The sequence below is a fragment of the Clytia hemisphaerica genome, unplaced genomic scaffold (genome assembly GCF_902728285.1).
Source record: "Clytia hemisphaerica strain Z4C2 unplaced genomic scaffold, Clytia hemisphaerica genome assembly, whole genome shotgun sequence".
NCBI lineage: Eukaryota > Metazoa > Cnidaria > Hydrozoa > Leptothecata > Clytiidae > Clytia > Clytia hemisphaerica.
In genome coordinates, this window is record NW_027104247.1 from 682,685 (window position 1) to 754,773 (window position 72,089).

General features: G+C 36.2%; 3 protein-coding genes across 4 annotated transcripts in view; all 3 read right to left on the minus strand.

Annotated features, from left to right (window-relative positions):
* Positions 1 to 4,505: 4,505 nt before the first annotated feature.
* LOC136816363 (C-myc promoter-binding protein-like) lies at positions 4,506 to 57,498 on the minus strand. 2 transcript variants are annotated; one of them, XM_067072685.1, is made up of 36 exons: positions 57,417 to 57,498; positions 50,643 to 50,934; positions 50,169 to 50,358; positions 49,490 to 49,616; positions 49,104 to 49,273; positions 47,868 to 47,957; positions 46,885 to 47,030; positions 46,558 to 46,624; positions 46,104 to 46,159; positions 45,663 to 45,807; positions 44,847 to 44,940; positions 43,766 to 43,896; positions 43,065 to 43,193; positions 42,321 to 42,388; positions 41,976 to 42,049; positions 41,396 to 41,541; positions 41,242 to 41,288; positions 40,296 to 40,358; positions 39,256 to 39,418; positions 38,723 to 38,763; positions 37,357 to 37,456; positions 36,949 to 36,993; positions 36,544 to 36,672; positions 35,035 to 35,203; positions 34,545 to 34,721; positions 33,669 to 34,028; positions 33,336 to 33,471; positions 32,294 to 32,345; positions 31,238 to 31,898; positions 30,817 to 30,983; positions 8,090 to 8,164; positions 7,643 to 7,751; positions 7,049 to 7,088; positions 6,620 to 6,730; positions 5,702 to 5,766; positions 4,506 to 4,767 (listed from the first exon to the last, which is right to left on the minus strand). In XM_067072685.1, exons 2-36 carry the CDS (start codon positions 50,930 to 50,932, stop codon positions 4,601 to 4,603), a joined length of 4,800 nt encoding a protein of 1,599 aa, XP_066928786.1. In that variant the 5' UTR covers positions 50,933 to 50,934; positions 57,417 to 57,498; the 3' UTR covers positions 4,506 to 4,600. The 2 variants fall into 2 exon arrangements, with proteins under 2 accessions (XP_066928786.1, XP_066928785.1); XM_067072684.1 differs by lacking the exon at positions 57,417 to 57,498 and having other exon boundaries at positions 50,643 to 50,989.
* LOC136816364 (histamine H2 receptor-like) lies at positions 11,722 to 12,792 on the minus strand. The gene has a single exon (XM_067072686.1). It carries the CDS (start codon positions 12,719 to 12,721, stop codon positions 11,783 to 11,785), a length of 939 nt encoding a protein of 312 aa, XP_066928787.1. The 5' UTR covers positions 12,722 to 12,792; the 3' UTR covers positions 11,722 to 11,782.
* A 3,280-nt stretch (positions 57,499 to 60,778) lies between the features above and the next one.
* Positions 60,779 to 72,089, minus strand: part of LOC136816365 (elongation factor-like GTPase 1) — a 17,470-nt gene continuing 6,159 nt past the window's right edge. The window contains exons 9-19 of the mRNA XM_067072688.1: positions 71,732 to 71,932; positions 70,657 to 70,910; positions 69,851 to 69,950; positions 69,142 to 69,221; positions 68,336 to 68,540; positions 67,280 to 67,431; positions 66,644 to 66,856; positions 65,286 to 66,170; positions 63,414 to 63,568; positions 61,788 to 61,979; positions 60,779 to 61,061 (exon numbers count right to left, since the gene is read on the minus strand). Of these exons, the coding sequence (XP_066928789.1) occupies positions 60,873 to 61,061; positions 61,788 to 61,979; positions 63,414 to 63,568; positions 65,286 to 66,170; positions 66,644 to 66,856; positions 67,280 to 67,431; positions 68,336 to 68,540; positions 69,142 to 69,221; positions 69,851 to 69,950; positions 70,657 to 70,910; positions 71,732 to 71,932 (2,626 nt within the window). The 3' untranslated portion in view covers positions 60,779 to 60,872. The remainder of the gene's footprint in view (positions 61,062 to 61,787; positions 61,980 to 63,413; positions 63,569 to 65,285; positions 66,171 to 66,643; positions 66,857 to 67,279; positions 67,432 to 68,335; positions 68,541 to 69,141; positions 69,222 to 69,850; positions 69,951 to 70,656; positions 70,911 to 71,731; positions 71,933 to 72,089) is intronic.

The window sequence follows — 72,089 nt, forward strand, 5'->3', positions numbered from 1 at the left end:
CTTCAAGGATATTGCTCGCGTGCAGTATCATACGAGTGTCGGCTTCTTCATGGTCACACGATGATTAAATTCCAAACCAACGGAAATTCGGTTTGTTATCACCGTGTCACGACACGTAACGACAAGTTGCTTAGTATTAGAAGCGGTCACCTGAGATTTAAGATAATGGGCAATGTATTCAAAAAGGCGTTGCTTATTTGAACCATTCTCCAAGAAGTTTGACCATTTCGAAATTTTAGTGGTACCTTTGACGATCTGAGAAGGGGCAGTACCCCGGGTTTCTCACACACCTTCTTTAAGACTTGAATCTAGATAAATATCAAAGATAACATCGACTCTGTTTACATCATTAAAATACAAATTGACACGAGCTGCAAAGACTTTGGAGTACTCGTCAACAGTAGACCCATTTTTAGGTGCTACCATATGGATTATGGCTGTACCATCTAAAACAACAGCATCAGATGTAGGTTGCTGGGATGCTAAACATTCTGAAGATAAGCCACCGAGTACTTCGGCAAGATCGACTTTGTCCCATGATACAACTGACCATCTTTTGAAATTGAAGGTGGATTTGGCACGTTTTCATGGGAGAAGAATTCCGTTGGATCTTGGCTGACTACGTAAAGTTGCGATAGGACGGCTGCAAGGTTCTTCAGGTCTTTGACGTCTTGGGCTTTCGATTTAGCTTTATTTATCTCTTTCACGAGACTCAGTTTGCTCTTCAGGATTTTCTCGATAATGGGAACAGATCTAAGGTATTGAACAACACGAAAAAATATTCACAAAATCGATTAATCAATCGATAACAAACACGTTATGAAGGTCTTACTCGGCCTGCCATAGCCAAATGTAGGTTTAATAGATCGGAAATAGAGAATAAGTTAGTAAGAAGAATATATTATCGACTTACCGCTCGACAAGCCTGTCCTGACAAAGGTTTCGTACTGTTCCTTACCGCGAGACTCTTAAAGACATGATTGAGTGGCTTTACTTGATCAGTTGATAAATCGAACAAAACATTTGATTTGTCCGTAAAGACATTGCCAACTTCTAAATATTTAGAATAGAGAGATTTTGTGTGTTCGATGAACTTGTTTTGGTATGCCTTTGTTTGCTCGTGGTGACATACAGTGCCTCAAGCTACCGGTGACATCAAGCTCTGGAAGAATGCGACCTGATTAGTAACTTCAGGACCTGCTACCAAATACAGAAGTTGCTGATCTGGTGAATGCGTAAGCGGTAACGGGCCACCATGCTCTTTGAACCTTTTAATGTTCTGCTCTTGCCCATGATCCAGGCCGATGTTGGAGAAACGCCTTCCAGTTTTGTTGATTGTAAACCGACCTTGCTCGAAATGGTGATGGATTCCTGGATGGGTTTCCGGTAAGAGGAGCATATCACGTATATGTACTGGAGTCCATCTTGAATAGTGAACATGATTTAACGCAAAAAAATAATCTTTTACCTTCGTTAGACTGGCGAGGAAAAGACTCTGGTCACCGCTTCTGACTGACCTCACAAACTTTAAAACTAAAAGTTTGATTTTTAGCAATAGATAGTGGTAGCGAAATATAGGGCTTTTCTGCTCTTCACACCATTTGAACATGTCGATCGGTTCCGAACCATGGGGTAACTGGTCCTTGTATTCTTGATAAGCATTCACCATTGGTTTCAGGAAAGCGCCATTAAATTGTCTTTAAAAGCGCATACAAAGGTTGGTCAGCTGTAACCCATGTGACTTCACCAGGATTCGTATATTCATGGCACTTCAAGATAACGGTCAGACAATGTATGGATAATGGGTCTTAGGACCTTTTGATACTTAAAATATAGATAGATAGATAGATAGAATGTTTCACCATTGAGGGTGTTGCAGCTTCTTCGATGAATACTGGTAAGATTTGACTCGTCACTGTTTCCCCTGTTTCCTTCTTAACTTGTTCTTCTCTGCTGGCAAAGTGAAAAAGATGCCCATGATAGGTTCGAGAGTTTTTCAGCGGTTGTATTCGTCTTTAAATTTGTGGTATCAATCAATGCAGACATTTATAGTAAGCAATTGGGAACCTGCGCTGCTGTCTCAATTTTGGAGATTCAATGATATTGGCAGCTATATTTTCAACTATATATTTTGACTATCCTATTCCCAAAATATCTAAACGTCGTCTAATTAGACCTGATACCTTAATATCGATTAATCAGGCTTAATTAGGGTTAATTATTGCTATTATATTACCCATTAAAAAAATAAAAAAGTGGTAAACGTTAAATTTTTAGAGCTAATGTATAGAAAATAAAGATTTCACTTAATTGATTTCAAATTAAGCCTAATTAGGCTAATTAAGACTAATTAGCTAACATTAAAAACTCAAAATTTCATCTTATAATGACTTGGTACCATACCCCGTCTCGTATTTGGCTCAAAGTTTGAGAAATACCCGCTTTGTAGATCAACAACTTAAGTAAAATGTGATTTCGGCCTTTATTAGCACTAATTAGACTTAATTAGCCCTAATTAGAGGGTAACCTTTGGAATTATCTTGGGTTACCCTTCTAATATCAATCTATAGGGTATAAGGAGCATCTGGTCCGAATTTGGTGCTTTGTTCCAAATTTGCACGATTTTTATAAAATTTGTTACGAGTCGGGCCTACATGACATTCTATTCAGCTTACGAAAATTCTATTTCTGTGAATATGAAGTGTTCACTCAAAAAAAAGTCTACGGGAAGAGGGGAGTTGTATGCCCGTTGTATGGTGCAATAAAGGAACTTTGGATGCAGGTTGCCTCTCGCCTCTGTCTATCGCTCCAACCATCATTTTCATTCCTTGTAGTAAGGCCTAAAAGCCTGAAACTATCGATGACTGGACTGAACTTTGTCTTTTGAACCCAAATAATATTGTGTCATCCAATCCAACCTCATCCCCGTGTATCCCAGGCTTTATTTACGTTACTGATTGACGCCAGAGAATATTATTTAAAGCGCTATCAGTAAGCCGTGTTACCAAGGTGTTCACCTCTTCGAGAAATTTCCATGTCAACCTTACTCCAAACAAGAAGAAGATAATTAAAGAGTAATCAAGAGAAATGATAGATGTTCATTACTTCAAAACGCATTTATACAATTTATTGCAATATTGTGGTTTTAGTATGATAGCCAATTTTGCTGCTGACCGAAAAAGAGAAGAAAAAAGGATGATGGATAGAAAAAATGTTTTGATATATCATCCTGAGTGCCTTATATTATAATCAGACGGAAATTTCTAGCATTTAATGGTATTTTTGTCTCGATCCTCCATCCAATATATAATCACAAGTGCGAACATTTTGTGTTCCTTAAAAAATGCAATAATCAGCTGATAATATTTAATCGATTCTCCAGGGCAGTTAAATCAAATGTCAATTATCTTGATTACAATTGGCTTTTTCCCGCCCTCCTTCACTACCAAAAATCATAATGAAAAATGCGTACAGTGTGTTCATAAACAAATGAATACATTTAAGTCTCTATAAGTCGAACACGCACAAGGACAAAGAGCACAAACTTGTTCGAGTTAAAGAATTTCAAGTTATGACGTAAGATTTATAAGGCTTTGTTAATACTGAAGGGACTAGAAAACTTGTTCGACTTAAATAGACTCCATTGTATTCATTTTTTACGAACACCCTGTATGTCTCTTTAAATTTTTGAAAACGGACCGAGTCCGAAACATGTCGGGAAAAGTCAAAATATAATAGTCGCATTCTTTTTCACCGTATGTATGTCTCTTTAATTATGAATTTTGGCAGTGAAGGATTCAAGGACATAGAAATTTAAGCACAAAGGTGTCATGATTAAATCGTTTCAAGGTAAAGTATCTTTTTCTCAAAAGAAAAAATGTAAATAAAAATAAAAGAGTACTTAAAGATTGAAAAAACAAAAGAATTCTCTATCACAAAAATAATAAGTTTTTTAAAATTATCTATTTATAATTCACTAAATTTTCTACTAGCGTCTATCCCAAAATTTAAGTAGACATTTTTCAGCTTGACCAACTCACAATTCGCAAGTTTGTCATTTGATACTGAAAAATACCCATTTTTGGAACTCATGACATTCATGATGTAATTTTTAAAAGCGAAAATAGTCCGGAAATATCTTTGTAAAAGAGGTATGAAAACTTTTAATTTTGTTAAGTCACTTTTTGATGGTGCGTTTTTTATGAGCCAGCATCTGAAATATCAAAAACAGTTTAGAGAGAAAGAAAGTAAATCATAACTTATTGGTAAAATAAGACCGTACCAGCATAGTGAAAGGTGAAGGTTTAAAGCTGAATAAAATCAGAGATACAATCGGTCAAAACGAGGATTCTTGATATTCATGACGTAATCTTTTAGATGGAAGCACCAGAAAAACACCGGGCGTTCGCCACAAGTTTTGAATTTAAACAATGAAACTGGTGGCAAACCCCCGGTGTTTTTCGTGTGTTTCCGTATAAAAAGATTATGTCATGAATATAAAAGTATAACAAATTTCCGGTGCTATTTTTGGTTTGCTTCCTTGTAAAAGATATCGTCATGAATATCATGGATTGACGCAAAATTCAAAATTTTAATTAATTTAGTTCCCAGTGGTTTTGGGCGTCCGCGATTGTAACATTGGATGTCCGAAAGCGATTCTACAAAACACGGCCTTGACGCTAGGTGGCCGATCGTCGGGGAAGAGTTTGTCGGAATATTCTTTGTTGATCTCACGGTACGCGTTCTTGTATTCACGATCGAATGCCGCTGAAAAAAAGAAAAATGAATATATCTACAGTAGAGTCTAGTTTATTCGAGCTTTTATTATCCGTATATTCAAATCTTTCTGTAATTCGAACTTATCATTTTATTATTGTTTGGATGTTTTTAAATTAAAATTCGATTTTTAATTTTTATCGCTTGTGATCATGGTGTAGTTTAGGTATAAACTTATTTCCTTTTTTATGATTTTGGTTTTCGCCAACAAAAATCATAAAAAAAGAAATAAAATTATACCTAAACTAATTATGGTGCAGGAAAAAAACCAAAATTCATTTTCGAATTTTATTAAGTATTCAGTTTAAGTGTAACGTATAAATGTTAAAAATTACTGTGCAGTTATTCCAGATTCCTGATGTTAGAAAAAACTGAAAGAAATAATTTAGCGCTAAAGTTACAAAAAAGATCAATTTAGGGAACTAGAAGGTTCTTTGTAAACTTCACACTTGAACAGAGATATGACGCCGAAAACAATATTTTCACTATCGAAGTGAATGGAATTTATCTAAATGTTTAATTTTACAACTCGAGTTTAATTCAAGTCAGATATCTACTTTAGGTCAGCATTTTATGAATGTTTCAAGGAAATTTGTAAACTGTTTACTTCAAATAAAAGGTAGCTGTTATGACTGTAAATTAATGATATGGGAAAAAATTGTATCCTTAAGTCAATTAGAAAAGAATTAGAAGTGAAGTTTAAAGTACCAGAGAAGTATAAAATAAAATGTTTTGATAAAGTGGATTTTTTTCATCTTTACTCTCAAATTTTTAAAACATTCTCCAAAGGTCTCCGTTTATAATTATCTTTCCAACGATGTATTACTTTTAATTAAATCTTTATTTCCCTCAGAAGCAACTCTCGAATAAGTACGAACTGCCAATTTTTTTCGAGCATTTTTCTTTCGAACGAAACTTTACTTACCAACTTCAATATTATTGACGCCACAAGAGGTCAACGCCAGGTACAATAATTCTCGATACAAACTCCTACAAAGATACACAAAGATAATTGGGTCAGAATTTATCTTATTTTGAATCTGAAGGAAGATAAAGCTAAGGTTACACTAACAGACCCCTTTGTAGTAAATGCTAGTTTATTTAACTCATGATCTTTGATTTTTGTTTTAGTTGAGAAATAATTCACCATGAACCCGTAAAACAATTCACTTCGTTAAAAATTCACTTTGTTAAATATTTGTGAGCCAAAAGACACTTTAAACTTTCGAATCCTTTTAAACGATGTACCTTAAAAAAATTCTAGTTAAGCAATTCGAAAGGTGCACTATTCGTGATATTCATGACGTAATGTTTTATAAGGAAGCACCCGAAAAACACCGGGTGTTTGCCACTAATTTTGAAATTTAAACAATAAAACTAGTGGCAAATGTCATGAATATCATGAATAAACGGTCTTGCCATCTAAAAGTTTCAAAAACTTGGCCTTCACAAGGTGCAGTGTACATATAAAGGTATAAATTTATTGTAAAAAACATCACTTATGGTGTACAAACTTTCATGAGCAGAAACTTTCGCGAGGTCGAAAAATCTCGATATTTACGACATTACTTTCGCGAGTTTGAGGAAAAAATGTTTTTCGCGAGCATAAGCTTTCGCGAGTCGTTGGATAAAAATGAGAATTTTCGAATGGAAATTGCCTTAAAAGTGAAAAATCTTCTTTAAATCCGATAAAGACGGTTGCTCTTCAACTTCAAAAAGGCATAAAAGGATAAAAATATGCCGAAAATTTAATATTTATTACGATTTCGAGTTTTTATAGATTTCAAATTCTTTTAAGAATTTTTCGTTAAAGTTTGTACGCCGAAAGTATAAGAAAACAAACCAGTGGATTTCAGGATTCTTTTGCTGCTGTCGGGCACGTTCGTCCAGCAGCATCTTTATCGGTAGTATGACGTCATTCTTTTGAATATGTGACGTAATGGAAGTCAGCATACTAAAAAAAACAGGAAAAAAAACACTATTGTTAGTTCACCATGTAAAGCTCCAAAAAAAGGGATACAGCCGTGTTAGCATCGTTGTCGCCGCAAACCATCCTGCCCTGTTTTTACCCCGAAGAAAAAAAACAACTCCGGATTTACATTTTTTTTCTTAGTTGGGATGTGAATGCGCATTTAAATTAAAAATATATATTTGAGGAGTTACATAATGATAGCAATTAGGGGGTTCAAACCGTTCGTAAATTGATACGAGAGCTTAAGTTGATCCAAGCCAATTTTAAAGGCCTTGGTATGTATAACTAAACACAAGTTACCTCTTTGGAGTCCAATCGTTTTCTTTGATTCTTTCCGCATCTGAAAAAAACATAATAAAAGGTTCATCGGTATAATGTTATCGAAGAATCTAAAACAATGGAAAACCGAGAAAAAACATCAGGTCGTGTTTGAAATACTTAATGTTGATAGATTTTGAAAAATTTGTTTGGTATTTGTCAAAAATGTTTACCAGTTGCGTCCGAGAATGATTTATAAATGTAGTTATTGAAGATTTCGGACAGCAATCTACTAAATATTTTCAGTTTTTTTTAGAATCATTCGAAGAAATCTTACTCATTTATCCAAGATAAAGAAAGCAGGCTTCAAAAAATTCTGAGGCTTAATGTACTGTTCCTTGGTTAGAGCGTTAAAAATAATCTTTCATTCAGAATCTTCTGTAAAAAAGTTTCAATAAATAAGCTAGCAGTGGTCGAGCAAAGGTTTTCGTTTGAGGCGGAGAATGGATTTTACAAGACGGAACACTGCTAAGCAAGAGAAAAGATCCAACCTCTTAAACTGAGATAGATTAAACAACAAAGAGGTTCATAAAGTCTGGTGTGTACGGGGCTTGTCTGGTGTGTACGAGGACTTACTATTACTCCAGAGCATGTAGAGAGGGACAAAACCATTCGTTTGTCGATTCAAATCCCACGAGGTGGAGATCAGCACTTCTCCACGGCTGCCACCGCTCATTTGACCAACCTAAAATAATAAAAACATATTAAAAGTCAAACGATTATAGATTGTCAGTCAAAATTGATCACGCGACTAAAAATAAAATGAAACTGAACCTTTTTGATGCCAGGTAGATTTTAAATTGACATTTTTTATGAATTCTCAACTTATTCTTTCTGATTCTTCCCGGCTGTTGTTTCAACGTTTATCTAACGTTCACAACGTCCATATAACGTTAGATGAACGTTGAAAGAACGTTGTTGTTTATAAGCCGGGCTAGAAATTCTGTCAGAGACAAAGCTTTCAACGCATAACTTCAAAAACGGGGACACGTAATTCACACGTAAAGGCCTATAATAGTTTACCTCATTCTTTTCCATAGATTGCAACAAAAGCGATGGCAAATGACTGTGCAAGTTCAATCGTCGAAAATACCAAACCTAAAAATCAAACAAAGAAAGAGAATCTGAAGTCATCAATAGGCAGAATGAAGAACAAGCCCCACTGGATTTTATAATAATCTTGGAACAATAGAATTTTTATCCCCGTTTTTTTCATTAAAGGCTTAAGGACACGAGAATTTTTTTTCGCCGTGAACTTTCCTCCACAGTGGATAGAAATTTCTATTGAAATACCGGAAATAATGGGGATAAAATTCTATTGTTCCAAGATTATTGTAAATTCCAGTGGGGGTGGTTTTGGAGTGCAATTTTTAAAACTGGAATTTCAAATGGGCATGAAATCAAAGTGAATTTACCATTGGGGCTGAAATTATAGGGTATTTTTCCCACCGGGTACGAAATCTTTGCAAAATTTTCCAGTGGGCTTGGGCCCAAGCAGGTGTGTGATTGATTGATTGATTGATTGATTGATTGATTGATTGATCGACTGATCAATTTAGCTAATAAAGTTTATGAAAAATACGAATTTCCATGTTATCATCTTCATTTATTTTCATTACATTTTTTTAAATCCTTTTTTATATTTTTTTTATATTTTTTATACATTGTCATCAAATTAGCTGAGGGCCCTTTGTAATTTTCTCCATCATCGCAAAGCGTTGCTACTGAAGGGGTGCCTTCTTACGTGACCTATCTGTATTTTATGTAACGACTGTAATTGGACGACATTGTATGGCAGGGTGGTGGCAAAATTTTTCATTTCCTCCTCCGACAAATTAATGGACATTTTTTTCATTAAAGGCTTGCAACATGCTCCATTCCACCAACACAAGAAAAAAGTGCGTGTCTCATGGTTTCTTTATTTGTTTCATGGGGCAAAAAGTGAGGGAAATACCCAAAAGACACGCTGATTTTGTCCCTGGGACAATGGAGCAAAATTGATTCGAATTAATTTTGCTCCATTGTCCTAAAGACAAAATTGAGAGAAGCACTAATGTTATTAAAAGAAAAATGGGGTTGAGACACGAGATAGCGTTTCGTTGGTTGGATGGAGCATTTTGCATTGTACCAAACGCGAAAAAAAACATCTCGTGTCCCCAAGCCTTAACTGATGAAGCATAAATGAGGAACGAGGAGTTAAAAACTATTACATGTTTTTCATTTATAAGAATGGTCTTTATAAGAATATTCATGATTGGCGAAAAACTAAGAATATACTAAGAATATCCCCATCATGTCATTTGGCAACTGAACCAAAGAATGCCATTTTAAGCGCATTTTTACTAGTATATTTCCAATTATTCCCCGGTAATACCCTCAAAACTGTTCCAATATTAGGTAGAATTTGGATCGTAGCCTAAGAATATTTTAAGATGATTTTCTCTAGAAAGTTAACAATATCCATGTACACGGTGAAATGGAAGACACAATTCATTTAAATGAAGAGTGTACTTTATTTAGTCTACACAAAAATTTACAGCCGCTTGAAGTTCAAAAACATACTGACATCAGTACGATCAAGACAAGAGTTTACGTCAAATCACAGTAGAGCTGACAGTTGGTTGATCTTAAAGCGGCTGTATTTCTTTGTGTTTTAGTCAGAGAGTTGTTGTAATACATTTTTTTGCTCAGAATTTCATGCTCTTTCAGATGGTACCAATCATTTTCGTTTATTTTGACTTTTGAAAATCAGCTATTTTCCTACCCCTTATTTTCCCTTGCAGTTTTGCCTATGGCGTCACTATTTTGATCACAAAAAGTTTTCCCGGGCCTAATCCGCATCCTCCCTCTCAAAAATATCTTGTAATATACTGTTCTTTGGAATAGACTATTAATGGTTAGGTCGTAGAAAAGATGTCACGGAACCCAAGGCTTGGCCCCAGTGGCGTTGTGGCAGTGGGGGAGGGGGGGAGAAATGGCCCCCGATCGGAGCTTTTTTGAAGGGGCGCCGAAAGAGATTTTTTTCAACACCGGATCTTAAAAATCATATTTTATTAGTCCAGCGCGCAGCAGAATGGACCTTTAAAAAGCAAAAGATTTTGTCTTTGTCGGGGCCTGTGCGCGCAATAAATTAACAAGTCCAGGCTAAACCAACCACCGATCTAGAATTTTTGCCCCGCCGACCCGCGCGATGTTTGACCTATGTTTTGGATTGAATTGGTAGTAGAGTCAAATTTCTCAGTTAGATTAAAGGGTTGTTTCAGGTAGGGTCAGGTAGGGTTAGGGCTAGGGTTGGGGATGGGAGTTAACCCCTGGTTAGGGTAGCTCCCAAGTAGAGTTTGGAGTAAATACCATGTTTATAAGGGACTTTGAACTCCTTAATGCAATTGTGACTCGATGGCCGAGTGGTTAAGGCGCTGGCATTCTAATCATTGGTGCTTTGTATATAGTGGCTTCGAATCCCATCAGCGGCAAAAGTTTCGAAATTTCGGGAAATGCATCAAAAACTTTCAAAACTTAGCAATACAAAGAAAGTGTCAAAGCTCAGAGTGGATGATGGGAAGGAACTTTTTTTGCGTCACTTAAGGAACCCGGTACAAACGACATTCGGTTATTGCCACGTCAGCTGGACCTTCACGCCGCTCCGGCTTCTTGTGTGCCTTAAATTGCACCCCAGGACCAATTTTACTGAAATAATTTTAAATTACATATGCGCCACTTTGGAAAATTGGGGACGCCATTTAAAAAAAATTGACTTTGGCCCCTCAAGAAAAAATTTCCCACAACGCCACTGCTTTGCCCCCTACTATAGCGAGTGTTTTTTCGTAAACAAAATTTTCACAATTGCAGGCAAGGATATGTGAACCCTGAATCTTTAATGGAAAGAAATTTAAATGAAGGGGGTGCAGAATAAATTGTACAAGCTAGCATGTGTAACGTACAAATTAATATATTGCAAAATTTGATCTGATACGGGCGAATTTTTGTGGCTTACTTAAAGGGGAGTAACAAGCAAATGATGTGTGGGCAAAAATGTGGCTTACCCTAATAAGAAATTCTGAAGGCTGAGTTCTCAATAATGGAAACAGTCAGAAATATACTTTCTTTTCAGCATTGTCAGCAAAGAGCTAAATTTCTCTTTAGCTGCACTGATTTGTGGCTTAAAGTTTGTTAAGTGGGCAAAAATGTGGCTTACACAAAGGAAATATAGGCGGAAGGTGAATATAGGTGAATAGGTGAAATTTTATGTCTCACATTTTTTAAGATATTGACACTCAATCATTAAAGTATAACACCAGTAGGTGTAAAAAATTACAATAATTTTGTTGTAAGTACAAATTTGTGGCTTATAAAGTCACATTAAAAATTATCGAAGAGTAAGCCACAAAAAGTACATTTAACAGCTAGAAAGTATGTACATTTAACTTTTTTTTTTTAATTAAACCTTCCTCTGTCAAGTTAAGAAAGTCCCATTCTAAGATCTCTTACATTTCTAAAAAAGATACAAATTTTGAGTTGTAGCCATATTTCTAGCCCAATTAACGAAAAAAGAATTTTTATTCATAATGTCTTAGTATTTCCCACAACATTGTAACATTTCAAGACTTATCGATTAAGACTCCATCAGCTATGACAAAAAGTTGTTTTGGGCATTTTTCAAAATGTCACACTATTTTTGATTCGTGACCTTTAAGTAAGGTTATTAGCACTGTGGTTTCACAAACTAGATATTTGGTTCGTTTGATTGACGGTTCTTGATGGGGCGAACACGGCTCTCCTTCGAAGCAAGCGTTTACAAGCAAGTCTGAACCCTGCATCTTTCCAAACATAAATGAAAGGGTTGAAGCAAGAATTGGACAAAGCAGCATACGCAACGAACAAATTTGTATATTGTAAAGCCTCTACCGATACAGCGCTAGGCATTGATCCTTGAACAAGCAATAGCCCTTGGAAGAATAATGAAGGAACAAAAGCTGCCAAGTAGAAGGCAATCAAGATCAACACTTTATTGACCAGTTTTTGTTCCTGCTCATGCCTTTTCCTCTCTGCAACTTGATTGGGCGTGTTGGTTTCTCGAGAAAGGAGTTTCCCACTCTGTCGAAATGCTTTCCAAACGAAATAATAGCTACAACATAAGATTATCACGGATACGATTATAAGCAACTGGCCACCAAATATATAAACTACGGGATAGAAATTGCTGCTTATTCCAAATATGAGTGTTATGGACCAAATCAGGCCGATGATGATGTTAATTTTCTGATCGGTCAAAATATCATGATATTGAGCGTGTTTTGTGATGGAGACATATCGTTCATATGCAATGAACAGTATAGTACATGTCGAACAGGTAATAAACCACAGCCCTGTTAAAAAATAACCTTTGATGATATGGCAGAATGTCTTATCTCCGTCTTGATCAAAGTTTATCAACCATACAGTCCATGGGAGGCTTACATAACCAACCAAACAATCACTCAATGCGAGAGACGTTAAAATTTTGTTCGATTTTGATCGTTGTGAAGGTTGCCAAAGAACAATGAGACAAAATGTATTCCCAAAAGCTGCAATGATACATGGTGGTATGAAGAAAATGGTTACAATTATTTGTATTGCTGATGGCAGCATATAGAAGGAAAAAGCAGGACAAATCATATCGCTTTATGGCTGCTAGTGTCCAGTGCTGCATCGGTAATTGCCTTAATGGTGATCGACTTTCTTTTTAAGAAGCGATAGTCGAATGTTTTTGGCTTCCGCACCTCAAAGCAAGGGTTCCCGGTTTGAGTTCGGGTAGAGTGGTCCCTCCAATATTCTGTTCAGTTTATATGTAGCTGAGTCAGCAGACCCGTGAAGTCAATCGAAAGAATGTTTGAAGTCCTAGGTTCGCCTTCCAACTATCTATTTATATCAAAAATTAAATCTTTCTCGGGTTTCGCTTTTCACGGTTTTGAATGTTCCTTTTGTTCTCTCTAATAATATGAAGACGCATTTCGTATAAGTTTCGGCCAATTTTATTGTGCAAACTCTGCCTCATTAAAAATTCTCTTTGACATTTTCACCAAGAAATTATTTTTCAAATCTGTAATTTTATATCAAAATTAATTAAATGAACAGTGATAAAACTCTTACTGAAACTTCAATTAAATATGTAAAAAAGTTGTTTCAAAATCATATGGTCTCTATTATAAAGAACAATTTTGAACTCTCTTTTTTAAAAGAACAATTTTATAAGAACAATTAGGCTCAAAAGTTTCGGAAAAATAAGAACAATTTGAGAATAATGCTGAGCCTGGAAAGGATAAACTTTAGGCGAAATAAGTATCAAATTAGTAAAAAAAGGGGTAAATTAGTTACTATTAGAACTATTGCCAACTAGTGGCAAAAAATTACAGTTTCGTCAAAAATTTACTGGTTCTTATTAAAAGAAGGCGTGTACTCGTGTACATCTCTGAAAAAAGATTTATTGAAGAGTGCAATCCACTCATTTACACCTAGCAACTTTTTGTGATATTCTCATTTACACCTAACAACTTTTTGTAACATTAGGCCCTAACGCTGTTTTGATTGTAGAGAGCAATAGAGAACCTATCCATTTTCACTTCCAATAAATATATTTGGAAACTTTTAATTCTCGACCCCACGCAAATTGATTTTATAAGAACAAACTATATAAGAACATAAGTCTTCGATGGCCAAAATGTTAAGAACAAGTTAAAATTTTCAGGCTTCGTAGACTCACCGACTTTTTATAAAGGAAAATGGTCAAAAATACTAAAAAAAATGGCGAAAATAAGAACATGCTAAGAACATTTTTAGGCCTAAAATTCAAAAAGTTAAGAACATCCCAAGGCTTAACAAATTTTGGATGTTCTTATAAAAGAACGTGTATGAAAACAACATTTGGGCCTAATGTTAGAAAAAGTTGCTAGGTGTAAATGAGAATATCACAAAAAGTTGCTAGGTGTAAATGAGTAGAGTGCACTCTTCAATAAATCTTTTTTTAGAGAAGTACAATTTTTTTCATAAAAACAAGTAAATTTTTGACGAGACTTTGCTGTTTTCATTTTTATTCTAATAATAATTTAGTTTACCCAATTATTACTAATTTGACCCTAAATTTTTTCAATTGCCTAACATAAGCTGTAAATGAAATGAAGGGATTACCACCCTTCCATGACCATTACCAAAGAAACACATTCAGACCCCAACTTCATATGAATTTATTTGGCAAATGATGTAATTTTTTAATAATGTTTTTTAAGGTATACAGTATAATAAAGCATGCTGCTGATGAAAGTGTTCTCAACTTCAATTGAACTAGAATCCGTCCATCTGTCTGTCTGTCTGTGTCCCAGTGATTTAATTATTCAATATTTGAATCGATTTTACAGTGATATGAAAACGTAAAGACTTGCTTCCCACATAAAGAAAGTATAAATAGGTCCCTCTACGGTCCCTCTTTTAAGCTTTATACGTCAGAATGGATATTATTTTTGTTGTAGGTAAAATATCAGGAAATGAAAAATTGTGAAATTTTGTTTAATACTAAAAGCTGTAACTTTGAGGTGTTTAAATGGTGTAGAGTATAAAGAAATAGGTCCTACACTGTACGAGTGAAGATTCACAATAAAAGTTACACGTCTTTTTATAAAAAACTATATGAGAATAAAGGGCCCTTCGATGACCAAAATATTATAGTGAAGAGCATTTTAAGGCTTTGTGGAATCTAAAACACTCGATTTATTAGGAAAATGGACAAAGATATTCACAAAATGGTGAAATTGAGAACATTCAAGAACATTTTAAGGCTTGAAATTCAAAAAGCTGAGAAGATTTTGGTGGATGTTCTTATAAAAAAGACATTTAGGTCCCACAACAACGTACTATCGAAGGCTCTCGACAAAAAGTTCTTATAAATGGATGGAGTGTCTCTTATGTAAATATGGTTTTTAAGATTAAGAAATATATACAATTTTTTGGTGAAAGGTTATTTCAATTTGTACTTTAGGGACCGCAATTTTTTTCAAATTCTTTTTTACACATTGAGAGCATGCTCAGTAGAAAGAGCTTCAAAAAAGAAAAAAAAATGAGGGGTCATTCATCTAAGTTGGTCAAGCCGTTCTTGAGATATGAAATTTTTTATCTCATGAAAATACCACTTTTAATGGAACGATCTTTGAAGATTTTTGAAAAAATCATGGTTAAAACGAAAAGTCCGGGGGGTTATGTCAAAAAACACACTTTTATTAATAATTTTACTTCTATTAATGCTACATCATTGAAACTTGGTAGGAAGGTTCCTGAGATAATGTTTTAATTTTTTTACTTTTTTCCCCTCAAAATTATGCATTTTACAGACCAGAATGGTGAGATTGAAAAATGGAGCACCACAGATGGAGAGCACTTTCTATTTCTACACGCCATCGTGGATGTTTTAGTATTGTAAACAAAACTTTGCGATTTCTCAAAAATCTTCCTTACCTCTAACTTTTGACCTTAAAAAGCCAGCAGAGCGCGAGTGAATATAACATATTTCTTTTTCTTATCTTGTGAAAAAAGGTTGAAATTTCATAATATCTTTGTCTTAATGCCGGGGAGTAAACATAAGATTCTTAAAAAGGACTTTTTCCAAGAAAGAATTGAATAATAATACTTTTCTTTTGGATAAGCGAGACAAAGTAAATAAACAGCGTTTTCCTCTTGTGGTTTCCAAAATGTATAACAACATAGGGGTTGGACAAAGCGCTCACCTGGCTAAAACCCATTTTTTTTTTTGCTAGGTCGTCTGCCATTCTGAATTTTAGAAAATTGCTCGTAATTTCATGAAAATTGAAGTTATAGCCAAACATTTACTGGACATTCATTTTATGATAAGATTACTTTTAAAACTTGTCCCGTGGTTTTAGGAGGCCTAGATCCTGAGATGACATGTTTTGTTGATTCCACACGATTTACCCCCGTCTTCCGCGGTCCCTTTCTACTTATCAACTATTGGGCTTTTACAGAAATAGTCCGTGAAAAAACTTCTCGTTTCCCCAGGCCTTAACTGATGAAGCAATTAAATGAGGAACGAGGAGTTAAAAACTATTACATGTTTTTCATTTATAAGAATGTTCTTTATAAGAATATTCATGATCGGCCAAAAAAACTAAGAATATACTAAGAATATCACCATTAGCCAAATTCTGGAGCCGCTCGCTGCGCTGCAGTTGATGCGCGTGTCGGGACAAAAATCGAGGCGGAAGCCATTTTGTTTACATTCTTGCCTGGGGAAGCACTGCAAAACAGTGCTTTTTGAGTAGATTTGGTGATTCTTGGGAAGAAAAAAGAAGAATACTGCTTGGAACCAACATCAAATGTATTGGAATAGACTTCTATCATACATTGGAATAACAGACAATACTTTTTGAACATAATGAATGTGTGAAACTTGCTTTTTTGTTTACAAACTTCACTCAAGTATTTTTGTCGATTTTGCTGCTTTCGAAAGCTGTTGATGGAGACTACTAACTTGCAGAAGTAACTTTATATTGGTACAAATAATGACTATAATAGCTTCACAAACATTCCCTATCATGGAATTAAGCTGGGAAAGATTTTTTCGATCACATTGAACAGTTTTGATACGAGAGAGATATCCAACATCAAACATGGTTTCACCTGTCAGCTGTCACCCATCCCTTTGGATAACAAAAATTTCATGATTCATTTTATTCATCTCAAAAATGACTGAAGAGACACCATCGGTCAGATCGGATTCATCACTGACTGCGCTGAAGGAAAAACTTTACTCTAACTCTCAAAATTTTGTCGTTGAATCTTCCCAGTCGTCAAAGACCGAGTTATAAAAGTGACTGATTTTGGGGTACGTTTTACGTGCAGGTTTTGATTGGATCCAGGACAAGAAAAGGATAAGCGAATCCGAAGAAAGCACGTTACGACATTGACATGAACTGTGTATATCATATAATGGATTGTTATTGTTTTGGATATCTGGCATACCGTCAACGGCTCTAACTTGGGACGAGTGGTCATATCATGGGATGGTTGACTTTCTGGACTGTATTTTCACTAAATCTCTGTTGACAACAAGTTTGTTTTCTATGATTTGCGACTATGTTAATTTTTTAAATGACTTTGGAGGTTCGGTAAAATGATTGCCGAATTGCTGTCCCATGTTTTGTCAGACCGTCCCAAGTTAGAGCCCTTGACGATACAAATCCACTTTGTACCTAGTCATTGCATTTTTAGCCAAAGTTATGATGCCTAAAAGCACTGTCTGAAATTATTTTTTTATTTGGATTATTAGTTATCAGTGCTCAATTCTGTTCGGTAGAAAAGCTTCCAACTGCCCAACAGAAAAAGTATTGTCAAGACTGTCGCAAAGGATTATATAAAAAAAATTTAAGATGTTTTTACTTTATCATTTAATATATAAAATTTGTACAAAATTTGCTTCAGCCAAACATTTTTATGCTTGAAAATAGTTTATAAATTCTATTCTGTCGGATAATTTTGTGGTGGTAGATAAGAAAAACAACATGAAGTCAAACACTTAAACATGTTATTTTTTTTTTTTTTTTTTTCAAATCTCTTTAATCACCAAAATACTTGGTATAATACTTATGTTATGTATAATTTTACTTTTTACCTATTTCCCAACCCAAAATCTACCTACTCAACGGAGGCCCAAAGTGAGCAGAAAAAGTTTTTTCTACGAAAAGTAATAGCCCAAATAAAGCATTTACAGTACAAAAAGTTCATAGGCTATAGGCCAAAGACTGAGGCCAGGATAATTGAAAATTCCCCAAACTATGAGTGATTATAAACGTTTCATATTAGGAAGAGGCTTTTTTTTGAAATCCAATAAATGTTCCAACATAAATCCAATCTCTTTTTTCCTATTTTTTGCTGGTAAAAAGAAGGGGAAGTCTCACTGTTTTCTTACCAAATATCTGCGAATGCCGCCTAAAAACGAAAGCGAAAGTAGTTTTTGTCCCTACAAGCTGCGCACGGCAGCGCAGCGAGCGGCTCCAGAATTTGGCTAATCATGGCATTTGGCAACTGAACCTAAGAATGCCATTTTTAGCGCATTTTTACTATTATATTTCAAATTATTCCCCAGTAATACTCAAAACTGTTCCAATATTAGGTAGAATTTGGATCGTAGCCTAAGAATATCTTAAGAATATTTTAAGATGATTTTCTCAAGAAAGTTAACAATATCCATGTGCACGGTGAAATGGAAGACACAATTCATTTAACCCTTTCCGTGCCGATGTCGTATATATACGACATGCAAATTTTCACTCTACTTGCCGATGTCGGATATATCCGACATCAAATTTTTTTACCTAATTGCCGAGGCCTTTAAAAAAGAGGGAGCTCTATTGCCGAAAAATCAGCTTTTAGGAAAATGGTTTTCTTATTTTGCCAATGTCGTATATATCCGACATAAAAAAATCCAAATAGTAATAGTGACAGTATATATTAAGTGCTCAAAAGATTTATTTCAGGTTTATTTTAGTCAATCATAAAATATATATAAAACAAATGTCTTCCTAAATCGTAAAATGTGTAATGTGTTCATTTTCTCGTGTTTTATTGTTGTTGTTGTTCCTCGTCAGGGGTGTGGTATTCCCGGAAACAAGGGTAAACACACAAGCCAGGATGAACAATACAAGTGTCGCATTGGTACCGTGATTCTCGACGAATACCCAATTTGTAACATTGGACACACCGTTTAGTCGGGATTCTTCGTTGGTTAGGATTAGTGGCGGGAACGGGTTCAGGGTCGTGTGCTCCAGTGGTTGGGTGTGAGTATAATGCCTTATAAGCGTCAATCTTCGCGAAAGTTTCTTCGATGAACATCAACTTGAAGTCTGTATAAGTCAAGACTCTATCAGCAGCTGTTTGAAGGTGAAAGACGTGAGCGTTGAACATCACTTCCTCCAATAGGTGGAAAGCACACTTGGTCGTCCATTTGAAGGCTTTCCTTACCATGCTGTGCTGACTAGTGACTGCATCATTTTTATCAACAAATCCCATCTTGTGGTTATAGTCGACCACGAGCTGCTCTTTCATGATGTTATCGCCGTTTCGAGCTTTCTTGGGGACCGTTACCAATTTGGGACGATGCATAGTGGAGATGAAAAACACCTCTTTAGAATCTTGGAAGCGAAGTGCCAACAGCTTGTCGTTAACAAAGTGGCGAGTTTCCCCTTTCTCCAGCTTCCCCGCGGTGAACTCCTTAGGAAAACCGCCTCTGTTCTTTCGAAGGGTACCGCAAGCCGGAGTTTGGTGCTTTTGAAGATACTGGAAGAGCGGGACACCCGTGTACCAATTATCGGTAAAAAGTCTGTGACCTTTGTCTAGAAGGGGGTTCATCAGGCGGACCACCACTTGCCCACTAATTCCAAGCTTTTTAAGTTCTTCTTGGGCTGGTACGACTTGAGAATTCTTACCTACGTAAACCTCGGTACTCCAAACGTAGCCAGACTCGTCACATAAAGAAAAGAATTTTATACCGAATCTTGCTCTCTTATTAGGGATGTACTGCTTGAAATGTAAGTTCCCCTTATGGAGTAACAATTGCTCATCAATACTAACATCACGGGAAGGGTAATACAACTCTTGGAACTTGGTGTTCAGGTAATTCAAAAGGGGTCGGATTTTGAAAAGGCGGTCCCTTTTCGGGTCTTTTGGGTCGTAGTTGGTGTTGTCGTTAAAATGAATGAATCTTGAGATGAGTTGGTAACGATTACGCGACATTACGGAATTATAAACAGGGTTATGATAAAAGGGGTGAGTGCTCCAATAATCCGGAATTTGCGGGAGGGAATGGATTCCCATTAGCATCGATAGGGCAAAGTAGTTCTTAAGCTCATTTTCGGTCACATCTTTCCAGTCATTTACCCTCGATTGGTTTGAAATATCGGCACTTTCAATAAATTGATTGGCATATAAGTTAGTTTGTACAACAATATATGACATCAATTCATCCGTTAGAAATAAACTGACAATGTCACTCACGCTTTCTGGTACCTCAACAGTTGGTCCAACGTTTTGATTAAAGATTGGAATTTCTGGTTGAAACGGTCCATCATTCCACTCTTTCCAAGGATTTACTTTCTTGCCACCACGCATACGCACACCTTCACCTCTACCACGTCCACGTCCACGTCCACGTCCGCGAGCACGACCTTGTCCACGAGGGGCACGGGTACGGGCTCGACGAGCTCCAGCGCGACCACCTCTACGTCCAACAAACACACCAGCACCACCTCGTCCAACGGGTTGCATTTCTTCAAACGATTCATTCTCGTCTTCATCAGATTCAGATTCTTCCTCCTCGTCTTCAGAAGCTTCACTTATTTCACTGTCGGTCTCAGCCATAACTGGTTCATGTTGTTCAGCTTCTTCATCAGAAGATGAAGAAGATGGAGAAGATGGCTGACTCATGATATCAAGGGCAGCAGCTGCGACGACTTTTGCACTAGAATAAAAAATAGATAAACAAAATAAATTAAGGTTTCAAAGCACTAAATTGACCTAAAGGATATTTAAATTTGAGTCGAAGTCAATTTATTTATGAGCAGTGTTTTATCCAAATATTAGTTTTCTATTATAATAAGCATTGCCCATTTAAATAAAACACAAGTTGAATTGAAATAAAAATCAAATGTAAAAGAAAAAAAGTACCTTAAAAAATCAAAATCAAATTGACCAAAAAACTCTACACACGACAGACGATAAAGGCTGGTGTTGTTGTTGTTATTTAAAAAAAAAAGCAGTATATCAAAATCATGCCCAATGTTCCAAGCATCTATTTGAACTGTGTGTATGATTTTGATATGAACTGCTTTTTTAAAGATACAAATAAATATAAATAGTTTACTCACTTTCTTGGTTCTTTAGTCATTTCTTGATCCATACTGTGTTACTGCTTACTCAGGTCACATTGACTTTTAAAGAAAACTAGCTTATTTGATCGCTTTTTGTAAATAATTGACATTGCGCCACAAACGAGTCAATAAAAATTTCGCGCCAAATGAAAAACGTTCGAATTTTTTCTAAAATGGCGGATAAGCTGCGATTATGTCGGATATATACGACATCGGCAAATAGGAATGAAAAACGCGTGTCGGATATATACAACATTGGCAAATAGGAAGGAAATATGCTTGTCGGATGTATACGACATTGGCAAATAGGAAGAAAATATGCCTGTCGGATGTATACGACATTGGCAAATAGGAATAAAATATCCTTGTCGTATATATACGACATGCGGCAACACGAGTTAAAATTTGCATGTCGTATATATACGACATCGGCAAATCAGATTACTAAAAAAAATTACCCCTCGGCAAATGGATTGGGGTACAAAAACAAGGTACCGGCACGCAAAGGGTTAAATGAAGAGTGTACTTTATTTAGTCTACACAAAAATTTACAGCCGCTTGAAGTTCAAAAACATACCGACATCAGTACGATCAAGACATAAGAGTTGACGTCAAATCACAGTAGAGCTGACAGTTAGTTGATCTTAAAGCGGCTGTATTTCTTTGTGTGTTTTAGTCAGAGAGTTGTTGTACTACATTTTTTTGCTCAGAATTTCATGCTCTTTCAGATGGTACCAATCATTTCCGATTATTTTGACTTTTGAAAATCAGCTATTTTCCTGCCCCTTATTTTCCCTTGGAGTTTTGCCTATGACGTCACTATTTTGATCACAAAATGTTTTCCCGGGCCTAATCCAAATCCTCCTCTCAAAGATATCTTGTAATGTATTGTTCTTTGGAAAAGACTAAAAACAGTTAGGTCGTAGAAAAGATGTCACGGAACCCCAGGCTTGGCCCCCTACTATAGCGCGTGTTTTTTCGAAAACAAAATTTTCACAATTGCAGGCAAGCATATAATGGAAAGAAACTTAAATGAAGGGGGTGCAGAATAAATTGTAAAAGCTAGCATGTGTAACGTACAAATTAATATATTGCAAAATTTGATCTAATACGGCTAAATCGCATGTTTTGTGAAAAGTGAGATCCCAATAAAAAATAAACCCCTGTTTTGTGACATTTTTACTGTCAGCCACTAAATTGACCATACCTTTAACTTTAACAAATTAGCTATCCATTGCATAAAGGGCGAATTTTTGTGGCTTACTTAAAGGGGAGTTACAAGCAAATGAAGTGTGGGCAAAAAATGTGACTTTATACTGGCCATGTGGCTTACCCTAATAAGAAATTCTGAAGGCTGAGTTCTCAATAATGGAAACAGTCAGAAATATACTTTCTTTTCAGCATTGCCAGCAAAGGGCTAAATTTCTCTTTAGCTGCACTGATTTGTGGCTTACAGTTTGTTAAGTGGGCAAAAAATGTGGCCTTACACAAGGGAAATATAGGTGCATAGGTGAATAAAGGTGAATAGGTGAAATTTTATGTCTCACATTTTTTAAGTTTTTGACACTCAATCATTAAAGTATTACACCAGTAGGTATAAAAAATTACAAAAATTTTGTTATAAGTACAATTTCGTGGCTTATAAAGTCACATTAAAAATTATCGAAGAGTAAGCCACAAAAAGTACATTTAACAGCTAGAAAGTATGTACATTTAACATTTAACATTTTTTAAATTAAACCTTCCTCTGTCAAGTTAAGAAAGTCCCATTCTAAGATCTCTCACATTTCTAAAAAAGATACAAATTTTGAGTTGTAGCCATATTTCTAGCCCAATTAACGAAAAAAGAATTTTTACTCATAATGTCTTAGTATTTCCCACAACATTGTAACATTTCAAGACGTATCGATTAAGACTCCATCAGCTATGACAAAAAGTTGTTTTTGGGCATTTTTCAGAATGTCACACTATTTTTGATTGGGATCGTGACCTTTCAGTAAGGTTATTAGCACTGTGGTCTCACAAACTAGATGTTTGGTTCGTTTGATTGATGGTTCTTGGTGGGGCGAATACGGCTCTCCTTCGAAGCAAGCGTTTACAAGCAAGTCTGAACCCTGCATCTTTCCACACATAAATGAAAGGGTTGAAGCAAGAATTGGACAAAGCAGCATACGCAACGAACAAATTTGTATACTGTAAAGCCTCTACCGATACAGCGCTAGGCATTGATCCTTGAACAAGCAATAGCCCTTGGAAGAATAATGAAGGAACAAAAGCTACCAAGTAGAAGGCAATCAAGATCAACACTTTATTGACCAGTTTTTGTTCCTGCTCATGCCTTTTCCTCTCTGCAACTTGATTGGGCCTGTTCGTTTCTCGAGAAAGGAGTTTCCCACTCTGTCGAAATGCTTTCCAAACGAAATAATAGCTACAACATAAGATTATCACGGATACGATTATAAGCAACTGGCCACCAAATATATAAACTACGGCATAGAAATTGCTGCTTATTCCAAATATGAGTGTTAGGGACCAGATCAGGCCGATGATGATGTTGATTCTCTGATCGGTCAAAATATCATGATATTGAGCGTGTTTTGTGATGGAGACATATCGTTCATATGCAATGAACAGTATAGTACATGTCGAACAGGTAAGAAACCACAGCCCTGTTAAAAAATAACCTTTGATGATATGGCAGGTTGTCTTATCTCCGTCTTGATCAAAGTTGATCAACCATACAGTCCATGGGAGGCTTACATAACCAACCAAACAATCACTCAATGCGAGAGACGTTAAAATTTTGTTCGATTTTGATCGCTGTGAAGGTTGCCAAAGAATAATGAGACAAAATGTATTCCCAAAAGCTGCAATGATACATGGCGGTATGAAGAAAATGGTTGCAATTATTTGTATTGTTGATGGCAGCATATAGAAGGAAAAAGCAGGACAAATCATATCGCTTTATGGCTGCTAGTGTCCAGTGTTATAACGGTAAATTTCTTTATAGTTATTGACTTTCTATTTTGAAGCAATAGTCAAGCAAATTATCTCTTTGAGATGGGTCGGTTGAAAACGTCGGGTACCCCATGTGGCATCCAAATTTGGGTACCTAAGAACTAGTTCTAAAAATTGTTCTAGCCTGTTCCATTGTGTTCTGTGACTCAAATAGGCGAAAAAACAGTAGAAAAAGTAATAGAAAATAGTTCCTATAAGGAAGAAAAAGAAAAATCGGTTATGTTGTTTGACATTATATTTATGAGATTTCATCTGCAACAATTTGAAAATGATATGGAATGACTTGTATTTTGAAGCAATACATCATATTTCTATAGCAAAACATAAATTTTCTGTCTTTCGCATATTACAGAACAGATGTCACCTCATTACTTTGTTCTGGATTTTACAAATTATATATTTTTCGGGTCTTCAGATTATTCTAAGTACCCAAATAGATACCCAAATCTGGGTACCAAATAGATATCCAACGTTTTCAACCGACCCCTTTAAAGTCGTTGTAATGGACTTCTTTCTAAATTAATTGAGTGTCAAAATAATAAAGAAAAACTGGTTTCTTAAAAAATTCATGTAAAAATGAAAATGAAATAATTTAATCGAAAAACAATATCCCACTAGAACTGTCACTCAAACTTAAAAACACATGTGAAAAAATATATGGGTGGGAATTCCCCCGCAGGGGATTTCCGAGAATCGAGTTATAGTGTATGCACCTCCATTCAAGAGTTCGTGGTTCGAATCTCCGCTCCTTTCAATGTTCCTTTCAGTTCATAGATAGCCAAGTCAATTGACGGTGGTCCCCGTGAAAACGATCGAAAGACTGTCTAACTTTCTTGATTGCAGGTCTATCCACGTAAAATATCTACTCTTTCTATATATCTATTTATTTCGAAATCCTGGCGATTTTTAATGTTTTCCTTTTGTCCTACTTATTAAATACGAAGACGTATTCCCTGGGAGTTTCGGACAATTCCACTAAGAACTTTATTTTCTGCCTCATTAAAATTTTTTACTACTTTAAAGCGTATTAAAGCGTTCTCAAATCTACGACCAGTGATGGTAGAAGAAGGAAACCCTTTTTGATCATTCTTCTCAAAAATTCAATTAAATATCAAAAATGATTTTTCAACGCCGAAAATAGAACTCGTCTCTATTACTGTCTGCACCCCAAAATGTGTGTGAACCCCAAAATGTAGGTTTTTGGTTTGACGTCCACTGAAATTTTTTCAACGTGTTTGCAGCCAGAAAACTTTGGAAATGGATAGCCTATGAATATATCAACTTATCTAAATCGAATTCATCGCTTATTTTGATAATTTTCTTGCGAAACCAGAGATGTTTTTCCAAAGTGACGTCTGAATTTTCGGTCAAATTTTCAATCAAATAAAAATTGGTACACCAAGACTGAAAGATAAGTCCTAAAAACTAGGGTCGACTTTAAAGCCCTGTTTATCCTGAACATTGTGTCAAAATTTTATGCTGGTAGCTCAAACCCAATAAAAGATATGTCATTTTGAAGCACCCTCATTTTTCGAAATTTTGACAAAACTGACGTCAAAAACGTCAAAAAGTAGCAATTTTTCCGTGAAAAACGGAACTAAAACTGATTAAAATGCTACTTTAAAACACCAAGCGAAGCAAAATTTTTAGGTTTCTTTTGATAATTTGACAGAAGGTCTCCGGTTAAAAACTTTTTTACAAAAAAACATAAATTTTGATGTAATCTTTCTGCTTTTTTCTGCAAACACGCAAAAATACACCTACATTTTGGGGTGCAGTAGAAAAGCAATTTAGATTTTTGACAATTTTTTGGATCAATTCCCTTATTTTTAAAATTTATGTCGATTCTGTGTTGTATTAGGTCTTACCATACAAAAAATCAACAAGATTTATTGATTTCACTAGAAGTTATACGGAAAAAGGCTAGCCTACATTTTGGGGTGCAGTAACTTTAAAAAATGAAAGTTCGGGCGTGAATAATTTTTATCAACAATGGTTTAGAATGGAATTATGCATTGGGAAAGAATCTTTAGGTGACAAATAAGTGTTATTAGGCTCATTTTTGTATTTCCAATGATTATTTGAGGCGTCAGAAAGAAAACAAAATTCATCGACATTTTGGAGTACAGTCAAAAATGAAAGTAAGTATAGTCTCATTAATGTATAAAGAACAATTAGCACTCGCTTTTTAAACAGATTTTTTATAAGAACAATCAGACTCCAAAATAAGAACAATTCGAGAATAACGCTAAGCCTGGATGTCTGAATTTTCACTTTTTCTAACATTAGGCCTAAACACCTTTTTTTTTAAAGAACATCCAAAAATTTTGAAGCCTTGGGATGTTCTTAACTTTTTGGCAGACGTCTCTTTCTACTTCTGGTAAAATTGGAGCAAATATGAGGGATTTGTCGAAAGCCTTTGACTGTTTGCTTTATGATCTTCTAATCGCAAAACTTCACGCTTATGGACTTGGACGTAAAAGCCTCGCTGTTATTCATAGCTATTTTTCAAATAGGAAACACAGAGTCAAAGTGGGATCATCTTACAGTAATTGGCTACCTTTGGTATTCGGAGTGCTACAAGGATCTGTTTTAGGTCCAATTCTTTTCAATGTTTTTATTAACGATTTGTTTTACTTCGTAAATGAAGATGACCTCTGTAACTTCGCCGATGATAATATTTCTCACAAATGTGCTTCTTCCTTGCAAGAAGTCATTGAAGCTTTGTATTTAGACTTGAAAATCATCTCACCTGGTTTGAACTAAACTCTCTTGTAGCGAACCCGGAGAAGTTTCAGATGTTATTTCCAGGTACAAAAAAACGCAAATATATCTCTTGACATTTCAAACTTAAATCTTTTGAGAATGTTAAACTTCTTGGTGTAACCATCAACGGTGCTTTATCATTTTATCCTCATATTCAGGATCTATGTAACAAAGCCTCTCATAAAACTAAAACTATCCTCAGAATTAGATCATATCTGAACCAAGAGCAGGCAGACTTAATATTTAATAGTTTTATATTATCTACTTTTAAATATTGCCCTCTCATTTGGATGTTTTGCAGTAAGATGGCCCACAATCTTTTGACTGAAGCTCATTACAGAGCTCTTAGGGCTAAGCAAAATCTTCTCCATCTTGATTATGATGAGCTTTTGGTCGAAGCAAATTGTGTGTCCATTCATACTCAAAATCTCCAACTCATGCAAGTGGAAGTTTATAAGAGCGTCAGCAATATTGGAAATAAATTAGGCTGGAACCATTTTGAAATTATCCAGCGTGATACTGAGAACGATGATGAGGATGTGGATTCCCCACATGCTCCAAAACTCAGAAGAGGCGCTCAAATTAAACTTCCTCTACCAAAACATGCAGTTTGCTTGAACTCCTTCAATTATCGAGCAGAACAGGCTTGGAATAGACTGCCAAATGAGATTAAAACATCAGACTCAGTAGAGAGCTTTAAAGCCAAAATTTTGAAAGCAAAAATATATTGTTCTTGCAAACTGTGTTCAATATTTTAATGATTTTAATATTTTAATTTTGATAATATTATTTACTATTCAGTAAATATTAGATTGTCATGTTGGTTTTAATTAGTCTTTTTGTACTATTTTGTTTCGTACCAACCATAAATAAAGAAAAAATAAACCAGCTGCGCTGGAAAGTCAGCCCAAAAGGCTTAGGAGGCTTAGAAGTACAAATAATAAATCTAGCTTTGTTTTTTTGCGTGGGGTCGAGAATTAAAAGTTTCCGAATATATTTATTGGAAGTGTAAATGGATAGGTTCTCTATTGCTCTCTACAATCAAAACAGCATTAGGGCCTACAAAAAGTTGTTAGGTGTAAATGAGAATGTTAGAAAAAGTTGCTAGGTGTATATGAGTAGAGTGCACTCTTCAATAAGTTTTTTTTAGAGAAGTACGATTTTTTTCATAAGAACCAGTAAATTTTTGACGAGACTCCGCTGTTCTAATTTTTTGCCACTTTGAGCCTAAAATTGTTCTAATAGTAATCCATTTTACCCCTTATTTTACTAATTTGACACTTAATTCGCCTAAAGTTTATCCTTTCCAGGCTCAGCATTGTTCTCGAATTGTTCTTATTTTTCCGAAACTTTTGAGCCTAATTGTTCTTATAAAATTGTCCTTTTAAAAAGGAGTTCACAATTGTACTTTATTATAGAGACCAATTTTATATGATTTTGAAACAACTTTTTTACATATTTCATTGAAGTTTCAGTAAGGGTTTTATCACTGTTCATTTAATTGATTTTGATATAAAATTTTAGATTTGAAAAATGATTTCCTGGTGAAAATGTCAAATAGAATTTTTAATGAGGCTGAGTTTGCACAATAAAATTGTCCGAAACTCATACGAAACGCGTCTTCGTATTATTAGAGAGAACAAAAGGAACATTCAAAACCGTGAAAAGCGAAATCCGCGAAAGATTTAATTTTTGATATAAATAGATAGTTGGAAAGCGATACTTTAGATCACCAGGACTTCAGACATCACGGGTCTGCTGAATCAGCTACATATATGAACAAAAGGAATATTGGAGAGGTCACTCTGTCCGAACTCGAACCGGGAACCCCTGCTTTGAGCCGCGGAAGCCAAAAACATTCGACTATAGCTTCTTATAAAAATAAGCCAATAACCATTAAGACAATTACCGATGCAGCATAGGAGATGAGGAGTCGTAAGACGATATGTTTTGTCCTGCTTTTTCCTTCTATATGCTGCCATCAACAATACAAATAATTGCAACCATTTTCTTCATACCACCATGTATCATTGCAGCTTTTGGGAACACATTTTGTCTCATTATTCTTTGGCAACCTTCACAACGATCAAAATCGAACAAAATTTTAACGTCTCTCGCTTTGAGTGATTGTTTGGTTGGTTATGTAAGCCTCCCATGGACTGTATGGTTGATAAACTTTGCTCAAGACGGAGATAAGACAACCTGCCATATCATCAAAGGTTATTTTTTAACAGGGCTGTGGTTTCTTACCTGTTCGACATGTACTATACTGTTCATTGCATATGAACGATATGTCTCCATCACAAAACACGCTCAATATCATGATATTTTGACCCACGGAAAAATCAATAAAATCATCGGCTTGTATTGGTCCATAACACTCATGTTCGGGATAGGCAGTATTTTCTATTTCATTGTTTACATGGTTGGTACCCAGTTTCTTATAATCGTATCCACGATAATCTTATGTTGTAGCTATTATTTCGTTTGGAAAGCATTTCGACAGAGTGGGAAACTCCTTGCTCAAAATACCAACACGCCCAATCAAGTTGCAGAGAGGAAAAGGCATGAGCAGGAACAAAAACTGGTCAAGAAAGTGTTGACCTTGATTGTCTTCTACTTGGTAGCTTTTGTCCCTGTTTTATTCTTCAACGTGTTGTTGCTTATACTGTTTTGGCTACAACCTGATGTCGTATCAGCAGATGTTTTGAAACATATAAATTTGTTCGTTACTTATGCCATCCTGTCCAATTCTTGCTTCAACCCTTTCATTTATGTGTGGAAAGATGCAAGGTTCAGACTTGCTTGTAAACGCTTGCTTCAAAGGCGTGGTGTGATCGCTCGATCAAGAACCGTCAATCAAACGAACCAAACATCTAGTTTGTGAGACCTCAGTATTGACTTATTATTGTTGTGGAACTAACCTCTTTATAATACACGAGATTTTACTGTTCCAGAGTTGATTTTAATGGGTGCACTGTATCGGCAAAGGTTTTACATTATACCAATTTGCACGTGCAACTAACCTTAAACACTTAAAAGCCGCAATACACTTTACAATACATGAAGCTTTCGAACCTTTTCTCAGGGGAAGGTTAAAAGGCTGTTTATATGGAGGCGGGATGACCCGGCTAGGTGAGATAAATTTTCGAACGCCACATGATTTATTTTTAATCATCTGATTCGTCCAAAACTGTGAAAATCCATCCCACCTCACCCATCCACGCCCGCCAGCCCGCCTCCATATAAACAGCTTCTTAGCCTTCACACAGCCTCGTCGTGGTGTTCAAAAGCCCACGAAAAAGACAGACAGATGACATAATTTAAATAAAAAGACTGTAATCATACGAGATCACTCGTTCAATCTATTATGTCATGTATGTTATAACCCCTCGAATAAAACTACCTTATTACACGAATACTACTAGTCATTTTATTAACACGAATTGAAAAATTTTGTGTTAATAAAAACCTCCTTAATTAAAACCAGCCGCTGTTTCCTTAAAAAAGCAGAAAAATACATGTTAATTTCAGATCGTGCAAATTTTAAGACCGTTAAATACTTGCCTAGTAATATTTGTGTAATAAGGTAAGTCGAGAGTGGCATTTTTTCTTGGTTGAATGTTTACACGTTTGAGACAATTTTCGCACGTGACAGTTCTGTTCCGCTCTGAAACGAAATGAAGCCATTCTATTGGTTAGAAGTGACGTAAGATTTGAATGTAACCAATAAAACTGCTTCATTTCGTTTCGGAGCAAAACGGAACAGTAATGTGTGAAATTAAAGAAAAGAAGAGAATTTGTAATTAGCGGATTGATGGTGTTTAATGGATTTATGCAGTGAATTCAGCACTTTCACCCCGGCAAATTCAAACTCAAAGTTTGGCACAAGGATTGAACAAAAGGACCTCTACTTTTCGAATCTTTCTATAATTCGAACTAGTATATTGGTCCCCTCAGCTAGAAAGTAGTATAAAATACTCTCTGCAATTATATTTCTCTAATTCGAAGAAAATCCTTGGTCCCTTGAAGATCGAATTAGAAAGACTCAAATGTACTTACCAAGTTCCAATAGAGGATGGGTTTTTGATCAACGAAATCTTTAGACTGCAACAGCATGCCACCATCCTCACTGTTTGCCAGCAGGTTCTCCAACTCCTTGCGCAGAACCAATGGGCTTAGATAAGGAACCGAATGAATCACTTTCTCTTCTACTTCAAAAGTATTTGCTAAAGAAATATAATAATTTTTTCCTTTTTCACTTCCACGCCTTCATCGTAGTAAGCAATTTACGGAAGCACCCAAAAAAGAACGGGCGTTTGTTACTTAATTTGATTTTAAACAATATAACTGGAAGCAAACGCCCTTGTTTTTAGGGTGCTTCCGTATAAAACATTACGTCATGAATATCACAAATAGAACAGACATCGATACAATTCGAATGTTTCCCCGTTTGAGTTCGAATTAGCGAGAGTCAACTAACCTGTGTTCAAATATATTGGTCCACTACTGGCGCTACTCGTTTTACGATGTCTCTTGTATTTCTCCGATGAAGCAGGGCTTGAAGCAACGCTGTTCGGTACACTGTGACTAAGCGAGACAAGGTCGTGACTTCCTGATTGAATTTGCACAGGATTGCTTGTTACAGGGGTATGAGTAAGGGAGACAAGATCTTGATTGATATGCTGCATGTCCACCAAGTCGCTTACCACACCAGGTTGACTGAGCGAGGCTATATCATGACTCGAAGATTGGTTCAGAGAGACCAAATTCTGATTAACAGATGTCTCGGCAGAGTTACTTTCTAACGAAACAAGATCTTGATGTTCTGTAGACGATTGTTGAACAGGCTTGATATCCGCTGCTAAAGGCGCCGCCCCACCGCTAAAGAAATCCGCCAGGGCGTCCGCCTGCGTCTCCTCTTGAGGTGTCGATGCGTCTTTTGATGCAAAAATACCGAAGGGGTCAGTATCGGAGGTTTGCTCATTAGCTTTTGGTTGGGTTTGTTCGGAGGGGATGGTTTTGGGTATGGAGGAGTTGCTAGCAAACATTTCGTTGGCACTGTTCTTCGAATGGTCGGAACAGAGACTGTTCACGCTACCAACGATTTTGCTTGAGTTCGAGGTTGTCGCACCACGGTAGTCCTGGAGAGGTGAATAATGGGATATGAAATAATGAATTTGCAATGTATTTTCTAAAAGGGGTCTATTTCACAGATATCTTATATGAAACACTAGATAGAGCTCTTCTGTGTTTCCTAAGCAACGGTGAAGTAAAATAATGCGCCATCTTTGCTGAAAGTAGGTCACAGTAGAAACCTCGATTTTCACTGTTGAAACTTTTTTGACACTGCAATGACTTCAAAATTTTAAGGATCTGGGAAGCTAAATTGTGACGTCACTTCATCCAAGATGGCGAAATATTTTGCTTCAAATAGGGTAGGAAAAGCTCTATTTAGTGTTTTATATAAGATATCTCTGGGCCTATCTACATAATTACAAGATTGCTATATTATGCAATTGAAACTTTATGGAGGTACCTTTAAGCTGATGGTCAGCATCGGTACTCGTTTGATCTTGCAAAAAGGACACCTGAAAAAGAGAAAGATTTATCATTTGCGTGGGTAAACATGTAATATCCATAGTTCAGCCCCCCTTCTCTTTCTTAAGGGGGAGGGGGATAACACCTTCCGAAAAAATGAAGGGAACAGGAATTTTCATTAAAAAAGGGGGGGGGGGGGGTAGCAAGGAAGGGGGATAGTTTAAGAAGGGGAGCTTACATATTGTAGATTATTTTCAAGCACTGTTAGGAAATTTGGTCTTCATGAAAGGAAAAGCCCTCTTTTGACTTCAATACAGTGTCTTCTTTCAACCCTTTTCAAGCAAAGATTTTAACTCCAACTTTGTGCCCACTTTTTATAGCTAACAAATAATATGTGAAATATCTTTATAGAGAGAAAGCGAAATAATAAACTTCTTTCTTTTTTTTGACTCAGACTACTCTAACGGAAAACTTCCTATCTAAAATATATATAAGACCCCCTTCTTAAACTATGCAGCTGATATACAGTTCAATTGAGATGTATACAGTTGCTTCTCTTCAATTCGATTTTAAAGGGACTAAAACTTAGTATAAGACCTAATTGAGAAAACTCGAATTAAAAGGAGCATTTTAAACCACTTTCCAGCTGAGGGGAACAATGTATCAGACCAATGTTTCATGACATTGCATCCTACAAAAGGTCTATAGCGAATTCATGTATCTGTGTTCTTTTGCGACGGAGACGGTTAGCCTCATAACTGACTGAGGACGACGGTAAATCAGAACTTTTACCGTCCTCGAATTTGCGGGTCAAAACTGCGGTCACTCCGCAATCCTCAAAAAAGTGCAAATACATAAACTCGGTAATAAATAATAAATTTATTAATAAATTTTGTTTTCGACTGAAGATTGTTTGAACAAAGACACGAAACTGTCAGTATTGATACATTAATTGATACAATAACTGCTTCAACTATCATTAACTCACTAATAATAATAGACGGGCGTATTGCAACATTGAAAGAAGTTGATATACTTACACAATATTAAGGTTGGAATCATCGGCACTCCACGCACCCATTATCTCTTCATCATACACCACTTTATCACACATTGTGCACACTTGGCAACTACAGATGATCGCTTCAAGTGCTATGTTCCGTTTCTTTATTGTCCCTGAAATCAATAGAAAAGTATTTCCTCTATTTAACGCCATCTAATAAGCGCCACGCCCGAAACGGGTACTTTAAAATACAAAAAGACGCAGCTGAAATCAAAAATCTAAAATTAACTTTTGTATCGGAGTTCCATTTTATAATGATACGAAAAGAAAGAAAAATATATTCTGCTCATAAATAAAATAAATAACATACCTCTCTTAGTAGATGTTTTCGAAGATGGACCAATCTCACTGTACAGATCGGCCACCGAAGATTGAGAGCCGCCAAGGTCGTCCCATGATTCGGTGTGCCTCAAAATGCTAGTATCGCCACCACTAGTGCTGGAGTTGACAGACGTTTCACTGCCTTGACGTTTGTGTTTTGAAATATTCATTGATTTCAGAGCTTCGCTACCATCTTGGTCCGATGACTGGGACGATAAGCTCAAATTTCGGACGTGCCCGTTCAGTTTTTTGTTGATCGAAAAAGATGGTAGCGATGCTGTTGCTGTTGGATTGGAAGTTGTGTGTGAAGTTAAGTCCGGGAAATCTGTTGCAAACCCCGGTAAGAATCCTGTAAAGGGAATAGACAAAAAAAGTGCTAAAAAGTACAATGAAATTAAATAAAAAATCATGGCTCTCTAAATCGTTTTGTACAAGCATCAATGCAACGACTTCAAAAAATTGAGCCCCCCCCCCACAATTTAAGTAGCTGCAGCTTGCTAGGTCTGTTGATTTAGTGCCAAGTCTTATTCAAACTTAGCCGTTAGTAAGATTACAAAACCAAACTTAGGAGAAGCATGACTTATTCAATCAAAAAGTGAACCTTAGCACATCTTTCTCTGGGCTCTAATTACTACGGTGGCCCAGAAGGCTCAAGATATAGTTTAGGGGCCAACGTAAATTACCCAATAATATAAAAAACAAGCAAAGAAAATGTTTGCGAAACATTGCCTTCAACGGCTTCCGTTTTTACAGGCTTCTGCTCATCCTCTAGCGAAAAAAGTTTCTTATAGTTTCTTATACAGGAAGTATATCTATAGAGGTCTGCGATTCAGACTACCGTTTTTATAAATTACAAAATGTTTACCTTGTGCTATGGGCTGTTGCCGTGTGACGTCACCGATGACCTGTGAATCAATATTGCTCGGTGTTGCTTCGGTTTCTATGGAAACTAACAAATCATCTTGACTGTCAGTAATGGGCGTAACACCTGGAACGCCCAAGGGTGCACTTTGTGGGTTTTGATGATTTTGTGTTTGCTTTCCTGTAGAAAATATATGAATCGAGTTTTAGGGCTTTGAATCAGGACCAGAGGTTTTTCAGGTTTGGTTTTAAGTTACATAATTTGCGCCATTATGGATGAAGAAATTCGATTGGCATTGGAAAATGGAAGGTTTTTTACATAATGGTGGATTTCCAGCTGTAAATTTCTTCTTATAAATAAACTTCTACACTCAAAAATGCAATGGTAAAAAGACATCTAGCTAGGTTTCTATCGATGTACTTCAGTTCTTATATGGAAGCGTGAACAATTCTAATAAAAAAAATTGTATCAAATAATTTCTCACAAAACAAACCTATCGCTTTGTCCAGTGCTTCATCACTGTCAAAACTAACCAACGTGTTACGCTTTGTGATCGCTTTACGAAAGCCGTTCATTGCCATGACGACCAGACGCAAACGATTCCATAGTTGTGATGGTGAATTGGACGCGTTCTCTGGCAACCATTGACCCTCCAATACAGCCTGTGTTGACAAAAAAATACACGGGTTACAAAATTATATCAGTGTAGTAAAAACATGTGATTACTCGAAAAAGTTCACGTGATTTTATTCCCATGTTACTTGTTTTACAACTTACAGTTAATTCTTTATTAGTGGTAATAAATTTGAACCAATCAGAAATAAATGTCATGTAACAAGCACATAAAAATGTCGAGTAAAAGCGTAATTTGTCTTCAGACTTTAATTTTGCAACCTGTGTTTTGGCAATTCTATATATTGGAAGATGTAGAAGAGTAGAAGGTTTTGCTTATATGTAAAAGTAGTCGCACAAGTGAGAAGACGCTCGATGATTAGCTTTAATGTAAGATCAATTCCAGTCCTAAGAGTTAGTTCATCTAATGTTTCCAGCTCAGACATAAACGCATGCATAATTTATTGTCCTTTAAACTGCTAGTCGTTAAACAGCGTAAAGTAAAAAAAGTAATGAACATGTAGGGATGGTACATAGCGTCAACCCCCTGACTTGGGGGGGGGGTGTTACACCTAACAAATGGAAATGGAAACTAGGAGCTAAATTATTACAGCCAAATATTTGGGGGGACCTGATATGTTTTTTTTTGGGGGGGGGGGGCTGGAATTTCAATGGCAAAGCTGGGGGCTGACTATTTCTTCTACTATTTTTCTTTATATCACCACATATTTATCCAAAAACATTTCATTTTACAGTCTATTGATTTTGTTTTAATCACTAAAAGATTATGTTTACTGAAAGCACATAATTAATCTTTAGTAAGTGTTCTGTTGTACCCCAGTTCTGACGTCATGCCGTGGCGAAGAATAGGAGGCGCCAAAATCAAAATCTTTTAAAATTGCCTACCCAGTTTGCTCGAACTTTAGTCACCCACCACACTACTGCGCACTATAGTCATTTTCACCCACGAAATAAAGGCCTTTTTACATCTTAAAACCGTTAAGGTTTTTAGAGAATGGCAAAAGAATAGAAATGTGATTTTCCCTAAAAACGATGTTAAATCAACAAATATTTTATACTAGGTAGCTATAGGACTGGGGGCTGCTTAAAAAACTTTTAATAATTGGGGGGACCTAAATCTTTGGGGAGACCTATTTTTTGCCTGGGACCTAGGCCTGGGCTGACCCTATGTGTTAGTCACTGACCAAGGTCGGGGTTTGGGACGGCGAAATATATCGTTCTTTGATAGTTAGGGTTAGGGTTTGTCGATTTTTTGTCGCTTTTTAATAGTTATTTGTCGTTCTTTTCAGATGATCTGGAAATGTTTTTCTAAGAGTAGAGAAGCTAGCACATAATAGTCAAAAAAAGATAAATAAAAAAGATAAACTACCTTATGGTAATATCCCCACGTGACAGCATTTGGTTGGTTACCAACGCGTTTCATCTCAAATAAAGTTTTGACTGCTAAAGCAGGGTGGTTGAATTGACCAGACAGTTGCATTAAAACTCGGTAACAAACCTGTAGAAAGGAAACAAAAAGGTGATTGGGAAAGATTCATACACGTTATAAGAACAAACTATATAAGAACATAAGGCTTCGATTACCAAAATGCTAAGAACAAGTTAATAACATTTTAAGGCTTTGGGGACTCGAAAACAATCTTAATTACTTTTGAGGGAGTTGATAAAAACAAACTTTAAAGGCAGTCTTATCTTCGCATTAAAGATAGATTTCTAAGTTTTCAAAGACAGTCTTTTTATATTGAAATGGCAAATGAACCAGGTCAAAAGTCACCTCATCTGGAAGTTTTGCTTTGGTTTCGCTGATCTTTTTGAGAACCTGAAAAGTATAACATAAAAATAGGTAAATCATACAATTAAATCACTAAACTTCAAATAGACCCTGGAGGCAGTTTCCTGCCCTACAAATCTTTGATCAGATTTTTTTTAAAGTTGTACCCTAATGGTAGCACTACTCGATAGCGGTGTAAATGCATCGGAACGCTCCTTGAATGATTGTGATGATGTAGCGCCGTTTGACGTTACTTTTAACACTATAATGGCTTCTTTGTGGAAACTACTTTTAGAAAAACTCTGATCAAAGAAAGCGGAAATAGCTGGGTCAAGCAAAATTAACTAGTGCGAAATCGAGAAAAATATATAGCCTTGAAAAGTATAATCAAATTCAATTGTAGTAATTCACCTCGAATGCTTTGAAGAGAAGACTTTGTTTATTTTGAAAGTATTTGATGTACGACGGTAGATGGATGAACCACAGCGTGAAACAATGTCCCAATAAACACCTAAAATGTGGAGAGAGAAATCACGCCCATTAACGCCCATTTTACACTTAATCGAAGTTTGAAGGTAGACAAGATATTGGCTACAGCAAGAAAGACCGTGGGTTCAATCCATGTCAAGGCCATACAAAAGAAATAAAAAATGGCAATTAATTCCTCCCTGCTTGGTACCTGCCAATTAAAGAGATGAATTTGGGGTGTATTAATTCAGTGCTTAAGAATTGCACATTGAGACGTCAAATTATGTCATTGCAGTTGTTTCAAGAAACTGACATCACTTCTATTTAAAGCAAAACAAGTCAAAACGTAATAAGCCAGCAAAGTGACTATAATTAATGGTAACCGTCAAAAAACTAGACTGTAGGATTTACACAAAACTAACATGGCTGGAACCCCCCCCCCTGGCCTGAGGGGGGGGGGGCTAAAAGGTCGAACAGCAATTGGTACCTAATTTTGGCCTGTGGCTAGGGGGGAATAACCATGTTAGGGGTCACCTAATTTTTTTCAGATGGACCTGCCTGGGGCAATGTCAATTGAATTTTCTTCTATTGACTATGCTGGGGGCTAGATTCTATGTTTGGTGATTTTTTTCTGAACTTGCTTTTCATCATAAGCAGCCTACCAGACCATAGGTTGGCACTTTCTCATCTTATATTTTAATGGGCAGTTCCAGAAAAAAACCATTACCACAGCTGTGGACGACAGGGTTTTGGGATTTTTTCTTCACTTAGAAATCCTGAGAAATTTGAAAAAGGTTTCGGAAAATCCATGATTTTTTCTCATTATTTAATCATATGTATTGGAAATCCATGTCGGTCACAGGGGTGTAACGGACTATAACTTGAACCGCCCAATCTAAGCAATGCTCAAAAACTGAAAATTTGGTATCTAATATATTATCTGTAAAAATTCTTTAATTCTGTTGCATTACTTAGATAAAAAATCTGTCTGGCAAGGGATTTGCACCCTGACTTACAAAACCTTGATAATCTGGCAATAACCTTCAGTACTTAGCTTATTTCCTATTTCTTAGGGCATTCATTCTATTTAGCAATAAGCTAAACTAACTATTGTATTTGTTTGATTGTTTGAATGAAAAGGATTTTCGAAAAAATTTGACGTGTCATGGCTTAGGGGGCACCTAAAATATTTGGCAACCAGGGGTTACCTAAATCTTAGGGGAATTCTTAGGGGGCACCTAAAACCTGCTGCCAAGCCATGACTTAAAATTCTACGATTCTTCCTTTTGAGAAAAAAACAGTGACTCACCTTGCCCATAACGTTGGGCTATTGGCCTGTTTCTTCGCACTCTGAAAATATACAGTCGAAGAGATGAATGAAAAGATGGATGGTACACAGACTGTTCGAATGAATGTGCTTTTAACCATTGCTAAAGAAATAATGGCTTAGCGTACAGGTGTTCTTAATGGGGGAAAGCTTATATCATACCATCATCATCTAAGGGAGCAGGTCACCGAAAGAGCCCAAATTAGAAAAAGGTAAACTTAGTCAGGAGAAACAACTTACAATGGTCATACTTAAACTGGCGACCGCCAACGCTAAAGCTTTAAAAGAGCGGGCCGATTTCCAATAAGAGAGGAGCGAGAGTCTGTCTTTTGGGTTTATCTACCTTGCCCTTAAGCCTTAATATATTTCGGTTAGTTCCTCTAAAATCCCCCAAAATAAGGGCCGGGGTTCAGGTTTGTTGCTGTAAAACCCGTGACAAGATCTGGCAGTCAGTTTATCTATAGAGCAATTCCCTGGTTGAAAAAAAAATATACAACTGAAACTTTAAAACGTACCATAGAGCCTTGTAGACGTTCGTGTACAGTCCTCCCAACAATGGGCGATCGAGGCGGTGTGTTGGTGACATTAGGGAGTAGTCGATTGGTGGTGGTTTTGTTTAGCGATGGAGGCCTCATGGCTGCGAATAAATCCTCGCGAAGTTTCGGGAAGCCGTTGTACCTATCGCAAAATACAATCAATTTTCTTTAGTCCAAACGTTCATAACTAGAATCTTTCTGTAATTCGAACTAAAACATTCGGTGGTACAGATGCTCTCGATAATTTGAATCTTTCTCTAATTTGAAGACGATTCTTAATCCCGATCGAATTAGAAATACCCTATTGCATTTTTTATGCCAAGAAGTTTTTACGGGAAAGGCTCAATAATCAGTCTTTAAAGACGAGTAGATTCGGTTGGTAATTGGAAGGTAAATCCTTCAGCCAGAGGCAAACATTTCATAGCGTCAGCCTGGGTTTAGGTCCCAGGCAAAAATTAGCCCCCCCCCCCCTGAGTTTTAAGTCCCCTCAAAGATTCATGACATTTTTGGTTGCCCCCAAGGCTTTCGACCTTCGACCATTTGTTACACAAAAAATTCAATGTAAATTGTGTTGCAGTTTGAAGGTTAAGATAAAACATTTTGTTAATTTAATATGAAAATGTGGGCCGCAGGCGAAGGATTTTTAGCTTCATGAGCTTTAATTTGAGTAATTGAAGCCAACCATTAAGATGAAGTATTCAGCCCCCACGTTAAATTATGAGATTTCAGGTCCGCCCAAATATTTAAAACATCTTTAACCCCCACCCTTTTTGGTTTTGAGGAGGGGGATGACGCTATGCATTTACATAACAGTTTCCATTCTTTAATTGCTGAAGAACTATTTTGTTCACGCGACGCCGAAAGAAGAGCAAATTATTCAGGCTGCGCAAGCAAATGGTAGGGAATACGTTAAATGACATCCTTTTAAGAGGCGCAATAAAAGAAAATCCATATCAATTGAAAGAAAGTCCTCGACTCGACCATGAACAATACATTCTAAATATCAATAAAAAACTTACGTGTATACTTCATTTGGAGGGAGTCCTGATGAATCAGGCGGTGTCACTACCACCGTTGTAGAGCTGAAAGAAATAAGACGGTAAGATTTCATTACTAAAACCACATTCATACCATTATTGAAAACAAATGTTGAAAGAGTGCGCGATACACTAGAAAGGAGCTTCTATATTTTCATTGGTTAATATGGTCACTGTCAGTTTAACGCTTTGTGCGATCATCAGATATACCGCAAATAAAAATTTTCTCTCACGAGCAAGATGTGTACATTCGAAAAACAATTTTGTGAAGATACACATATACATATAAAAACTTCTTACTCGTATAGTTGTGTTTCGACTTATAACTTTATTTTTGGGCACCCTGTAGCGTATACAACTTGCGAGAGAAAAATTTTTATTTGCAGTATATCTGATGATGGCACAAAAAGCGTGAAACTGACAATATATATGGTTTTTCAATTTTAACAAATGGGTATCGGGTGTGTTGTGTGAGCCAAAAGGGTTCACACCACCCTTGAAAGTCTCTCGTATGGGTATAAAACCATAAAAACAGTAATCTAGTGTCTCACAGGATCCCAAAATCATGAAGTATCAAAAATGGAATCCCTCAAAGGGTCATAAATTCTTGCAGTTTGGACCAAAGTTTGAAAGTTTCTTGGAGGGTCTTAGAAACGTCAAAAAAGGGGATAAATTTTCAAAATTCAGTCCCTTAAATCGTCGATTAGCAAACTTTGGCTCGAACATACCGTCACCTCGCAAACCTTGTACCACCCCCTCCCCACCACTACGAGATTCGTCTGTATTTTTTAAAGTTAGAACAAAATTGTTAGGTTCTTAGAAGGTAAGGTTGAAAGTAGTTACTTCAGAACTAAACAAACCCAAATCAAAGAACAGAAGATATGAGTAAAAACTGATTCATGGCATAACATTTTATGATTTGACATACCTCCCTGACGAGCCTGTGTTTCGAAGGAGTTGCGACGTCACTTCACACTGTAATCAGGAAATAAAAGAGTGGATCAGTTATACAAATATTCACTAGTTGGTTGGTTGGGTGAATAAAATTAATCATTATAGAAAACTCAATGATGCTGGCTTACCCTTTCTGTACATTCATCAAAGAAAGCTAGCTCAGCATCATTTTGTGATGAGAGTGATCGCGACTCAATGAAATGACTGAAGAGCTGTGTTTTCATCATCAGTTGGAAAAATCTCTCAGTACCACGTGGTCGACTTCGCACAAAGCCTAGAAAAAATGGAAAGAAGAACCTGCTTTCAATTTTCAGATTGATTTTACACTTTGATTGGTTTTGGAGACTGGAATGCGATTTCTTGAACCTGGAAAACCGTATAGGAGCTTAGAACACATTAAACGGTTTTGTTTTTAAATAAGAGTGATATCGTTGGCTTACTCATCAATTTTAATTCACAAGCTTTTTCATATTGGATTGACACGTATGTGGAGCAAGATTGGTCAGAAAGAGGAAATGAAAAACATTTTTTCACTTACCATATATCAGCGTAACATAACAAAAGGCAGACACTGCCCTGATGTGAAATATGTGTCTGATATGAAACGGGAACACTTATGTAAAAATAAAACCTTTAAAATTTTCGGACGAGTTTTAATCGCAAAGTTTGAAAAGAACATTTTTTTAGCCAGTAATAATCGAAACAAACCTTCCAGGTCGAAGAGTGTTTTGACATCACGTGACCCAATATCTGGACGCGATGTGATTGGTAGTAAAAATTGTCTGGAAAAAGGAAGAAGAAAAAGTCGAATGAGGAGCAAATTATTAATTTGGGGGAAGGCAGTCACTCTTAAAGGGAGGAGCAAACACGAGGGGAAGAGTTTCATGGAGAGGGAAAAAGATCCAATGTAATGATTTGTATCTATACAGATGACTCACGCTAATCCGAACTAATAACATTCGAATATTTCTCAAACCCTGTAATTCAAACAAATTAGATTTCCCGTTTGAGTTCGAATTAGCAATAGTTTAAACTTATTAAAAAGCGACTTACTTGTAACTCTTTAAAATTTGAGCGTGAAAACGTATAAAAGCTTCTTGTATGTGAATTTCCAACGATTTCTAAAAGAATAAAAAAGATGGACTGTTATTATTGAAGTCTTGTATAAAACTGAAAATAAAAGGGCCATTCCAGAAAATTTTTGTTACCCCCCGTCGGACGACGTGCATCTTTTAATTTTTTCTAGCCTCAGAAATAATTTTTTTTTTCCAGTGGTGGTCGGAAATTCCGATAAAAATCCATGTACTTTTGTAAAATGCATCGGAAATTCCACTCTTTTTTGCCTTTTTTTAATTAAATTGCCTTGGAAATTCATACATTTTCTTCTCTCGCCTTGGAAATTTCGAATTTTGGTGAAAACTTTTGCCCTCGGAAATCCTGTGTCGTCCGCCCCCCTGTTACAGACAAATTCTGGAATGGCCCAAAAGAAAACAAAAAGAAAAATCTGACAACACTTGTCCACTTGGTCCGTGTAGGTGACCCCGAATATTTTACTGGAACGTTCCATTTTACTTATGCAATCAACTTTCTCTAATTCGAATCTCTACTATTTGAATCTTTCTGTAATTCGAACTAAAATATTGGTCCCCTCAGATGAAAAGTGGTTTAAATTACTTTCTGTAATTCGAAACTGTCTCTAATTCGAATACAATTTTTGGTCCCTTGAAGATCGATTTAGAGAACTGTATCTTTAAGTCATCATCTACGGTCCTTTGTCAATTGTTGATCAATTATTACCTTTTTCTTAACAGAAGTGAGGTCATCGAGAGGAGCCATTTCCACAGCTGTGTTGGTATGTTCGTTAGCAACTTTGGATAGTTCAGCAAACAGTTCGTCTAAACGGTCTTTTAGAATCTTTCCAGGTTTCTGTTCGAAAAAAATGGTCTGGATATTAATTTCAAGTTAAAAGCAGTCTGAACATTGGTCTAATAGCAAAATAAAGTACTGAAAGATTCTATCTAAAACGGCCACCGAAACGGACCCAAAATTCATGCCATCGAGTCAAATGTTCTTCTTTTTCACACCATCAAGCGATTTTCTTTCATTCCACGTTCACACGGGGACTTAATTCAACGCCGTAAAAAAACCACAATCACGTCATGACGCGAACAGCTTTGGGGTTCCGACTTTTTAGATCATTGTCACTGTAAATGTTTCAGTTTTGTGGCAAAGATACGTTTCTCAGAAAAGAATTCGGGATTACAGTATGAAAGCCCAACAAACGAACTTGAAGAGGTGATTTTTTAACAGTGTTGCAACTACATGTGGAGAATCCGGACGGAAAGTTCCAAATTAGACAAAACGTTAACGAAATTTGCTTTTTCCGAGGCTTAAAATTGGGACAGAAATCTAAGTGAAAAATCTCACCAAAGACGAAAAAATTGCAACACTTTTTTAAGCAATAATGCCGGAAGAAAACCCTCTGTAGACTTTCATACCTTTGGTAATACTTTCCACGTGACCGGTTTTTCATTCTTCTCGACAGCTTGCGTAATCATATTGGTGTCCAGGTCCACGCACGTCACATCTGATGGCGGACTGCTTTGATCAAAGTAACGAGAATCAAAACCTAAAAGACGAATCTGATTTGGTAAGAGAAAATTCCCGATCACGGTTGGGCTTAAAGTTTATGATTTTCGGGGTCTGAAAAAGGACACTCATATACAACATCTCCATAACCTAAATGTGGTCTAGAATAAGTTTCCTAGCATAGTTTGCAGAGGGGTTTGAAAGCCCCTAGGTTTATTTCATCTCCCCTATATACCCATCTCCCCTATATACCCATCTCCCCTTCTGTAATGAAATTTTACCCCCCCCCCCGCCTTCCGCCTTTTTTGCAAAACATCTGAAATCGCTCTATGCGCTACCAAAGTGATCAAAGAGTACAAAATGTATACAGTCAAGAGTCAAAGATTTCACAATATAAAAATATAACTTGCGTTTTTTAATAACATGATACACTTTTGTGTTTTGATATCTTTACTTGAAAAGAGACTGTAACCATTTGTATATGATTGAGTTGATCAACATTTCCAGAAATTTTTCATTTCCTTTCTTATTTGATCCCCCTAGTTTTTTAGGCAAATCTTGGTACCCCCCCCTTACAAAGGCTCCCAAAAAAATAGGCATCCCCCTATTAAAAAAGGAGGTGGTGCAATCGATGTAAGCTATATAGTGACAAGTGAGTCCCTAGGTAGGAACTTAAAAAGTCTGCCAACTAGACCAACACCAATAGGTTCTACTATTTTTCACCAGATTGATCAAGTATTAGACCAAGATGATTCTAAACAGCATTATTGAAAGCAATTCAGGGGGGAAAGGTTGATTCAACAATTGATAATTCTACAACATATTAGGGCGAGACAATCTAAAGGTTGGCTCGTGTGCCAGAAACTAATAATTATAGATTCAAGTATTTCTGTGATGAAAATGTTCGAGCCATGTTATGTTGCTGATTGCTAAAATATAAAATGAAGAATCTTCTAGAAGGTGAGTAAAAAGTTTGTAAAAAGTACTTACCGCATATGAAAGGCAATGGTGCGGACAAGACATCAGCCAGTTTTAACGGACACAAAGGGATGTAAGGACACTTCCATTGGAATGGAAAAATGAGCTGAACGAAAGAAAGAAAGTAGAGTATAATATAAGTCATGTCTTGCACCGCTAGCATTTAAAAGGTTCTGCATTTCAATTTACCGTGAAAAAAAAAGTCGGGAAAAAGTGACGAAATCTTTAGACAGGGACAAAGTTTTCCCCGGAGAAAAACTATTCTAGTCAACTACAAGAAAGTTGTGACAAAGATTTTCACAAACATTTTCCCTGATTTAAATTTTTCCTGGCGATACTTATATCCCCCCTTTGAAGTATTCGGGATATCCGCCATTGCAATGTCTTCTGACTTTGAATAATAAAGAATCGACAGCTGATTGGTTATAAGTGCCGTAAAACCAAGCAGCCAAAAAACAAATTTTTGCTTGGCCTGCCTAATAAGCACCCTGTATTATCCTACTCATGAGTACTCATAAATTTTTCGAAATATGTTAAGGTGTCTAAAGAAAAGTCTCTTAATTTGCTCTAGATTTCCTGATATTGCCCGTCTAAATATTGACCTTAAATGGGGTATTCAGAAATGCAATAGGCAACACCAACTTGAGCTTGTAGCCTATCTTCATCTCATCAGGAGATTTTCTATCACCCTGTGGCAATGAAAAACCGTGGTCGCCTGGTACAGGCAAAAGTCTTGCCGTTATTCCAGCCAACCTCCCTGTTTATTAAGCACCCAAGAGTAGGTTGTCTCAAAAGACAACATACTTTTCCACATCAAAGAGAACTTACAGAGGTCAGTGCTTCGCCCACACTGGTCAGCAGAGCAGGTCGTAGAGAGTGTATCAGTATTTTGTGTTCCGTTAGAATACAATACAACAATACCATGGAATTATCAGGTCCCAAACAACGTAATAATGCAGTGAAAGAAGCCCCACTAGAAACAAGAAGAACACAGGTATAACATATTATAGCTTAAGATCAAGTAATGAATAAAAATTCAATCACAACAGAATAGCAATAATGTTAATGATTTTCTTATGCATTCCATTTCATTGTTACTTGGTCGATCAGGATTTCTGGACACTCCTTGCCCGGCCCCTTCCTTGTCATGATAGAATTTCGATAGAAATTTTATAGCTATTGACTGTAAATAAAGAGGCCACCAATCAATTAGCACAACTTAGCAAATATTGGCAATGTGTTGTGTGTGTTGAAAAAAACATGACTTACCTAATGGGTATGGGCCCATTGGAGGGTTCTGTAATCTCGAATCCTTCATGTATAATCTGGAATAAAAAGAACATTGTTGACAGAAAATTTGGGATTTTTATAAGAACAATTTTATAGTAAACACAAGGCTCAATTGTGGTAAAACACAAATAAAGTAAGAACAATCTCAGCCTCAGATCTTAGAAATGGCTTAAAAATACGTATCTAAAAAAAAGCCCCTTTTAAGTCAATAAGTGAATAAACAGGAATAAAGTAAAACATAGTAAAAGCATTTTGAAAACATTAAGACCTGAAAATCACGACAAAGAAAAAAACAATCGAGCCTTAGCAAAAGTATACTGGTTCTTATAAAAAGGAAAGCGTATACAAAACGCAAAGAAAAGACTGTGGTAATGTGATTTTATTTCAAAGCTAAAATATTATTATTTGGCAAAGCGCAAACTTAAACTCATACCTGTACGTAAACGATGGGTTTTTGTGGTGTAGGAAATGGTATGTTATGTAGGAAGTGGGAAATATATCTGAAATTGAAAAAGAAAAGTGTTATTTGAAATCAAGGTTTGAAAAAAAAATGGGATACTTCTGTTAAAGAAAAATATTAAAAATTGAAGCTGAAAAAAAATAAACTGTTTTTAGTTACAATTTTGTATTTCGTAATTGAATCTTTCTAAATTAAATGCAAGTAGAGCAGGGTTTTCAAAAAGTATTTTTCAAAAAGTCAAAATAAAATCCGGAAAGGTGTATTAAAGCGAATGGTGAGAATATTGAAAATCAGCAATACCTTTCAATAGGAATGTTTTGAGTCCCAGAAATGGTGAGCCGATACAAGGACATCAAGAATCGTCTAAATGCATCGAAGAATGGGTATTGAGATAACAGACAAATGCATTTGTTGGTTTGAGCTACCAGATGCTTGTCTTGGTGTGTCTAGTAATAAAGAAGGTTTACTAAATAAGTTCTAATAATATTTGGTTATATCTGTTGAACTATATATACCCTGGACTAAGCTATTTAGCCTTTCTTTGACAGGAATTTTTTTAAAGAAGCCATTGCAGTGTTACAATTTAACTTCAAACAGTGCTACCACAAGTATTCAAGAAAAAGTAGAGCTAGCACTCTTTTGAAGCTTTTACACTGCTATTGAGAAATGCTTCCACTAGGATGCCACTTTAAAAAAACTCTGATCAAAGGTTATGGTTGGCTGGGAATGAAAAACTGCCTCCAGGGTTTTTATTAAGCCCAGTGGTTGAAGCATTATTTAAACTGTCAAGATTAAAAAATCAATATTGTCAACTTTAGAATCTGAGGATGTATGTTTCAGTATGTTTTGTTGTGCATCAAAAGCAAATTGTTGTTTCACGAGTCTACAATTATGCTTTTAAAAGGCAAAATAAACTAACACCCTGGTTTTAAAACCATATGCTCTCTAGATTAACCAAGGTCTTACAAAATTGAGAATTCCACCATCTAAAAACAGCACCACCCTAGATCTAAAATTGTGTGTAGCTTCCCTAATCCCAAATAACCATTACCCTGGGTGTACAAACTGAACTTTCCTGATTTTCAAAACCGTCAACCTGAGTTAATAACAATTGTATTTTTTTATTACCCTGGAGTTACTACAAATAAGAATCTCAATTTCGCTTAAAAAACCCTGTTAAAATAAACCCTTAAAAATTTGAAATTTGAAAAGATTACCCTACATTTTGGGTAGCCACTAGGCTACTACTGCTTTACAACATAAGACATTCGTTTCTAAAGTACCTGTTGTTGTGTTTCAATCAAGCTCTCCACTTCAGGTGTGTATTTTTCTGTTGGAAATTCTTCAAAAAATGTGACGCCTGCGCCATAAATCTACAAAAGAAAGGGAAGGAGCTAGAATTGACATACTCAAATAATATTGACAATATCATTATATTATTGACGGTCTTGGCATCAAATACTTGCAATGAGTTCCTTTTACACATTATCTTGTCATTGATTAAAAAAGATGTTGGTTAGACCACTGTCAAAAGGAAGAGAAATTGAAGAAATGGGAGAGAGCAATCAGTTTTTTGGGCAGAATGACTTAATGCTGTTGTTTATTACAATGGGGATTTAAGTAATGTCAGTCTGAAGAAGAAAGAAAAAATCTTTAGTTACATTAATGAAAACATATCCATAAAAACATTATTTAAACGAGTGTCTACAGAGCCAAATATCAACCGCGTAAGCATGAAACAGTCTGTAGTATGTTTTTATATTTAAAGAAAAAACAAGCAACATGCTGAATGGACCTACCTAATGATTAACATCAAATGAAAATAAGAAAAAAGTGACAATAATTGTACAAAAATTCAGAATGGAAAAATAAAGCTTGTGTGTTGAATAATGTAAAATGGTAAAAAGGAATTTCCCCAAATACGAAAATCACTTAAATCATTCAGGCCCAAAAAACCTTTTAAGCTGTTTTTGGCCCAAATTTGCCCAAAATAATTTTCCTTAAAAATCTGGCTCCGTCACATTTTGGGCATTGCCATTTTGCATCATTGTGCAAAAAATCAGAAAAAAATTATGAGTCAACATTGAGAAAAGCTATATTTTCTTATTTGGTTTAAGGAAATTTCCCCAAAATACGAAAATCCGTCTTTTAAGGCGAATAAGAATTTCCCTGGAAAAACCACTTCAGTCATTCTTTAGAGAATCTTGCCCTCCATCTTTGTACAAAAAATCAGAAAAAAGTAATGACAGGATTTTGCACAAAGTCCAAAAAACCCTATTTTTAGGTAGTTTTTGGCCCAAATTTGCCCAAATAAATTTTTTCTCAAAAATCGGGCTCCGTCACGTTCTGAGTATTGCCATTTTGCATCATTGTGCAAAAAATCAAAAAAAACTAATGAGCCAATCCTGAGAAAAGCTGGTAGCAGACGGACGGACATGGGTTAATTTATAGAACCTCCACCGGGGCACCCGGAGGTAGGTCCAAAAATTTGATAAAATAAAAATCTGATGAACAAATACCTTTTCACCAGTAGCAGAAGTCAAAGCAAATGTAGAGAAAATGGGCAAAGGTGCTTGAGCTTTTTCCGGCCAACATTCAACCACAGCGCCAAGGGGTAAACAAAACAAGGGAACAGAATCGGGCAATGGGTATCCTTCATAATCTTCTATTGGATATCTACTGATTGTTTCTAAAATTGTGGAAAATAACTGATTAAAATGGAAATAATTTTCAGTGTTAAGATTCTTTAGTGGCTGGTAGGCAGTTGTAACTCAATTCTAATATTAAACTTTCTCAATATCGACTGATTTTTCTAAAACTTTGAAAAAGGTTTGGTCTATCCATTTTAAAGAGGTATAATGAATTTAGCTGTTAACCAGAAATATATACGAATTGTTTTACAAACCTGCTGCATATGAGAGTGAATTATTCCTTGCAAGTGATTTACGATAGCACAAATACACATCTGAGCCCACCAAGCCCTGATTCAAGCCCTTTTCAACCAAACAGAAAGCATGAGGGGGCTTCTCGCCCTAAAAATAAATAAAATATTTATTTTGTCTTTTGAAGGTTAGCCTCCCTTTCAAAAACCTTTAGAATAAACTGTACTTTCAGGTGGAATCAATTTGGTTTAGTCCGAGACAAGGTGCTAAGTATTATCCTAATTTAAATATGATACAATAATAAAATTTTCCATCTAAAAGAGTTAAAAAGTCATCCAATCTGTTGTAATTCTAAACCTTACAGAGCAGTTATACCTGCATTGATATTCAAGGCTCGAAATAACGATTTTAAGTGGGTCGGACAAAATGCCAGATCAAGTTTGCTTTAGCTTAAAAATTATGATTTTTGAGCCATTTGGGTCGGACAATGACCGTTATTTTCGAGCCCTGATGTTTGTTTTAATTATTCAATGTTGCTAAGAAAACCTCTAAATTTGTGCCTCAAGATTATTTTAGCTGGACTGTTTTTTGCTTTACCAAAAAACAATTGAATGTAAAAGGGCTAAATTTCTTGAATTGAAATGATATATCAGCTTTGGAAAATAGTTAGGCAGTTTTTTGGTTTTAGAAGGTGTAACTTACCTTACTGGCGACAACAATACAAATATCAATAACAGCCAAAGAAGAATGAGCAAACTGCGGTGATGCTCTGCGATACGTGATAAATATCCTCATATTGTTTGCGTTGTTGACGTTGGCCACTTGTTTGGTAGGTGTTTTATGGACAATATCACATCCATGCATCAATCTTTGTTTTCCTTCATATAACACTCTTAAAGATTGAAAAGAATGATGAAATTTAGTATAATTCTCACTATAGGCGATAGGACCTTCTCTGTTGTTCTGTTTGAAAGAGAAGACCTCTACTAAATCAGAAGAACCATTCTTGTTTTAACCATATAGACAATGTTGATGCTATTTAGGGCCTGTTTCTGGAAAACAGCTTTTTAAGCATCAACGATTATTATTGTTTGCTTCTTTTATATAAAAGGTAAATTCTTATAATTTTAAAACAATGCAGAAATAGACAGAGATGTGATTTCTTTTTTAACTTACCCAATATCTGTCAATGGGGGCTTATCCCTTCCTCTACGAAAACATAAGAAGCAGGATGGGCTTCGTAGTGATCCATGGTTTAAGTTTGCTGGAAGTCCACTTGGTGTGAAATCAATGCACTCAAATCCTTCAGGAGGCTCCTCACCAAGACTTTTGAAAATAACAGCAATATCAGTGATAGGCTCTAATGTTTCATCTGCATCTGTTTCAGGTTTTTTGAGGTCATTCAGTCCAACAGTGACAAAATAATCAGCAACTCTTGGTTGATCGCTGCCAAGTCTTTGGGCCATTTCTATATTTTAAATGTTACTGTCTTCATTTTTTCAATTAAAAATTAAGTGAAATCTAAATTTTTAATTACAGTTTCCATTATATTCAGAAAGCAAAGTGTGTTTAATTAACCCTTTCCGGACGCATGATTTCATGGCTATATGACGCAAACAAAAATTTGATTTTTGACTAGCTTCACTAAAATTGCAATAGAAAGTGATTGATAAAAGATATCACGATAAGTAATACCTCATTTTTTCACATGTAATAGGGGTTTTGAAATACCAAAAAAAAAATTGAAATATGGCTGACACCTAGTCACGCAACCAAAAATTGGCAGATTTTTTCTTGGAACAGCAAAATTATTGACTTTGAATAAAGAACTTGAACTTTGAATATGATTTAGAGAATTGAATTACTGACCGGGTAAAAAAATTCATGTCATAAGCTTCCCAAGAATCTGAATAAAGTGTTTTTTTGTCCAAATTTTTGAGCAATTTTTCCCTTACAGATTTAGCCTGAGTAAATTTACAACAAACATTTATAATTCTAGTTGTAAACAAGATTGCGAAAAGCGGTTTTTTGCAGGTTACGGGAAATTTATCTCAAAATCATTATTCAAAACCATGTTATTGTATTTTGGCGCGAAAACGGTCAAAATCTTTTACAAAGCTGTAGGCCACCTGGTGGCCCGTCCGTCATAGAACACAATTCATGGGCCACCCGGTGGCCCGTCCGTCCAGAAAGGGTTAAACAACTCAGAGATGTGATGCCCACGGTCTCAGCCCCCTGACCAGTTTTGGTCAAAATTTTAAGAAATGGCATACACCAAACCAAGGCTATATTCTTGAACTTGCAGCTAACTAGCAACTAGTCAGTTTTTGTTAAGGAGTTAAGGAGACTAGATAAAAGTGACCTTGAAACAACTCATCACAACAACAGGGAAGGCAAGTCATTAAAAGGTTAACTTAAGAACACTCTTGAAAATTATAAAGAACCCAAGAGGGTGTAAAAAATATTTGTTCTCAGCTCAAGTTAATTGTTTTATTCATCTTTTTTATAGACCTTCGATTTGACTACTCTACTTGGGACTATCTGACAAAACATGGGACAGCAATTCAGCAACCATTTCACCTAAAATCCAAAGTCATTTGATTTGAGTTATTAATGAACGGTGTATTAAAAAATACATGATTTCTCTTTCGCACCGAGTAGGTTATTAAATCAAAATATGAAAAAAATCCATATTGGAACACACGCAAATGTCTGGAACGAAGAAGACCAAATTAGTGGCAAAACAATGGAGCGTTTTTAATTCCAGTCCAATCGGTGTCAGGTTATTTTGAATGATAAAAAAAATTTAAAAAGGGCGCGCTCTCAGTGAAAGTTATCGTGACATGCTAAGACAGAAAGTATGATTAATAGACTTGGTGGAGTTATCTAAAAACATTGTTGTCAAAGAAATTTAACAGTATATAAGTGAAAATACAGGCCAGATATCAACAGTCCCATGTTTCGACCAATCGCCCCAAGCTAGGGGTCACTCACATATCTATTCTTCCCACGACTAACTTCAAATTGAAGTTAATTTGAAAAGATAATGGAGATAATTTGTAAACTTTTTTCGGAAAGTTGCTGGAATTGCAGTAATTATCTCCGTACATGATCAACAGAATAGCGGCATTTCACAAAAAAAGACAGACCGTCCACGAAACTCAAGGGCCGCGCAGACCGTGTAAACAAAAGGAACACTGGCCGTTTCTTTTGGTCAAAATTGTTCTATAAAATAGCGAAGTGAACGAATACTTTAGGTATATCGGTATATAAAAGGAGGAAAAGAAATATGGAAAGTAACATTTGTCACAGAAAAAACGTCTCAAAAATTGATATTTCTGGTAAAGTTTCTTAGCATCACAGAATACGAACCCCCCACCCCTTTGTGTCAATTTGACGTTAGTCGTGGGAAGAATCGATATGCAAGTGACGCCTTAGACCAGTTGATGGTACAAAAATTAGCAACGAAGACATTACATTATCAGTCCAAAAACATTACATAATCTTAGCGGCAAATAAAGATAAAATCTTATTTTGGAATGAGAATTATTTTCGGTTCCAGTTCACACTGCATTTTTTGCACAAACCCTTGTTAACTATCAGTTAGTCACACTAGCGTCCCGCCAAAATGCATATCAAAGATTAATGCTGCGAAAGCGCTATATCGTTTTCTTGATTCTCAAGCAAAAAAATGCGCCGCAAAACTTCTAAAGGGATTCATGAAAAAATAACCCGGGGCTTTTTAATGAAATTAACATTTTCAAAAACTTTGAGAAATTGCCTAAAATTTGAGCCATAGATGAAAAAATTTGAGCCAAGGCTATCTCCCGGAAATTTTGCCGGACCTCAAACAATGACCCATTTACATGTGCGGAATTGTTTTTACTTTAGCGTATAAACAAGGCCTTAAAATCGAAGCACTGTCTCTGGAATTGAATGACAAATTTTGGTTGGTTGATTTTGGCTGCTGCACGTTTTTAGGGGGGGATGTTAGGAATAATTTTTAAAGCCCATTTGTCAAAAGTTGCCTTTGGGTATAAAATGAAGAAAAAATCATGTAAAAACCCTGTGGCACTTTTTTCAAGGTTGCCACGGGCAGGGTGCCAACGCCGCTCCGCCAGCAAAATCGAAATTTCAAAAATTTTCAAAACATAGTGAAGTGAAGAGAATCATGTTTGTAATGGTAAAAAACACTATGACAAGAAGTAACTTAAGAAAAACGGTCAAAAAATTGCATTTTTAGCAAAATCCTCAAAATTTCGTCAACTTTGCAAAATTACTTTTTGTGACAGTGTTACTCAACCTCGTCATATTGATTTTCTTAATCAGCATGAAAATACCTTTCAAATGAGGGGTCACTTTACTATGTTTTGAAATTTTTTGAAATTTCGATTTTGCCGACGGAGCCGCCGTGGCACCCTGCCAGTGGCAACCTTGAAAAGAGTGCCTACAGGTTTTGACATGATTTTTTCTTCTTTTTATACCAAAGGGCAACTTTTGACAAATGGGCTAAGAATTTATGCCATTTTTGTAAAATAACATCTCCCCCTAGATTTATTTTGTTTCCAACTTTCAAGTTTTAATTAATATTGTCTTGCAAACTTGATTCAGGTACATAGTGTCCTCCCCCCCCCCTTTATAAAGGGGGGGGATTCTGATTTTGGCCCTTTTTTTAAAGTATGGGGGAAAATGAAAAATTTGAAATTTGCTGGGTGAAAATAAAGAGGGGGGAAAACCATAAATTTAGGAGATTTTGACTGGGGGAACTTCACTGATCTCAGGTGATCTTGTTGCAAAACCTGTTTAAGCAATAAAATCAGCAAATCTTTTGGGATAAACCAACTTTTCAATACAATTTCATTTTTCCAGCACTTTCAAGGCTATTTTTTCAAGCTTTCCAAAATTTCAAACTTGATTTAAGGCATTTTTATGTTAACCATATGGGGAACCGCAAAATCTTCAAATAGCAGGGGGAATTCAAAAAAGAGGGGGGAACCGAAAAATTTTGAAATATGGTGGGGGAAATAAAAGAGGGAGGAATGAAGAAAAATTTAGATTTTTAGTGGGGGGAACCAACCCAGGAGGACACTATGCAGGTAACTCTCATCCTTGTTGTTGAAATGCATCCTGTAGATGACTGATGTTGTTTTTTCTGAAAGCTTAATTTCCTAGTGTGACTAACTGACTATGGCCTGGGTTACAAATAAGTTGTGTTTGGGTCCTCTGACCGACTCACTTTCTATCTTAAAAAAATCTGACCTTTTTCTAGTCGGAAAGTCGGAAAATTTGTCGGTTTTTTAGCGATATTATTCAAAGAATTTTGTAGATTCAACGTAGCCAGTGTTTTGATCATCAAAGTGTTTTTAAGATTTTTATCCGCAATTTTTCGTAGATTTTTATTATCACATTGCAGCTGCGCGCTCAATGATTCTTGTCGTCTGAACAAACCTATGCTCAGAGCGCATTTTTCCAATGAATTTAGCACCGCTCGACCGGCTATATTCAGAGGGCATTTTTCCGATGATTTAAGATGCCGACCGACTGACTGTCTCATAATAGACCTTTTTTCAAAGAGGCCACCCTGTTGAATAATTATGTAGTCCAGCAGAAAAACAATAATAAAACCATGCATAATTATTACAATATGCATGATACAGTAATTATGCATGGCTCTATCATTGTTTTTATGGCTGGACTACATAATTATTCAACAGGACGTCCTCTTTGAAAAAAGGTCTATTTTGGGCTGGAAATGATGGAACATAATTTATTTCTATTTCTATTTCTATTTGGTTGAGTTGCAGGAGGCTTCTTTAGAGGCCTATTCTCGCAACTATAGATGCTTACTAATGAGCGTCCCGTCAGCACCTTGAACTGACTACCCAATTCCCCTCACATGGCATGGGTTGACCCGGGCGAAGGAACGTTCACTTGCCAAGTGAACTGCCGTGAGTGGGAATCGAACCCTGGCCGCCTGCACAGAAGCCAAGGTCGACTACCACTATACTACGGCACCTTATTGGTGACCCAGGCCTATGGAGAAGCACCCATGTTTGTTGCTAAGATAAGATATTGCATTGGGCTATTCCAAAAATAAATTGTACAGGGTTATTGACAAACTTTTTTCACTAACCATCTGGAAATTTTGGATAACAAACTATCCCCTGGAAATTAGGAGTCGACACCCCTGGAAAGTGAAATTTTGTGAAAAAGGGCCTGGAAAGTGACTATTGATGCCAGTTTAGGAGGAGAGAACCCCCTGGAAACCTTTAATAACCCCCTTGGAAAATCTGAAAATGACCAAAAGCCCCTTGGAAAATCAAGCAGCCCTGGCAATTCAATTTTTTTTGCCTCAGCATTTTTTTGCAGAGGCAAATGGCTAAATTTGCTGTTTGCCTCGGCAGAATAGGATTCTGCCTCGGCATTTTTCCCAATTTAAAGGGAGGTCGGGGGACGTTACACTCCTGCGCAAAGAGTGCCTCTCGTGAACCCCAAACACGAGTGTACCTTAACTTAGATCAAATTTAATACTTTAATCAATTTTAAATTTGACTTTAGGCCGATGAAATTTACATATGAGTTTACCGTCGTGAACTTACCCAAAAATAGATGCGGCATGATTTCATTATTCATTATTCATTATTTTCCCAACAGCACCTTATCCACCATTTCTGCTAACCATTCTCTCTCAAAATAAAAAATTTTGCTTCGCTTCAACCCTACGCATGTTTTGCGAACGATAAATAAAGATCGATTGCTACAGTGGCGCTAGATTTGGCAAAAAACTAAAATGGCCGCCAGGGCGGTTAGGCAGATGGATGGGCGTGACGCCCGCTGTAGTTGTAGGATTGAGGGCGGTCACATTTTCTGTAAAAAATCTTCTTTGTTTACCCGTGTTTACTCTGGGAAAAAGGTCATGCGTAGAGGGAATCCTGCGTAGAGACGATTTTAACAACGATGGAGGTTGTACTGTAGTTGTAAAAGAAATATAGAAATAATGAAAATTTTAGGAATTTTGAAGATAATGAAATTTTCATGCGGGTGCTTTTTAGAGATGCGGGCGGCCGACGGTAAACTCATATGTAAATTTCATCGGCCTTATCTCTAAGCGAAAAAAAACTACTTATGGTTCAGTTAAAAAGAAATCTAGAGAAATTCCCAGCTTCTTTGTGAGACAGGGGACTCTCAAAATATTTCAATTTTCAACTTATCTTATATGCAACCATGGGTGGTAGTCTGAAATGAAAACACACCTTATCTAGATCAAACTTTCTTCCAAAATTATTGGCTTCAAGTCCAACACAAGTTTTTGCTTCTTATAGAATCTCAAATTTATCACAAAAGAATCTTGAGGGTCGATTGTTTCGGCAGTTATCATTTTTAGTAAAAGTCTTTTGAAAAATTTGCCCCGGCATTTTTTTTGCCGACGCAAACACACTATAATCCAATTTAAGTCAGCTTTTTGCCTCAGCATTTGCCGTTATGCCGACGCCAATTGCCAGGACTGTCAAGACTCAGTCCCCCCTGGAAAAATTTGTCAATACCCCTGTATGGTTAAAAAATGGAATAGCCCCATTGGCTTGAAATAGAAAATGAAAACATTGTCAATGCATGAAAACAAACTGAAAGTAAAATCGGCCCGCATTCCAAATCCTGTAATCTTGATATAAGAGTTTAAAGATTTTGAAAAACGCCCCAAAGAACTCTTCAAACTACAACTAAATTATATATTATTAAATTAGCTTCATCTTCCAGGCGCCCGCAGGCACAACCAATGGTATATGACTCAAACATAGCAGCACAAACATTTTTTTGTACACACAGGCAGCAGTGTCTGAACCACTGCTACTATTTCTCTATTAGGACTGACTAAAACAACATCCCATTCTATGAATTGAATGAACTGTTAGAACAAAAACTGCAAAGAAGTAGGAGCGATCAATATCTTACCAAAATATTGAATCTAAGACCAAAAACATTCAGAATTGTCAGATTCCTGTGATCTTTTTTGAAATTTCACTCCTTCCAAAAGTTTGTAAAAAGCTGGAATGAGCGAGGCTGATTTTGTCTTGATTTGAAAAATATTTACATTCCGGAGATTCCGCGTTCTTCCGGATTAGATAATACCCGGGTTTGGGGTGCTAGCGAACCGAAAAATGAAATAAGAAATGAACCCGGTGGGGGGGGGGGGGTCTTTTTCTTGGGCAAAATGGGTGCCGAGTATATAAGGTGCGAGCCATAAGGGTCCCTTTTTTAAACCTCAAAAGTCTCTCAAAGGGGAACAAAAACGATAAATTAGCAATTGAGTCTTTCAAAAAAAAAGACCCAAATTATGAAATATCAAAATCGCACTCAAAAGGGTCATAAAATTTTGTAATTTTGAACTAAAATTGGACAAATATTCTCTCAAAAGATCATAAAATCTGGTAATTTTGAGCTACAATTGTCGACATTTCGACATTCGGTCAAATTTTCGACTTTCCTGAAATTTCAGTCCCGGGGGGGGGGGGGTACTTAGGCAAAAATGGGTGCTGGGTATGTGCGTGCCTTAAGGGTAGGGTTTTTCACCCTCCCAAAGTCTCTCTAAGGGTTACCAAAACAACAAAAGTCAAAATCAGTCTCTCTAAGGGTCGGTTTTTTCACAAACTCGGGTCAAAGAAAAGTGAAAAGTCAAAAAAGTGAGAACATTTTTAAAAAAAGTGAGAAAATTTTTCAAAAATTAGAGAAATTTTTCGAAAATTGGAGAAATTCTTTTAAAAATCGAATTTCTTTGGCCCATTATAGAAATTTTTTGTGAAAAAGTCTCTCTAAGGGTTGGGTTTTTCTACACTGAGTCTCTCTAAGGGTCACCTTTTCACCAAAATTCAGTCTCTCTAAGGGTAAGGGTCCAGAGGTCTGGCACGCACATACCCGACACCCATCAATCCTAGTACCCCCCCCCGGGATTTCAGTCAGAACAAGGACACTTGTATAGCTGTCCAAGGACACAGAATCATCGCAAATTTAATAAGACAAGAGGTGTGCCTACTTTCTATAATATTTATAAGAGGTAATACACAATACCCAACTAATATCTAAAGCCCTATTATTTCAGTCGTAAAAGGGTTCAGTAATAATTGTGATAGAAATCTCAATTTGTTTGTTGTAAAATTTCTTTGTAAATTTGCAAAAAAAACAACGTAAACTATTGTGTACAAAATATTTCAAGTTTTCTACCTAACTACCAAAAAAAAACCTTGTTGGTAGAAAACTCGTCTGTAAAATTTGACGAAAAAATCACTTATGGTGATGAATTTTTTTTACCAGTGAATTATCAGAGCTTATTAATTTCTTCTGGCGACGATTGACTTTGACCAATGAATAAATTTTACCGACGAATATTTTCAACAAGAAGATTTTTGGTTATAATACTTTCGATAATGAATCTAATGATAGATAGAAAAAATGGTTAGCTAGAATAGAGCTTATCGGAGTTTTTGATTTATGACTAAAAAAGCGATGCATTGTGGGATTGTTTCGAGTGTATTACAATAGAATTCCCTCGAGGAATTCCTAAGAGATTTCTATTGTAATACACTCGAAACAATCCTACAATGCATCACTTTTTTAGAAAAATCAAAAACTCCGATAAGGTCTATTGTAATAACTAAGGCGTAAAAGTGTATTCTAGAACACACTTTTAATTTTTTTCAACAAAGCCACAGTTCAAGGGGATGTCCAAAATATTATCGGGGTTGAATCTTAAGGTTATCTGGTACCAGATGTGGAAATATGCTACGACACGCTTTGCTCTAAAGGTCGGGCATATTTTAACATCTGGAAGGTTTGCATTACGGGATTTGACTTGACCGCGTTTAAACATTTTGTGAGGAGCTTGGAAACGATCAACATAACAAGTTAGCATCTAGTTCCTATCGGATGCGAGTGCTAAGCAGGAAACAATAACAAATCTGATTCGCATCAGATTTGTTATATTCTCTAGGCTAGCGCCATATTCGTTTTAGCACCAAATTCGATATGGTTCGGAATCATATTCATGTACTAGTAAACAAACATAAACAGTCCCTAATTTAGCTTCATTTACATGAAAATACAACTTAAAACATGAATTTATTGCTTTTTCCTACTCTTTACCTAGACATACTCGATAAATGTTACACTAAACCTTCATAGTTTTCAGGACCTCAAAAGTGAATTTTCAATGTGCTCTGTAAAATTACAAAATTGGGCTGTTCTGTTGGTACACAAAAAGTGAGGTTAATCGTTAGTAAGTAGTCTGTAGATCTTTCTGAAGACAAAATTATCTGTTTTGTACACATATTTGTACTGCTGCTAGAGACTTTGACTGACTTTGACTGTTGTCGGTCAGTCGGTTGTGTTCAGTTGTCTGGCGGTCAACAGTCGTTTTGATAGGACCGCACAAGATTATACCAACATGAAACTTACTGAAAAAGCATAAGGAACATACCTGTTACTGTTTCTTTATGGTCTTTGAGTTTGGATTTGAGAAAAATCAGTAAAAATCAGTCCACCAAAACAAGCAAAAAATAATCAACATTTGTGTGCAAAAAAACAATCTTTAAAAGGTTGGTGCATTTACAGAAATTACACTGAATACTAAAAGTAATACTAAGAAAGTATAAAGACATTTATATTGTAAAAAAAATCCACCAAAACAAACCAAAAACAACCAAAATCTAACAAAAGTTCTTCACTACTTGTCCCTCTTGAATCCGAAATTTGCTTTGTCATTGAAGCGCCAAAACTGTAAATAAAATTAGTTTTTGACGGTCGGCGCAGCAGACATTTTCATGCTAAATTTTGTTCAGTCGGGACGAACAAAATTCTTGAGCAAGCGAAGATATAGCCAATGAACCCGACTGTTGTCGGCACATCAAAGGGCCACTACTAAACCTCTCCGATGGTATATTGGCCCGCTCCTTTAGAGCTTTAGTGTGGGCGGCCGCCAATACGCCATCGGAATATCAGATAAATCTTAAGGCCGATGTCCACTTTCGTGCGAAGCGCGCGAAAGATTTTTCTTAACCGTTTTTGCCTGAAGAAAAGATTACATCATAAAAAAGTTTCGCGCGAACAAAAAAAAAGTTGAAGGAAGTTCAACTTTTTTCAACCGTTACGTCAATTTTGACCAATGGAATTGCTTCTTTTTTCAATCTACCAATGACGTTGCAAATAATGTGAAAAGTTTCGCGTGCTTCGCGCGAAAGTGAACACCGGCCTTTAAAACGAATGCTAAAATACATAAACATGCTAATTTTAGCCTCTGAAGATAAAAAAGCCTATTATAGAAACAAAAGGCCGATTAGCCTATGGCAACCTATCATATCACCAAGTAGCTACCAATTGTCAACACCAAAATAAAAAAAATTCATTTCTATATTTTTCTTATTTATTCCTTTTCAGTGTTCTTTGTTTTTCGGCGTGTTCGACAGTCTTCTTTTCGACGTATAATCCTTTTCGATGTCGCACTTTATTGACGTATTTTAAAGCTTGGTTTTCAGAATCAGCTTTTTCGCCGTAAAGTTCATACTCTTCTTCTGTAGTGGGAATCCAGAAAGGATCTTCGTCCAGTACCTAAACAAAAATGGGAAAGGTAGGAATTGAACTCTTTGAAAAATGAAATTTTTCCGTTCACATTCGCAATGAATAATAGACGGACTGTTTTTCGACTGTTTTCAAGTGGTAAATACTTCACTGGACTCAGAGTCATCAAACACCGTCAGAAGTAAACTCTAGTCTTTCTTTCCGTACACGGTCGCAACGAATCATAGATAGATAGACAGGTTGTTTTCACAGTGTAAACACTGGACTTCACTTCACTGGCCTCAGAGTCATTAAAAATCGTCAAAACGCAAAGTTAAGTCAGAAGTAAGGCTATAGATTGAACGGAAGATTAAACAAAGTTCCTTGATTGGAAGAAACGGGGATACGAATCCGGAACTCCTGGATTGCGATCTGACGCCTTTGACCAACTTGGTCATCGAATCACAGACCTTTATAAAATCGCAGGTGGTAAGAAGAAAGACGAATTTCGTATTCCTTAGAGAATGAAAGCAGCCTATTGGGATCAAGACTGACCCCATTTTCGCAATGATGCAACACATACCTTTCCGTAGCAGAGAATTAATGATTCACTGCTATAGGTAGCGAGCACCTCACTAAAAACCGGGATTTTTTTATCTCGTTTCGTTAATTGCGTAAAAAACGCGGGTGACGTCTAGTATAGGCTATGCTATAGGCGGAAAGTGTAATATTTAAAAAATATGTAAAACTTATAAGAGAATGCCATAAAGGTATTACCTGCCAGCGATTAAAGATAAGTTGAGGGCTAGCTAAGCCACTCGTCTTCTTACGAATCTCTTCAGCGAATCCAAAACTCTCGGCTACCGGTAACTCAGCATGAATATCGAAAATATCGGAGCCTTCTTTCAAGTCTTCGCTCAAGATTTTTCCCAGCCGTTTGTTGATGACACTGTATACTTTGCCGAGCACCTGAAGAAAAACAAGCAACATGCTGAATGGACCTACCTAATGATTAACATCAGATGAAAATAAGAAAAAAGTGACAATAATTGTACAAAAATTCAGAATGGAAAAATAAAGCTTGTGTGTTGAAAAATGTAAAATGGTAAAAAGGAATTTCCCCAAATACGAAAATCACTTAAACCATTCAGGCCCAAAAAACCTTTTAAGCTGGTTTTTGCCCAAATTTGCCCAAAAAAATTTTCCTTAAAAATCTGGCTCCTTCACATTTTGGGTATTGCCATTTTGCATCATTGTGCAAAAAATCACAAAAAAATAATGAGTCAACTTTGAGAAAAGCTATATTTTCTTATTTGGTTAAAGGGAATTTCCCCAAAATACGAAAATCCGTTTTTTAAGGCGAATAAGAATTTTCCGGGAAAAACCACTTCAGCCATTCTTTAGAGAATCTTGCCCTCCATCTTTGTACAAAAAATCAGAAAAAAGTAAGACAGGATTTTGCACAAAGTCCAAAAACCCTATTTTTAGGCAGTTTTTGGCCCAAATTTGCCCAAATATATTTTTTTTCGAAAATCGGGCTCCGACACATTTTAGGCATTGCCATTTTGCATCGTTGTGCAAAAAATCACAAAAAAATAACGAGTCAACATTGAGAAAAGCTATATTTTCTTATTTGGTTAAAGGGAATTTCCCCAAAAATACGAAAATCCGTTTTTTTAAGGCGAATAAGAATTTTCCGGGAAAAACCACTTCAGCCATTCTTTAGAGAATCTTGCCCTCCATCTTTGTACAAAAAATCAGAAAAAAGTAATGACAGGATTTTGCACAAAGTCCAAAAAACCCTATTTTTAGGTAGTTTTTGGCCTAAATTTGCCCAAATAAATTTTTTCTCAAAAATCGGTCTCCGTCACGTTCTGGGCATTGCCATTTTGCATCATTGTGCAAAAAATCAGAAAAAACTAATGAGCCAATCCTGAGAAAAGCTGGTAACAGACGGACGGACGGACGGACATGGGTTAATTTATAGAACCTCCACCGGGGTACCCGGAGGTAGGTCCAAAAAGCATTTATCTTACTAGTGGGTACTTGCGATATTCACGATCGGATTTTGTGGCAAAGTGGCGAACGTACTTTAATCTCGTTTAGCCGATAAGCTCTTCAAACAGCAAAATTCTTTGCAATTTAGTTGATATCAGTGTACAGTAGAGTCTCCTTAACTCGAACATGTACAACTCGAATGTCTCCTTAATTCGAATAAGTTTTCTCGTCCGATCAGTTAATGATGCCTTATAAACCTTACTCAATAACTCGAGAATTCAAACTAATTTTTGTTTCCCGTGCAAGTTCGAGTTATAGACTCAACTGTATTTGTCGGAGACACTTTCACAATTTTGCAAAAGTGTGAAAAAATGAAGAAAAAATCTGGAACTTTCATTTGCAAACCTCTGTTGTAGCTTGTATCTCACACGTGTACATAGCAGCCATCAGACGCATGGGTTGTGCCATGACTGCGCGACGACACCCTTCACGGAAAGAGGAGATGTGTTGACCGGATAATGGCCCATGTTTTATCGATGATTCTTCAGCTGTTTGCTTTTCTAAACATGAAAATATAATAAAATTTTCAAGGCTCTTTTTTCCACCTCGCTGAGACGGAAATCTATATGAAACGTTACAGTATATTGTGGCCCCCAAAACGGCGATCAAATTTGAAATTTCTCTCAAATCTAGAGGAAAAGAGATTTTACAAAGATTTTTACTGCATGAAAACCTTTAACATCTCTTCTTTATTTCCTGGAAGTTCTTTTTCAAAATTTTCAATTTCAACAATATTTTTCAATCGCTTAAAGATAGGTAGCTTTTTTCTAGTGGCCCCCAAAACGGAGGTTTGAAATTTTAGCGATTTCTCGAGATATCTTTAAGATATGAATACAAAATTTTGACCATAGTTTTGAAATATGATTTAGAGGGTTTTGGGCATAGATTTATTTGATAAAATTTTTACAGTATACCCCTGGTTGTCAAAATGCAGGTTTGGGGACCCCAAAACGGAGGTGTAGTTAAAATCAAATTATTAAGCCCAGTGGTAATAGAAGGAAAAACTATGAACATATTTGTGTTTTCCCTTAAATTTACGAGCCGATGGATGTAAGATTTATGATTTTTATGAAATATTTCAAGATTTTCGATATTGCAAAGTCCAAACTGAAAATTTAGAAATTTTCAAAATGACAATTTTGATTTAACAACGTCTTAATCAAGTTTTTGAAAACAAATCTCTTTTGAAAATAGTTCCATTCATGTATGGAATAAGCTGTGAAAATTTTAGAAAAAAGCTTAACTGAAAATATTAAGCTTTAAAGATATTTAAAAAGTGACAGAATTTGCTGTTTTTGCTGATTCAGCGAAAATTTTTATATATAATGTTATTTTTTTGTCATAAACTATCAACTCAAGGTGATAGGAATAGAATTCCAAGATTTTTTGCTTTTTCTCATATTTAGAATTTTCGGTTTTGTCAATGCTGATTCTAGGGCTCCAAAATACTGGTTGACCTTCAAGATGCTATATCTTTTACCCAGCCTTTAAAGTCACATATGTATTTGCATTTTCTGAACGGCATTAGGTGTAGAAAGTTTCCTATACCCCGTTTTCATAACTTATTTTCAATATCCAAAGAGCTAGAGTGAGTTATATGCAATTTTTATCTAATTTTGGTGTTAAAATATTTCCTTTAGACGCAAATATGTTATTTTGAATCTGTCTCAAACCAGCAAAAACATGCTCATTTTTAAGTATAACCATCATTCTTTCAAAATAAACAAAAATCGTTTAATTCTGATAAATCTACAAGTCAGAATCTTCATTTTAATGAAAACCTCCGTTTTGGGGGCCGTCTCCGTTTTGGGGGCCATATACTGTAGAGCCTTTTATATTGATTATAATGGCCAAAATCGAGCATCACCCTCTGATCAACTTATTCTCGTACGGTTCGTTGACGGTTCGTTGACGGATCGTTGACGGATCGTTTTTCATGCACGATAGTTCGCTAAGTAAGAAGTCCTATCAAAATGTATATAAAAATCATTACCAGTCTCATTTTCAAAGTTTTGTTGCTAAGATACCTCAACATCATCATAAGTGTGTGCGGGTGTTACCAATTTTTTAAATCTAATTATTCTTTTTCAAAACAAGGTCAATAATGGTTTTTATACATGTCGAAAAGAGTGTTTCCCATGGCCTATGAGAACAAAAAATGAATACGCAATACACTGGGCAACGTCAGAAGGAAAGGAAAGGAAAAAACGACAGTACCTTGAATTGACCAATCAGAGACCATAAAAGCAACGCCTCTCATTGGCTCCTCACACATCGGACCAGACTGAACAGCCAATTGAAATCCACTAACAATACTATTGTCATATTCACGCATGCGTAAATCGTTTTCTTCGTCGTTTTGATTATCGTCTAGTAGACCGAACCAAATATTTGATCTGTTATAATCGGGGACATTGTTAAACAATATGTTCGTAAAAGACCCTTTCGGACCGACCGCCCATATCCTATCGATAGCTTTTCGCCAATCTTTTCCACTGTTCTCGAACAAGGTATCCAGTTGGTTATAAAGGTTTTTTATACTCGCTCTTATTTCAGTAGTCAGTTCTTTAATAGCAATTTTTCGATCCTCTATATTAGGTTCAGTAGAAAGTTTCTGAATAATCTTCAAAAGTTCAAAATTCTTATCCAGGAAATCGACGATATCCGATGATAACGGTTTTGCTTGCAAACACATACAGTATTGTTTATTAGCCGTAAATGCCTCGATAAGACCTGTTTTCTCTTTCATTTTTGCCGACTTTTTGGCCTCGATGACCTGGTTTTTACTCAAAATGACGTCACTCGATTCATCAGGGCCGCCTTGGACGGCCGTTTCTTCACCGTGTTTGTGAATCAAATCACTGAAAGATTGGATTTCCTTCAACATGAATGCTGGCAGGCGTTGTGTGTGATGTGCCATACTCTTATTAATCTCACTGATCTCTTCGTTGACCATGTCAATTTTAGGAGGGTTGACCACGCTCTCGCGGAATGGAACTATCGGGTCGGACGCACGAATCTTGATTTTAGCGAAACGTTCAGTGAGGTCGTCAAGGCATCGCTGGAGATGAACTTCTCCTGCAGCAACGATGACATACTCCCCTGTAAGAAAATATGATTTTTTTGAAGCCCTCGAAAATTTATCCAGAATATAAAAGGATGATCAGACGGTTTGAGAAATTCAGCATGCGGAAACTTTCTGTGGTCCCGAGTAAAACCTCTTAATATTTTTGCTTAAGGCTTTTCCAAAGCCGAGATATTTATTACCATTTGAATTTTCTAAAAATGGTTCTTACACGGTTCTTATGTTGGAATTCAATTGTTTACTTACTACATAAGTCAAAAAAACAAAACTATGAAACATTGTACGGCTTTTACTTAGTCAAAGCAAGTTTATTCGTCTGAGATGGAAAATGGATTTTACAATGCTAATTAAGCACAGATTCTTGATTTTAGTGAATTATGCGGAGTTTGAGACGAGAAGCCTATTTAACGGAGATCCGTTTGAAACTGAAGAACTTTTAACACTGTTTAATAAAGTGAAATTTCAAATTATTAGGAGGAAATTCATTTACCTGATTCTTGGACCATGACTTCTACACATGGATCTGCTTGGTTCAACAGCCTCATCCCTCTCACCAATTGTTGCAATTGTGAAGGTTGGCGAGGCTCTACAGCTACGCGAACGATTGGTTTAGCCTCGAATGTCATTGAAGTGAATGGTGGACAAGCTAGAGATGTACTCGCTGTGCCAGACTTCAAGATGCTATCGCTGAAACCATTGATACCTGTTAACACGAAACACCAGAATGTGAAATCAATGACCCTTATTTTAGTGGCTGAAGTGGCAAGGTCGCATGACTTCAAGGCGTAAGATTGTATGTTGACCAAAGACTTGAAGAATGAAAAAGAAATGGCAAAAGGGTAAGTGGTTTCCAGGGAGAAAGAATGGATCCCCCTTACCTTCGGCTAGATTGATATCGAAAGAGGAGCCTTTTGATTATTGTTGTAAGTCTAGCAAAAGTTTTATCAATACAATTAAAGTTTTCTTATTGAAAGTTACCATCAAATTTCCTTTGGAAACTTTTTCAAACAACGCTCCTTGATTCGAACATTTTATTATTTGATAAACTCCTGTTTTCGATGAAAATTCATTTTCCCTTGAAAATTAAATAAAGGCTAACGTCAACTGTATATTATTTTGCGCCTACCGATCATGTTTCCGGCTGGCACTTCATCCAATGCTTCAAATTCTTTGCCCATCATCAGGTAAAGGTCTTTGATTTCACACAACACTGCCCCATTGGAACTAACTAGTTGTTGGCTGTCGAACTGGTGTTGTGATTTCGATGAGGTTGCCGGTCTAGTGAATAAAACAAGTTGGAATGGAACTGCAGTAGAGTCTCCATAACTCGAACACACACACAGGGAACACACATTTGTTCGAGTTGTGGAGGTTTCGCGACATGGAGTAACGTTTGTAAGGGACTAGAAAACTTGTACGAATTAAAGAGACTCAACTGCATCTAGATTTGACAACAAAAGAAGTTCTGTCACTCGATTCTCCCCGCTTCAATGCAACGACTTTAATCAAATTCTGAGCGAGCCGCAAACTACAACCCCCCTAAAATCATTGCAGTTAATAATTTTATAGCCTTCTGGAAGCCGCACCATTTAGTTAAAAAAAGTTTCTTCTGCGCGGGTATGGATATTTAAGTCGCAAAACTTTCCGTTACGAGGAACAGCTTGTATCTTTATAAGGGTACCAAGAATGATAATTTATAGATGCGACAATTTTTCTCTTCCGTCTGACTCATTACAACAGTTGGAACTTCCGTTTTTCGAAAATAAACCTGGTCCTTTTGTGATTCGAATTACAGGAGTTGGCTAGGCTATGATTAGGTCATGGTTATTGCACAAAGCGATTCCCCCTCTTCTTATTGAGGAGGTATTATATAGTGTGGCGGACACTCCTGGATAAATACCGAAATTTCCCATACTCTCCTAGATTTCTCGCTTGTTTTAAGGAGTCAAACTCTACGCGCGATTTTTCTTCAGTCTTTTGCCATTTAAAGGACACCATTTAACTCCAACTATTTGCTTACTCAGCATTTTGTAAATAAAAGAAAGAACAACTTTCTCCATTATCGTCACCGCGCGAGCACAAATTTTCTTGTTTATAAGCAGACTTCGTCAGCATAGAGGTGCGCCTCCTTTCTATATCAAAAAAAGAATATCTTTAATGAAAGCAATTGATTGGTTCTTACACTTCAGTGTGACTTTTCTCCACGATTTTCAAGGAAGGATCGTACTTGGGACCAAGAACATATAACTTCATCCCTTTCTTCAACGTGCCACTGAATACTCTTGCGAATGCCACAAAATGTTCCTTTTCATGTTCTTCGTCGTCTTGTTTCTCTTCTGTTTCTTCATCGGGTTTGTTTTGTTCTGTATTGTCCCCCTCTTCGCCTTCTAAACATTCAAGTTTAAAGAAAATAATATATAAAGACGGTTTCATCACATCGTCACATTCGTCGTATCCCTTTAGACCACAGCGTGGTATGCGCAGAATGGATGATATGTTATTAATTTTAAACAATAACATACGAATACGAATTTCATCTGAACCACTTTCATACTATGACTTTCGAATTTCATGAGCATTCTTGCAATGTGTTTTTTTTGTAATGTCCAGTGGATTTCCCTGGTATGATAGAAAGACTATAAAATGTTGAATTTTTGAAACTCTATTCGGTGGGTGCGACGCAGGGTAACAGCTAGTTCTCGGAAGATTTGGGTTCATACCACTGCCTGAGAAAAAAGAAGAATGGCCTAGTTACGTCATATAGGATTTCATCTCAACCATGTATACGACGTGCTGATTAGCAAGCACTGCTTTAAATTTTAATTACACGTATCCCTCACAATATAGAAAAAATATTTTATAACAAGCCTACTAGTTGGTGCAGTGCAGCTATATGATATGTATTTTGTCAATTTCCAAACATTAACCACATATAATATACACATGGCAAAACTAAAGAAACAAGATAATAACGCTCATTTTACTTGCCTTGTCTTTGGATATTCTTTTCGGCGTGTCTTTGTTTCGCTGCTTCGTACTTTTCTGCCATTTCTTCTTTCGTCAATGGTCTAGTATGAATTTAATCGTACTTTTAAATACTAATTCATAAGCCGGTTGATTTTGAAACGGAAAATGTTCTATAAAGGTGAACACTGGTGAAAAACAGGACCAGAACCCAATACAAGGGCTTATGCCTCGTGTCTATTGAAAAATTAGACGAACATTTTACAGCTTCTACGTAACAGCCCCCTAACAGCCATTTGAAGCGGGTGAACATGGCTGGGTAGAGGCTTTTTTATAACGTCATGTGATTTATGTTTTAAGCGATTTAATTCGTCGAAGATAGTTTCAATGCAACGTCTTCAGGTAATCGATCTATCTAGCCGGACCAGCCAAGCAGCACGATTCACGAACAGAATTTTGGAAAGGGTCGCAATTCATGATATGCAACATTGCAATGTCTTCCACGGATCCAACAGCTGATTGGTTTGTAAGTGACGTAAAATCAGTCAATACGTCACTTGCATGCAACCAATCAGCTGTTTGGTCCGTGGAAGACATTGCAATGGTGCATATTATGAACACCCCTAATATTAAAAGTCGATTAGAAAGTGAAAGTGAAAGTGAAGTTTATAAGAGTAAAATCTTTAAGCTCTTTTAGTGGTGATACAAAAATAAGGAAATGAATAATGTCTACCTTCTCCGTTTCTCTGGCAACGAAGCAGCATCTACGGAAATCATCTTGGAAACAAAAACAATAACCGGTGCATCTTCTCTTGATGAACATTTCAAGAAATCTGCGAAAATAAAAATGAAATTACAGTTGGATCTCGTTTATTCAAGTTTCCGCTATCCTGAGTCTTTCTATCGGTTCCTGTCGAGGAGGAATGCTTTTAAAATGCATTTTATAATTCAAACCTAATTATAGTACTGTCGAACGTGCTAACCGCACTGGCTCAACTTCAGTATCTTTGAAATCATTCGTAGGCCCAATTGTAAACTTAATGGCTTAAGGAAAATTTTAGCATTGGCCCGAACAAGAAAAATTTTTTAAAAATGAAACATGTACCCCCGAGATATTCACCCAAGGAACAAGTATGCAAAATTTCAGCCAAATCCGATTCCAGGCTGCCCAAAAGTTTTTAGCCTCGTTTTGAGGCTAAAACTCGTGACCACGCCCTTAAAAATGAAAATTTTCAAAAATTGAAAAAAACACCCCAAGGTATTCACTCAAGGAACAAGTGTGCAAAATTTCAGCCAAATCCAACCATCTTTGAATTCTCCAGCCTGCCCCCAAAGTTTTAGCCTCGTTTTGGAGAAAACTCGTGACCACGCCCTCAAAAATGAAAATTTTCAAAAAATGAAAAAAACTCCCCCAGATATTTACCCAAGGAACAAGTGTGCTAAATTTCAGCCAGACATTCTCAGATTCTAGCTCAACTGAAGTTGAGAATATCGAAATCCAGAGAGTTTAAAATTTCATAAACTTTTTCTGACGCTTACCATCCTTCAGCTTTTGAGTGTCGTCCGGATATGATTCGAACTTCTTGAATCCACTACACATTAATTTCTTCACACGGTCTTCTCTCATTTCCAAAGGACTTGGCAAGTATGAACAGACCAGATCCAAGATAGACGAAGACAAGGGAAGCCATTGGCGCAGGATGGCTTGTAGATGTACTTTGGGTTCAGAGAATTTGACACTGGTGATTTTCACGTTCAAACTTTCAACAATTTTTGTGATCTTTGGTTTATCCCTTTTATGAGAAACCAAAAGGAGGATCATATTATAATGAAACAGAAAAGTTTATCAGCACATTTCAATTTTTGAGATTTTCATATTTTATAGGATCAATTTAAACATAGTCCGTATAAGAAACCCAACCTTTCTATATTGTTTCGAACTTGAACTGGCAATGAGAAATTAGTTTGTTTTGCTCAGTTTTTGATCATGTGATTAACTTTTGAACCAATCCCGGGAGGAGTATTTGGTAACGTAATCAAAAACTGAGCAAATCCATTTTTATAATCGTTACTAACAAAAGAAAAAGTTAACAAATAGTTACAGCAATAAGCTTCCTGACCAGGGTTTTTATACGGACTATGTTCTGAAGTACTGTACCTCGTCTTATTCGCGAAAAAGGCCAATATTCACAAGAATCGCAAAAATTTGCATGTGACTGTATACTATGAGTAAAGCATATAAGCCCAGAAAACAGAAAAGCTTAATAGTATTAATATGAATTGAATAAAAAAAATGTCAATCAATGTGCTTTGAGTGTGTACTCTTCTTTTCTATCGTGTGGACTTCAGCCTCCCCACTTTTGAGCAGATTAGATTTTTTTCTCAAATTTCTAACGAATTCCATCTTATTTTGAGTCATCAGCCTCCCCACTTTTACGGCTGTTCCTCCGGGCCTGCAAGATACTGAATCACAATAGCCACGATATCATAAAAGAGTTAACATTTAAAGCGAGGGACTTTAATATTAGTCCGCTCAAGGTTCAACAGTTGAACTGGTGAATTTGAATTTGTGACGTTTTTTATAAAAATGACTGCTGACGAATCAGCATTTTACCTGTTCAAAACAGCTTCGTAGAGTATCCATAGGTTGTCCAGAATGAACTGAACAAACAGTGGTTTCTTCCCTTTCGTATAAGCACCTTTCAGAATCTTCTTGGCTTTCATATTCAAGAAGTAATCACCCCATAATGTTTTCACCAAGATCCTTTTCGAAATGCCAAGTTTTGCCGAGTACAAATCTGCAAACGTATCGATTCTAAAAAAAATGCAATACAAAAATGAAAATAATTTATAACTAGAATATAAGAATTTTTAAACATTTTATGTCGTTCGAGTTATTCGGGTAGTTTCAATTTTCCAATAAATTGAGCGTAGGGGGCGTTAACATCGACTTTCGGTATAGGGCGTTCTTA

Excerpts from the sequence above, each read along its gene's own strand:
- LOC136816364 (XM_067072686.1), bottom strand. The coding sequence starts at position 12,721 with ATGATTTGTCCTGCTTTTTCCTTCTATATGCTGCCATCAGCAATACAA.
- LOC136816363 (XM_067072685.1), bottom strand. The coding sequence starts at position 50,932 with ATGGCCCAAAGACTTGGCAGCGATCAACCAAGAGTTGCTGATTATTTT. Across the intron at positions 49,617-50,168 it reads GTATTGTTGTCGCCAGTAAG|GGCGAGAAGCCCCCTCATGC; the intron begins GTAAGTTACACC and ends ATTTATTTTTAG. Across the intron at positions 32,346-33,335 it reads GATTCCAACCTTAATATTGT|GTGTCCTTTTTGCAAGATCA; the intron begins GTAAGTATATCA and ends TCTCTTTTTCAG.